Below are 72,089 nucleotides of genomic sequence, written 5' to 3' on the forward strand. Positions count from 1 at the left end.
TGATGAAGGACTGGAGGATGACCAACACAAACTGTGCAGCAGCAGATGAGCTATTGTCTCTGGCTTTACATCTACAAGGTGGACTGACAAGGTAGGAGTGTCTAATAGAGTGGACAGTGAGTGGACACAGTGTTTAAAAACTCCAGCAGCACTGCCGTGTCTGATCCACTCAGACCAGCACAACAAAAATTAGAGCTAAATTTAGTCTTAGGTGGAAATTTGGTCAAAAATAATCACCCATGGTGTTCATGGCTTGAATCTCATGGACAAAGCTTGAGAGAGCTGTGGTCATTATTAGAAACTCAATGGGGAAGCATGTCCCATGGTTTTTCTTACCCATGCTAAGCAGTTTAGCTCCAGCAGTTCGTCTTCCTCCCTCATTGGTAAGTAGGTACAATCCACTTGTGGGTGAAATCCCAGATCTGTCAATGAAGTGTTTTCTCGGTACAGCTTAACGAGCATTAGAGTCTGCAGAGACAACACTTGATTAGCTTAGCACGTCCAAAGATCTGGCCTTCTCAGAGCTGAGACGAGTGCGAGCGAAAATAGCTTGTCTGATTCTCGGGTCTTGTCCAAGAAGGGATCTTGATGCTGGTTCCTCAGAGGTCAAAATGCTGTCATCGTCAATTAATTCTTTATTGTTAGACCATTATTTCTTTCAGTATCCAGGAGCTCCGTTAGAGACGTGGACAAATGAGAACGAAAGCCCATTCATGCAGCATATAAAAATGTCAAAAGTCAAGTACACGTCTCATATTTCTGTTATCTCTTTCCGCCAGCGACAAGGGCAGAGAAAGACATCTCTATAGGTTCTAGTGGATGTTCATATTTTCCTGGTGGTTTATAAGAGCAGTTCTACAGTGGCTGTTTACCCTGATGGCTCCACACAGCTAAACTCATTACATCCTGATGGTAATCAGCTAGCATTAAATAATTCTCTGCTGATTTGACTGAGTTTGACTGCAGGCAGGGACAATTTGATGGATATGGCCTGTATTTGAGTTCAATGATGTTTTTTTTTAAATTTTGTATAATGGTGGATTTAGAGCTAAAACAGGGAAATTATTTCTGATTTTATGTTCATCAGTGTGCTTGTTTAACCCTTTAAAACCTTCTTCTCAAGGCAGCCCAGTGTGATTTGCAGTTATGATTCAGTGACTAATCAAAACTTCATTATGTTAAATTTAGTTGTGCTGCTGAAAGAGATTAACAAATCTATGTGATGGCTGGAGGCGTTCAGGAGAAACATGCATTATGGTGTATTTACTAGCAATAAAAAATATCTTATTGCAAAAATAATGGGTTTTAAAAATGGGTTTATATATATATATGTATGTATATATAACTGGACACTTTATCAGAAACACCTACCTTGTACTTCTGCACACTGGACACTTTATTAGAAACACCGACCTCGAACTTATGCTCACTGGACACTTTATTAGAAACACCGACCTTGAACGTACGCTCACTGGACACTTTATTAGAAACATCTACCTTGTACTTCCACTCACATGGTCATTTTATGTACTCCACCTACCTTATAGATTCACAATATAGGAGTACAGTTGAGTACAACCTATGCATCACTAGTCAGGACAACTGCTGACCACTGTTAGGGACTTTAAGCATGGACAACAGTGGGGATGCTACAGCAAAATTCACTGATCAATAAATCTAACATGATGGTGAAAACAGACTGCTTGATAATCTGGTAACATTTGAAGGCTACCTACATAAGAACTTCATAGCACATGCATAACCATTGAATAGGATGTTTATAGAGCAATGTTTAAATATTTATCAACAGTTTATAGCAGTAATCGCAAGATGACCATGTTTTATGAAGTAAATGACATTTTAATAATGTAAGGGGCCTTAAAATAATTTGACAGATGTTTATACTATTTATAACACCTTAATGAAGCATTTTTCCCAAGTAATGTAACTTATAAGGCACTAATAAGGACTAATTCAGCAGTCTGTATATCAGCTCTGTATATTTCTAATTTCTAAATGTTCTTTTTTTTCCCTAAGTCTGCAGCCACATATCTCCTTAAACTTACACTTGTTTATCAAAATAACATATTTTACTGAGGGTATTGCTGTTTTTGAAAATTATTAATTTAGTGATGCTGTTATGAAATAGCTCACTTCCAGGTAATGTACAATATAAGACAGAGGCCAAATTAAGAGCTCCACATACCATTTGTATGTAAGACTTTGATGCCCTCAATCTTAAGTGATTTTTCTCTGCTGTAAGTTTTAGCTCAGCTATCGCCACTTTTCACGCATCTCCGACAGGAAACGTTTTCACAAAAGTGGAATAGTTTCCTGTAAAATGTCTCTCAATGTTTCATTTTTTACAAGGCTGAAGTTTCTCATTCACCAGCTTCTTTTTTAAAATTTTCCCACTCCACCTTAAATAGTTTCATACCTTTTAAGGTGAAATGTGAAAATTCAAATAAGAATCTAGCGAATGAGAAACTTCAGCCTCATGACTTTTGTAGTGTTTGACAGTTTCTTGTTGCTGATTACATGTATCAGGAATCCAGCTGGCGTGACTACAAATGCAAATAAGTCCATTCATCTCTAAACTATCAATGTTTGTCTTAAATCTTTCTCTTTACCTTTTCGTTAGCTACTAGTTGTCTGCGTTGCTATGGTGACCAGCAGTCTGCACACCAATCTTCAGGATTAAAGGGTAAATTAGCAGTTCTATATTAACTCCAGCGTTTAAGACCATTTATTGTTAAAAATGTGTTGGAATGATTATCAGAGCTTTATTTTACTGCAAAGGAGGATTATTTTATTTTTACATTTTAATCTAATTCTGCTGCGGAGACGCAACAGGGCAGTAAAAAAGCCGCTTGTTGCTGACCCCTGGTCTATTCTTAAGAAAATGTAGAAATACTTTTAGTAAAATGTAAAAGCCACTTCCAAGTAGACATACATAGAACTAGTCCTCTGCCTTTCTTAGTCCTCTAACTTTCATTTTAAGAGCCCTTATGTTGGTGTGTATATATATATATATATATATATATATATATATATATATATATATTTAATATGTACTCTTCTATGCTTAAGCATGTATTATGAAGTCCATATGTAAGTGTTACCAGATTGCTGAACAATTTCTTCCACCATCATGTTAGATTTATTGCTTACTGACTTTGGTTTCATCACGGCTATCAACAGCAGTCAACAGCAGTCCTGTGGTCAGAAAGTGAACAATGATGCATAGAGTATATTGTAGATCATGAGTATCTACTCCCTTATCCCTCCCTCTTTTCCAACAGCACAGGATGGGACATCTCTTGATGGGCTCCTTGACAGGATGGTACAGGAAGATTGGCTTCATTTCCTAATTAAGCACTAGACCTGTAGACTATTTTCCTGTTAAATTTACCTCAACTTTTTGGCATCTGTCAGTAAAACAAGAAAGAAATGAAAACATAATGTCTTTCTTTTTTGCACGTGTTGACATTTTTAATATATTGCTGGGGCCATTAAATCCTGATGAAAAAGAGCTAATAGACCCCATTAAGCCTATTTCTAATTAAGGTCCATTATGTAAAGTCATCAGGATACTATTATAAAAACCTTCCTAATGGACAGAATGTTGTTCTACAACCAAATCAAACAAAAGGTTTGAAATGATTTAATTCCAGAATTAAATCAAAATGTAAATGCACAAAAAAGTTCCTTGTGTTGTCTAGTGGACTAATACAGCTTTTTACCTGATGCGTTTTAAAAGCTGTAGGCCGCTGGAAAATGGATTATGAACTAAACTGAGGTTTATCCCCTAGAGGAGCCACTTGAAACTGAATGTGGACGGATGTGCAAGGTCGGATCAGAGAGAGAGAGAGAGAGATGGAGATGGAGAGGGAGAGGGAGAGGGAAAGGGAAAGGGGAGGAGGGACCTGATGAAAGACAAGAGCGCAGAAACAAATCGGGCTCCTCCAGCTGTGCGCTGCTTTTGCTCCTTTTCCTTCACGAAGAGATTACACTGGGCTGTGCAGGAACACTCAGTGAGATGCTACCGCTGTAAAAGAGGAGCGATGGCATACAGAAAAGAGAAAAAGGAAAGAAGTCCACTGTGATGCACTTGACTCTGGGCTTTTCCACATTTTTGGAGAGAACTCTGGTCCTCTTTGGGCTTTCCTGAAGAGAACTCCTGTTGCCTTTGTTGATTTCAGACAGAAATCGCCTCCCTTTTCGAGGGAACTCTTTTTTTTTCCAAAGGTTCTGTCATTTTTTGTGGTTCTTTGGAGAGAATTCTTATTGTCTTTGGACTTTTTGGATAAAACTGTCCCATTCTTGATTCATTTGGACAGCACTCCTGATTCCTTTTTCACTTTTTCCTGTCCCTTTTGGGCAATTTTGGGTAACTGCTATCCTCTTTTCTCTTTTCCGGAAAAAAAAAAAATCTCCTGTCTTGTTTGAGCTTGTTTGGATAGCACCTGTGGGTTTATGGAGACTGCTCCTGTTCCCATTCGGATTTTTTGAAAAGAAGTCTTGTACCATTCTTGTACTTTTTTTTAGAAAAACTCCTGTTCCTTTGGCTACTCTGAGAAAGAGTCCTGTACCCTCTTCACTTTGAGGACTCCTGTACTCTCTTAACTTTTTTGGAGAAAACTCCTGTTCTCTTTAGGTTCTTTGAAGAGGACTCCTTCACCCCCTTCACTTTTTTTGGAGAAAGCTCCTGCTCCCTTTCTTGCCTTCTTAAAGATAACTCCTGTTCCCTTTGAACATTTTTGGAGATAACTCCCATCCTGTACCCCGTGTACCTTCGTGGGCTCTGGCTTGGCTCGGCATGAGTGCGGAGTGCACAGCTTACTACAGTGCTGAGAACGTGTTCGTGAGCGCCTTCAGCTGCCCCAAAGCGGACGGGGACGCCCGTTCCATCTTCTGCTGCGGCTTCAATGATGTCAAATACTGCTGTGATGACCCCAACAGCTTCTTCCCCTACGAGTATGGCTACATGTGGTGGCTGAGGTGAGTCCCAGGCAAAGTGACCCTTCATGTTAAAAGTGCATAAAGATTCGAGCAGTTGCATGAGACTTGATCACTGATGTTTGTGATACTCTGCATGTTTGGGAAATTCTGTGTGCGGCTACATCAGGTTACTTGCTGGGAATTTGGCTTTTTCTAGAAGTGGCCACGCTGGAAACATGATGATTTTTTTGTGCACATCACTTTTGGGTCCCTAAAAACTTTTCACTAGGTGGTTATTTAGTGAATGAAATGAAAAGTGTGTAGAACTTTTTGAAAATGTGAAGAACCTCCTTTTAATGTAAAGACTCTAGAAATAACTTTTAAACTTTTAAAATTTTAGGCTTATTGCATATCACACTACAAAAGATGGCTCTTCAGGGGTTCTTTAGTAAAGAAAATGGCTATACATAGAACCGTGAACACTCAACACTTTTGCATGATTAAAGGGTTCTTTGCATGGTGAACAGGTTCTTGAGACTGATGGAGAATGTCCTATACACAGTTCTATGTAGAACCTTTTGAAAAGGGTTCTATAAACCTCTCAAAAAGGCTCTTCTATTGTTACAAGGTTGACACTGTAACAATACAAGAACCCTTTTGGGTGCTATATAGAACCCTTTTCTCTATACAGAACCATCTATAGCACATTCATGCATGTTTTCCACCGATCTGAAGAACCCTTTCACGATGCAAAGAACCCTTTAATCATGCAAAGGTTCTACATAGAACCATTTTCTTTACTAAAGAACCCTTGAAGCACCTCCTTTTTTAGGAGGGTAAAGCTTATTATTCAGCAACTATAGTTCTAACTGGCTGAGTTATTCTTAGGTTATAGAAGTGTGTAATAAAACTTTGGGCCCATTGATGGGCACCGGCCATTCAAGGGGTTCAATGGGTATAGAACCTTTACATTGTGCGAAGGTTTTTCAAACCTTCAAAAAGTTCTTCACACTCACAAATCTATTTTTCAAACATGGTTTTTCAAACAAGCTGGACCCAAATTAAGTATGTATGTGTTTATTTGATGACCTGTGACCTGTTCAGGGTTTTTCCTGCCTTCCACCCAACGAGGACTGTGATTGGCTCCAGCACCTCTTTACAACCCTGGAGGATAAGTGGTGTAGATGATGAGTGAGAAAGAGAGAGAGTGTTTATTCGATTCTGTAGGTTTCAATTTAACACTGATTTTGCAGTGTATTTACTCTGTACATTAGATAAAGTTCTGCATTTGTTCTTTAGATACATTGTTCTGCATATTGTGAAGGTTTTTGTGTTCAGCTGAGGGGTGATTCTGACCATTTCAGTCAAGTTACACCCAGGCATACCTGGGTAAAATTCAACAGATCTTTCAAATTTGACTGCACAATACAGTCACTGTCAATACAGTTATTCAGAGTGGTTTGATGTGAAGTGGTTCATTGTAGAGAAACTTACTGGGTTGGATTTCTTTACAAGACAGGAACTAGGGATCACCATGTCTACAACATAAATATAGACATTTTATTGACTATTCAAAACCACAAGTAAAGCTACATGTGTGACAAGCTTTCTCCGAGAACTATTGTGCCTTAACATGCCCTGAAAGTACTTCTCTGCCATGAGTGGGCTTTTAAAAATACATTTTAGTTCAAAATCTAATCTCAAAACTATTGGAAAACAGTGAGTGCATTTACATGACCTCAATGATCCAATCACTGATCAGATTTGGTCAATGCATTTGAGCAATGCATTTACATGCGCTTGAGTAATCAGATAATGTGAAAAGTCCGGGTCTACATGAGTCAGGCAGTAATTGGATTTATGCTTTTCAACCAGCCAAAAATCAAAGAAGAATATGTAATGAAATGTAATGTAAACAGCTTTTTTAAAAAAACATTGAGTCACTTTACTGGAAAATATGAACATACATCATCTAGAAGATGAAGAAAATTTAAATCCTTCATTTTGTCAAGCATGTATTTGTTTTCAGAGTCACTCCAAAAGTGTTTTGCTGCCATCTTCTGGCAACGCTGCTTGCTTATTTTCGGTACCGCTGTCTGTTTTCACACATGTGCAGACTGAGAAATCCGAAAGAGTTTACATGCACTGAGAAATCTGATTACTGAGCTAAAATTCAGCTCTCTTTATCAGATTTCTTAATCAGATTTCTAGATCTTACTCCGATCTAACAAATAGTAATGCACTGTTTATATGACCATTTGAATTGTGAGATAATGCAGAAATCTGATTATGATCAGATTATTGGTGCATGTAAATGCACTTAATGCCTGAATCTTCCAGTTACCCTAGATTTTTGTAAATAAATACATCAATAAACTTCTCTCAGTTCACTCCAACTATATCCTGGTCTTAATTAAGCTGGTTTAGGAGACAGTATGACTTGAATTATGAATGAATTTTGAATAATTAAAGTGAACAAAAAAGCAAAACGATCATTTCAATTATGGTTTTAACAAGCCTTCATCCACTTGGCCTTGCAATTTCCCCTTTCAGGAATCCCAGACACTACTTTCCATTACTGTATTAGCTCAAATGGATATTATTAGATGATCCCTTGGAGTGGAAAAATATCGAGTGAACACAAGTGTCAAGTTCAGCAGAACTTACCCAGAAATCATTGCGAACTGATGCATTTCCTTTTTCAAACCTGAAAACAATGGTGGCCAGAGCAGTCACCAGAGTAGTACTTCCAAGCCAGAACATTCAGTTTGCTGTGCTTTAGGTTGCAGACTGCTCCATCTATTATACATGACTGTTGATACAACTTCAACAACAAAAGGCACTTCTCCATAGTTCTAAACCAAAGTTTATAGCCAGAAAAAGCAATTATTCACGATTCCTTTGTACATGTTTATGTTTAAACTTTTCCACATTGACAAGTGTGCACAAGACCTGGATGTGGTTTGAGCAGGCTGAGAGAAGTTTTAGAGATATATTTAAAAAAAAAGATTTGGGTGACTATTGACTTCTAGTATTTATTAGCAACATTATAGTGCTCCAGCACTAAACTCTAGAAGCAGAATTTGAACACCAAACATATCTTTGCTGATCGACTACATTTGGGGTAAAGGGAAACTCATATACATCTGATTTTTCACCAAACCTGGATGCTGGACGCTCCAGAACTGCACTCAGTGCAGATGTCTTAAATATTCTTTGCAATGTGTCAAGGTTATTCAGAATCATACAGAATGGCAAATATGCCTGAAGTGGGAATATAACTCTGAAGCACTATGTAAAGGAGAAGAAAGCTCAGTAACGTTTCTCACTTATTCAAGAATGAAACAGCACCATGAAAAACTTTTCTAAGCTTAGGTGAAGGGAATATATGGGGTTTAGGGGTATGAATTCTACTTCAATGGGTTCTGATCTACAGAGTATTTTATAAAAATTCTTCCACTGTGTAAGGTTTTCCCAGCAAGCGTCTGCCAAAAAACTTCAAAATAGTTTTTTGCAGGAAAAAGTTTAATGCTTATGAAGTATACCTACATTAAAATAGTTTTTTTGTGACTGTGCACTTGTATATAAATGCTTTTTGTATCATTATATGTGTTTTGCAGGATTATTAATGCATATTACATCGGCTATGTTTACATGCAAAGATCTTTGCCAATCTGATTGAACACATTCCGATTATAGATTGAGGTTGAGGTGTTTATGCTCACTCTACTCAACAGTGTGATGAAAAATCTCTGTTTACATGTGCACTACAAGAAGTCCGATCCAAAATTATGCACATATTTAGAGAACCACTTAGTGTAGACGTTACCATGACAACAAGCATCACATGAGTCCAGTCAGAGTGAGACGAGCAGCACTTGTGTTTTTAATTACTTTAAAATGATGTCAGACTCAGGAAAACATTCTTCACATTGTTCTTATTCTTATTAAAGAAGGCCGAGAGGAGACGTCGTGTTCTGAGACACATAAGCTGGACGTCCGTCCCACTGCCATCTTTTAAAGATCAGAGCATAAACTTTGTCTCCTCTGCAGACCAGTTTCTGCTCCGCCATGTTGAACGGTATAAACTTTCACTATGACGTGATGAACATGATCAGAATGGACTTAAACTTTCCGATAGGGAATGTAATCAGATACAGGCGTTTACACGGATATTATTCTTCTATTTAATGGATTATTTACAGGATTACCCACCTCGTTCAATTGGGATGAAATTGCCTTCTGAATAGCCTCAATCTGACTATTCTATGACACACCTCTGATTAAGCTATTAGTTGGATTAGTTACAGATTATCAGGCTGCATGTAAACATGGTTAATCAAACACGTAATTGTGGAAAATTGATTTCTTGCCAATTCTGATAATATGGTCACCCAAAGCAATGATCTTTAAGTCTGATCCCAAAATCCTCAAGTGATTTCCTTGTTAAACTTGCACTGAATGGCCTATAATTATAAAGCTTCTCGATTTAAGAACACTGATCTCAGATCAGGTTTCATGTATGTAGTCCTAATCAGTGTTATGTAAAAAGAGTAAACTGATCCCAAATCTCTCTAAGAAGTTTGACAAATATGGGCCAATATTTGTAGCAGTCAAAATCTCTGGGGCGCTGCTCTGTTTAAGCTCATCCAGATGATGATGTTTTGCAGCCATATTTGTGACTCATATGTATTTTGTAGTTGGTGGGAATAATTGTATCTCTATTAAAAAGTCATTTCAGTCATAATGACCATAACTTCAGTTATCAATTGTCTATCTTGGGCAGTTCACTGGAGTCTCCAGTCAATGCCCTAAATGCAAATGCTAATTAGCTAATGCTAATAGATTGTACATTATGTTGAAACTTTTCCACATTGACAAGTCTGCACAAGACCTGGATGTGGTTTGAGCAGGCTGAGAGAAGTTTTGGGTGACTATTGACATTTAGCTTTAGCAACATTAGCCTCATAGTATTTGTTAGCAATGTTAGCCTCACAGTATTCAATAGCAATGTTAGCCTCATAGTAGAAATTGAACACCAAACATATCTGGGCTGATTGACTACATTTGGGGTAAGTGGAAACTTGTATACATTTGATTTACAGTTGGGCTGCTGAATAGTGCAACTCCATCAAGTGTTTGGCATATCCTTGGTGATGCCACAGCCATCTATGGCTGGGAATCCAAGACACCAATAGAGTGAGTGTGATCTGAATAATCTGCTGTATTAGTGGTTATCAGTCCTGTTCTTGAAGTGCCACTGCAATGCATAGTTTAGCATTTCTCCAGCTTTAACACATTCAGTTTAACTCAGGAAGAGCTTCTTTATAGCGGCAGTGTTGCAGTCATGTCTCTTAGGCCTCATCCACAGGTATAGAGATATTTTAAGTAATATAGATTTTTCCTCATTTTCAGGCTTTTTGTATCGAACATGCAGAACTCTGTCTGAAATACTGCTGATGACTGGAATGTTTCTGTGTGCTCCACAATTTCTGGGTTAGTTGGGGGTGAAAACATGGTAGAATAACTAAATTTAGCATTACTTTTACAGTAAATGGCAGTGCAGAGTCATTACAAAGTACTGCACATGATTCTTTTTGAACAAGGTTGCAACTTGAAATCCCATTTCACCCCTACCACTCAGTCCTAACCCTCCATTTTGCGCATTCACGTCTAGGGGTAGGGTGTCCCGATTTTTGTTGAGATAGTGGGGTAGGGCTACATGGCCCTCCAAACGGAGGTTTTTCAGAGGCACACTCCAAATGGAGTGTTATAAGAAAAAAAAGAAAAAGCCAGCAAGATGGCTGCACAAAGAAAACCCAGAAAATTGTACTGTCTTAGTTTGTCATTTCAATGTATTATGTTTTTTTCTTCATAACACGCATAAAAAATCACTAGTAGTATGCTAATGTCTCGGTAGCTAGCTAGCTAAATTTCCTGTTCCACATTAGTCCAGCAGTACCGATGCCGGAGGCACCATAATGTAACTGCTGCTCCGTTTATGGTAGAACGGGAAAATTCAAACAAGAAGCTGGCAAATAGCTGACTTCAGCTGATAATAAATAATTGTCCCCCCTCTTTGAAGGCATACGATGCCCAAAATGTAACTAAAGCCCAGCAGTGAGGAGCTGAACTTTACCCTCCTCTGCTATCACTGCAGACTGGCAGTGTCACCTACAGGGCAGCACTAGTAGCTGTTAATGAAGTAATGCTATTTTTATTTGAGGGTCCCATTTCATAGAGGAAGATTTCAACCACTACCTCAGCAACTCAGTTCCTAGCGACAAAGTGACACTCGAAAACAAGGGTAAGGGTTAAAAATAAGAAATGGTTCTGGGCCAGAGACTAACTCTGTGTCGATGCTTCAGAGACAGTGGTATAGCCACAACCCCATGGCAGCAAGTGGTAAGCTTTCTTTGTTTTTTACAGCTTTTATTTTCTGGCAGAAATCGGATTTTGAATCTGTGTGAAGTGTCTGAAATGCAGATGTCTGTTAGTGCCTACTGACTTTATAACACACTGCTACCACTTTGTTAGAAAGTCCCAGCTTCACACTCTACACTTTTCCCAACATGCATGTTCATGATGTTCTTCTTGAGGTGCATGACACCAAATTTTATGAGGTATTATCACTTTTTGCTTATCTGTTTTTGAGTTGTTTTGCATTCTCAAGCGGACAGAGAGATTTTCAAAAACAATATTGGTAGTTTTTGAAAATCTGTGAATCTATGAATGTTTTTATATATATATATATATATATACACACACACACACACACACACACACACACACACATATATATATATATATATATATATTTTTTTTTTTGCATGTCTGTAGGTGTAGTTTTTTTAGTTGTTGTTGTTGTTGTGTAATCGAGCTAACATTAGCAGAGAGGTAAACTTATTGTTGTTTCGATCCAGGTTTTGATAAGATACCAGAACATAGTCCTGCTCTGTAACACGGTTGGAGCTGGAGTCAACATTGTTCAACCTCACAACAGTTCCTATATATATATATAAAGCATATGCTAGAATATGAAGTAAATATTTGTTCGTAATGGAACCTAACATGAAGGGAGCCTAAATAAGAGCACCACATATCAGTTTTATTACAGATGTTGGTGCATTAATCAGTCTATATACACACACATGTAGATAGGTAGAAAAACCATGCATCTTCATTTTTATCGATTTTCAGTTTTCTACATCATTTCAACACACCAACTGTCCTTTACATTGTGTGAAAATTTCACGGTGAATGAACCAATAGAAATGCTCTAACATCACTTGGAATAAAATCTCTTTACATTGTCTTACATTGAAAGGTAAGAGGGTTTTTGCCTTCTCCTGTAAAGTTACCATTTTAGAGACACATGTTTTTCTTTGGACCGCAACAAAATATAAATATATGTATTCCCAACTGTACTTCAGCAGAAGCAGAAAGTGTCTTATATAAAAGTACAAAATGTCAAATGTACGTGTCCTGTCAGTACTTACAGTTATTATGTTATATTATTTTGATGAACATTTTCTATTGAAAAGGTCTGAGTGGCTGCAGAGATGAAAAGTTAGTTATTCATGTCTTATTCATATTTTATTTAGTGTTTATGCATGCATTATAAAGTCCCTGTGTACTTAGCCTTCAAATAAAGTGTTACCAAATAAAATGTTACTGTTATATTTGTGCTTATGTTAGCTAGTTGCCTACATGCTATGTACAAACTTTACCTCTCTCGCTCTCTCTCTCTCTCAGTGTGGGCGCTTTGGTCGGTTTGTCCATAGCTGGAGTAGTTCTGCTGGCCTTTATCATCACTATCTGTGTGCTCTGTTACCTTTTCATCGCCACCAAACCCAGAGGACTGGACAATGGCCTGCCTCTCCAGGCACAAGGTAGGCAATTTCACGACTTCATACATAAGTCACAATTCATTTATTTAACAAAACTGCCATTCAATAAAAGTTATGAATCTTTCTGGAGATTTTTCTGATGAGATTAGATATAAGATAATCCACTTGAATAAAGAAACTGGAGCTCAAAAATGATTAAAAGCTACAGAGCAAATGAGCCTCTTAACAACCACCTGGAAGACCTGGTAGACCCCAAAACTGCCCCCATCAGATAAACAGCACTTAAAGCTTTCATCTCTGAGAGAGAGGAGAAAATCAAGCTGCGTCAGATCTGAAAACATCCACAGGTGTTTCTGTCCATCCTTCCACTGTGAGAAGACGACTCAGCGCTGTGGGTCTGAAAGGATGTGTAGCTGTCAAGAAGAACCTCACTGAGAAAAGGAAGTAGAAAAAATGAACTAGAACACCGAAACTGGACATCTGAGATGTGGAGTTAGGTTTTCTAGACTGACATTTCCAAATATGTCATTTGGATCATGAGAAGCTGAAAATGCAACCAACTTCTATGACTGAACTTTGCAAGTGTGGAAAAATATCCTTGCAGGTTTCATTGAAAAACTGAAAGCAAGTCAAAGGACACATTAAGTACTGAAAGAAATGGTATTACATTTAGTTGTTGAGACTCATCTGTAGTTTTCTGTTAAATGTTTTCTTTTTTTCCTGATGCTGAAAAATTTTAAAAAATGAAGGATGATCTCTGACTTTTACGCAGTGCTGTAGAACATCGTCATCACTCAAAATGTACATGAAAGCTTAGCATAGATAAATTAGATCAAATGAAAAATACAACTTAAACCATCTACAGTAATGTTTTCATTCATTCTTTTGTTCGGCCATGACTCTACTGATGAAGCTGGCCAAACAAACGGATGAATGCTCTTCAGAGCGTTCAGCAATTACCTCACAGATTCTTCAGACCTACGAAAAAGCGCTGGCTGCCAGCTACTGTTTCATAGTCATTAAGCAATAGCAACACTCAAAAAATCAGTCATGCTATGAACTTAGTTCACTTATGCCACACATTTCTACTCACTTTTAAGTCAGTGCTTAACTTTGTTACCTTAATATAAAGTACAATAGAAAATAATGACATATTTTTCAGTGCTTATGTTGAACAGCCACCTTTTTGCTAATTATAAGCTTCGGTGTTATTCTATGGAAGTATCCATGTAACTATCCTAAGAGGGGTTTTCTAACCCTGGTTCCATAGGGAAGCGTATCTATGTTTCCAGGGTTTTATATCCTCTCAGATCTTTATATGATACCTCATACCTCCATACGATACGTAAAGATAACCTATGAAAGCATTCTTATAGTCATTGTTAGGGTCATGGGGACATCAAAGGTCATATAGCAGACAAGAAGAGGTGCACTGCTTAATAGGAACGCACTTGTCCTCGGCTAGTTCAGCCTCAGCGATGGGAATATGTACATCTGTAAATATATGAGGTTTGGACGTTGGTCTTATTTTATATGGAGACAACATGGAGACTTTTCCACGGAAACTGGACTGAGACAACATTGGCTTGAAACTTAGAGAGTTGTTCCTTAAAAATGACAAAGAGGAATCATAGGGCATTGGAATTTTTTTTTCCTAAAATTACAAAAAGGGATTATAGGACTCTTGTGAATGTGGGAACTGTTCCAAAATTATACAGATGAAACATAGGCTACTGGGAATATAGTTTTTTTCTTTCCCCTAACATAACAAAGAGACATTATAGGACCTTAGGAATATAGATTTTTCCAAAATTACGAAGAGGAATCATTGGGCCCTGATAATATATGTATATTTTTTCCAGTATCACACAGAAGAAACATAGGCTCTTTGAAATATATGATTTTCCCCAAATTTACAAAGAGGGAGCAAAGTGCCCTGGGAATATAGGAGTTTTCCAAAATTGCAAAAAGGACACAGGGCCCTTGGAATGTAGTGGACCCTTTTGGACCCTAAGCATATTGGATTTTTTTTTCCAAATTTACAAAAGATAGAAAAGATAGCAAACATAGTTTTTACCCAAGAAATTACAAAGAGGAAAGATAGGGCTCTGGGAATATAAGGTTACTTCCAAAGTTGCAAAGAGATAACATAGGGCAAATGAAGAAGGCTGTTTTAACAAACCTGATCCAACTAATCCATTAATTTGCAGCCCCTATGGTTGAAATAGTGTGGTAAAGCTGGGAAAATGCTTTAGAGCGAAGGATGTGGGGGCTCCAGGACCAGGGTTGGGAACATGTGTTCTATAGCTTAGATAGGGCAACAGTACCTTAGCCAAACATAAAGAGTGTTGCTCTACTGTGACTCAACGCACCTAAATAAAATTATAATCACTTTCTAAACACAAAAGATCTTTAAAAAACATTCACATACAGGTAATCACACATACATAAACTACAGGAACAACAAACAAAAAGCTTTATAATATGTGAAGGGGTCAGGAAATTGAATGTTCAGTACTAATCTCTGTTGACGACAACAACAACACAGTGGTTCTCTACATGGTAAAGCTATGAGTCAAAGACATGCTGAAATGGTTAGTGTTTCAGAGAAACTGTTTTCTTCAAACCAATCAACTCAAAATGGAACATTTTGAGAGTGGTACAGTGCGCTCAAGCTGGAATTGGACACTCAGTATAACTAGATAACTACTGAGCTACGGTACTCTTCTGGGAAAAGGCTGCTTGCTAGTTTTACCTCAGCAAACTCCATTAGTTTGGCTATCTGGGAGAGATGTGGGGTGAGATCCAAAAACAATATTAGACAAGAACCAGATCTACAACAAAATCAAAATGAAGCACTTTGAAGATTAGTTGGCAGAAGAGATGCATTATAAACATTTGCTGGATCCAACCTGGACTGATTCATCTCTTACATGACTGATAGAAAATAGTTTATTACGCTTTCAGGCCAAGGAGTCCCACAAGCTTCAGTCCTCGGACCTCTGCTGTTAATTATTTATATACTTGCCCTTCATCATTTGATACGTCACGTTAAACTGGACTTTCACTGGTAAGTGGGTGATGCCCAGATATACACTATATGGCCAAAAGTATGTGGACGAAGTCAATTTCCTGTTCACGAATCACTGAAAAGATGTCAGCACCAAACAACACTTCAACTGAAAAAAGTAAAATACATTCAAGAAAGGTGTAAAACTTCAGTTTGCCTCCCATTTTTCACCAATTTCACTCTCTATTGTTCAGTGCTGCATGTATGCACACGCCCTTGACCATGATTTTTAGGGGGAAGGTGAATTTGAGGAGGAACTGAATGGATGCATTTGGGTAAGATATTCCCTGAGGTTGCTAGTGCTGGAATAGTAGTCTAACTGTAGCTTACATAGCCTACATACAACTTTATCTCAAAGTATCTTTTCAGAATTTAATGTATTTTTTTTTTTTTTACAATTTGATTATATGATCAAATTTAGAATATTCGTTGACAGCCCTAGTACCTAATGTAATATATCAGATAGAAGCATATAATGCAACATATTATGCATATGTGACTCACCAGGGGGGTTCCAGAGTGGCTGTGACCACACCCCAGACCCACTCCTTGACTGCGCCATGGCCATGACAGAACAAAGTCAATACCAGCAATACCAAAGCTAGCTGCTTGCCGTGTTCTGTAGATTTGCATAAATAAGTTTCAATTCAACTTACAGCCTGCTTCATAAAATACATAAGCACATATCTTTTCATGAGATTAAGATTTTCAAATACAATACAAAGCAGTAGGCTTTTCCTTCTTTGCTGGCTTTTCGAGCTGGAGAGGAAGAGTCAGTACTGGCATTGTGTGGTGAAACCTCAGCAAACAAACAAACCTCTTCAATATCCAAAAACCTCTGCTACCTTTTCCATTTGTTGCTTCTGTCTGCTGTGCAAAAATCACAAAAAAACATCATTCAAAAGATGATGTCCATGAACCTGACTGACCTTCTCTGAAGCTGGCAGAAAAATGGCTCCTCATCTAAAATCAGAAGCCCTGTAGTTTTAGACTCTTTTTCCTAATGGCTTTGGTAAATCATGCTAATAAGAAAAGCCCATAGCAAGCAATTAATGTATGATTGTTAAGGTTAGCAGACCAGGCAGACTTTTGAGATGAATTAGTTTACTGCTGCTTTGGTTTAACTAAAAATAAAAGACATTTTTCATGCTATAGACTTACGCAGTGGGTAAAAGTTCTGCTAACTACTAACTACTCATTGTTTTTCAGGCATGAAAAAATGTGCATAATTGCTGTTTCTGCATGTGTTTTTTTCAGAATACAGAAAGGTATAAAATAATTACATTGAAAACATCTACTTGAAATACAGAAAATAATAAAATAAAATTGGCAATGTGTCTAATTGCAGTGTGTCCTTTTACTCCCATAGTATACTTTGCATATCCATTGTTACATGCGATATGGCAACAATAATATTTTATAATTTCATATAAACCTCAAAGCATCTAAACTGTTGTATTTATGAAAAAAAAGATTGTAACTTCAGAGAGATTATGTTTCAATTGTCATATAGAAATATTGTATTAAATATGAATTATTTTATCATTTATTAACATTATTTTAGAACACTTCAGATACTAGCCCTCACCATGTGGCTTCTATGTCAAAAAAGAAGTGCAGACGCCATTAGAATGGCAAAAGAAAACAGTTTACAATTTACAATATATAAAAATACTCAAAGATTTTAGCAAAAAAGGAAAATATATTTTATACTTTAGTTAAAAAGAAAGTCATTGTTGCCATATGGCAATATCATGCAGTAAAGGATTAACATCACCCTCAGGTGTTTCATTTAACATTACTAAACTGCATTAGTCTACATTATTGACTGACCTGTAATGCATCTGATTCTTTAATCTCTAGTCTGTTATGTAGGGCTGTCATGATTACTCACCTAAACATGATTATTGGTTAAAAAATAACTGATTCAAATTTACCTTCTTGATAAGTCAATAATGACTAGTTGGCAGTTCCAATGATGATAATGCATAGTTTTAATTCTCCTACTGCTCTATTACAGTAAGAAATGAAGCATTATGTTCACAACCCATTTCCTGGACAGTTTCCTGGACAGGGATCAAACCTACTGCTGGACTGTGTTTACCTTTCAATGGGAAATCTCCATTCCTGACTAGGTTTAATCCTATATATTTAATATATACAATTTAATACATGTAATATATGCTCAATTATATATGGTCACATGTATTTAATTAGTTATTGAATACATTTGTGCACTAAAATTTGCAGAAAAATACCAAATACCAAGTTACTTCCCTGTAGAGAATGTGTGACCAAGTTGTTCAAACAACTGCATAAGACCTATAATTGCAGAGTAAGTCAAGTTGTATATTTGGTGTTTTTTTAAAAAAAATCATTATTCAATTTTCAAAATAATTAGTATAGTACTTGACTACTAATATAATCGAGACATGTTGAAGCAGGACTTAGGGATGAGTGGAGGATGTAGTAGTAGATGGAGAAGGAGAAACAGGGGACCATATTGGTTGTGTTGGTGAAAGAAAGTGGAAAATGCAGTGAGCAAGTATGTACCTTTAAATTTGCCTGAGCTCTTCTGGCTGCACAAACGCTTCTCAGATGAATCATGTGCAGTGCCTGCTGATGTGTGAATGAGCTTGGTCACTGTTTAAAAGCAAACGGCAACAAAAACTGTGAGAAACTGGGTCATGTTGTTTGTGTTGTTAGCTCTGGCTCTCTGCTCCAGCACTTTGGATTTAAATTGAAACAATGACCAAAAGTTAAAAGGCGCATAGCCTGCACTTTGTTGTGTCTGAGGTCCAGTTATGAAGTGTGTGCAGCTTTACGTATCAAAAACAGTTGTAATTCATTTCTATATATGACCATTTTCCAACCTCTCTTTGTCCCTTAGAATTAAGCAGGCTGTTTTTGTTACTGTGTCTTTATGACAGATATATATGTAAATGGGTTATATTCTGATTGGCTATCCTGTATTGTGCCTCATTTAAAAATTGTCCAGGCTGAAACACTCCTTACAATTTAGCGTGAGTAGACAGGGTTAAACTGCTGTAGGCTCTGAATTGGCATATTTGGCATATCACAAAAACATACACAAATACAATCAATTCAGTGTTTAGTGTGTTATTACAGCTTCCATTCTTTTCAGGAGACTCACTTTAAGTTTTTTAACAAAATCTGCAGCCACACCTCGAAAGTTCAGTCTTAGAAGTTGGTTTAGCATTTACTGCATCTTACAATTCAAGTAAACCCAAAGACATTCAATGATGTTGAGTACCTCAAGTGCCAAGATAAAACATGCTGGAAACAGGCATGCTAGGATCAGTTCTCAAAATTTGACCAAAGAAGACGACAGGTAACGAATTTACTTGACAGCTTCTGGGGGGATTCAACAGGCTCATGCACAGATAGATCCTCATAGTGGGCTGTCCATTTGACCTCAGATGGTACAAGTGCCATCCTGGTTGGTGTGCATAACAGTGTATTTTATACGACCTGTGCTGTTCCCTTCCAGCTTGGGTTCTAAAGGAGTCTACATTCTTTGGCGCCTCCTCTGGTGCAGTACCGACCACTCGTGGTTCTCCATAGCGACCTGTCACGACCTGCCACCGTTGGAAATTCCACCAATAAAATGATGAAAAACTCTTTACAAAATTGTCCCATTCCATAATGTTTTTATTTTGAACAACAACTACATAATCTTGGCAGTAAGTGGTGTTAATGATTTAATAAACCAGGTTTTTGTTATTGTAAAAAACAGGTAAAACTTTTGGTAAAACTCTTAGCAATCGTTATAGCTTAGTGGATCATACGATTGCCCTCCATGCGGTAGATGGGAGTTTGATTCCCTGTTTGGACAAGTACAACACATTATACCAATGAGACTCCTTGGGCAAGACTCCTAATGCTACATTCACCTACCAGAGTAAAAGGATTAGAGTGTTTACCATATGTGAGAGTGTTTGCAATATACTCTAAATTATATTAAGTTTAGTTCATGTTGCCAATTTTCCCTTTGACGTCCTGCCCACCAGAATGCTTGTACATGGGTGTGGGATTCAGAGACATCATGCATTTTTCAACCTGAGCTGCATGATCTCATCTAATGCTAGCCTTTAGAATAAAATCACCAGCAACTACCAATCTATGGACATCATGCACCACCATCAATAGAGAAGCTACCTGAAATGGCAAATAATCAGTATCTTACTTTGTCTTGCACCATTAACAAGAACTCATATATCGTGAATCTAGCAATGGAGCTCTGTGACCAGACTCTCCACCATCTTGGCTGTGCAGGACCTAGCTGAAAACAGTGCTGGATATACCTGTGAAGATTTTTGACACTGTGACGCGTCGTTAGCCATTTCCGTCACTCACCACATTTGTTGTTTCTTGAAATTCCACATTGCCTAAATGCCTAAAAGACTGTATGAACAGCAGCGCTCACTGATAAAGCCACTGTTCAGGCCCTCTTCTGAAAACCTCATTCCTTGAATGCTTCCCAGTGGGATTTGATCGAACAAGTTCTTCCAGTGCTGAAGCATCTGGTGAAAGCAACAAAAACTAAAATTGGTGGAGAATTACATACTGGGTTGTCTTTTATTTACCCAGTCCTGTTGAACTTGACCAACACCACACTGAGGCCCACAGAGGGAGACCTGGCAGCTATTCACACTTTCAAATACACAGTGCAGCAATAGCTAATAATATGCTTTATACTGGAGTCTGGTGAATCGGCATAGACTGTTTCTGTCATGGCATGCATGTGGACCTTGATTTCAAGACCCTGGTGTTCCTTTTAGAGCAAACAAGAGAGCAGGCCAGGCCCCATATGACTGACCCAGCATGAGATAAAGGGCAGAAATACATAGAAGTCCATTTCCAGTGGGTAGAGAAGAAAAAACCATCTATGCATTTTTTTTCCCTCTGTTTCCTACAGAAGCATGTCAAAATAATGGTTAATTTTCAACATATTCACTCACTATCTTGAAATGATGATTCATTTTCATGAAATGTTGACTTAATATCTCAGAATAATGATACATTTTCTCAAAGTAATGATTACGTATCTTGAAATAGTGACTTATTTTCCTAACTTATCAACTTAATATTTTGAAATAATGACTTATTTTCGCAAAATCATGTAGTATCTTAAAATAAACTACTAATTTTCTCAATGTTAGATACTATGTTGAAATAATCAGTTATTACATTTTATGAAAATATGTTATTAGTCTGGGATAATAGATCGTTAACAGAACCTGAGAAAATAAATTATTATTATAACACATTATGTCTATTGTTGAGAAAATAGCTATTTCAAAATAGTAAGTCAATATTTTGACACACTAGCTCAATATTTCACCAAAGGTCAATATTTCGAGAACATTCTCACTCATTTTTACATAGTAAGTCAATATTTTGGGGAACTAACTTATGATTTTGACAAGTCAATATTATGAGAAAATAAGTAATTATTTTGAAACACCAAGTCATAAATTTTGACACATGAAGACAGAGATTCGGATGAGGGAACAATCAAGACTAGAAACTGACTTTAAAGAACTTTTTGGACCACACTGATGCAAGAGAAGTTCTGAAATACTGCACATCCCCAAGATGGAAAACCCTTAGGAGTGGTGGACACAATGAGCACCAGTTCTCTCATCTAACCAAGTTTTCTGAAATGTTTTTGGCTGTTACAGTGGCCACTACCACAAGTTCCCAAGCCAAGAACAGTGTAACCTGAGTGTATTCGAGGCTTTATCTCACTCACATTGATGCTCTCAATCTTATGTGAGGACATTTAAAGTGAGTAGAATGTTTTTGATGAACCAAAAAGTAAGTAGACTTTTAAGTAGTAAGTAGTTTTTTTTGTGATAATGGAATATTATCACTTTCAAATCACTGTTATAGTTAAGTGTCTAGCATGAGTTTAAAATCCATGCAAATGAGAAATCATAATGCCATTTCTGTATGTACCATTATTCATTTCTGTGTGAAACATGGTGCTACAGAGAAAAACACACCAAGCTAGCTTAGCATTTTCTCTCTACGATAGGTGGGGATGGTAGGAGAGGGTGGTGAAACTTAACTTATTGGTTAATATTATTTTCAACACCTGCTGATGCACATAATCTGATATAAAACTCAGAAGACATTTTAGAGGCAGGGCAAAAGCCATTTTCATGCAACATTTCAGGAAAACAAGAATTTTGTATTTTAAATGACATGAACTAGTAAGGTAAAAGAAGTTGGTAACATGCTGCCATGTAACAATAACATATCTATGCCACAAACATGTCATGGCACATGTCACATGCTTGAGTTGTTATAACACATTTTGTTCAGTAATATAACAGTGTTATGTTACTATTATTAGTAGTTGTCAAGACATATTTGATAATGTTTGATGTCTAGTAAGATAAACATTTCTGCATAATTTCTGCATAATCGGATGTCAACAAAGTAATTCAGACTGGTTTGATGTTACTTTGTTCTTACTGGGTCAGAATTGTTCACCGTGGTGGTGATAGGAACCAGACATCCACCCCTAAAAACTCCCGCACAGAAAGTTAATACATGAAATGGTTATGAATTCACTGCCTGATGTCTAAGACATTGTTTTACTGTCATTTACTGAAATGTGAATTGTATATTGCTGATAAGGAAAAGAAAACCTTTTTTCAGATCTTCCACTTTTTCACTATCATCAACATATAAACATATAAAAACAGAGAAGATTCGTTTAGGTTCACTGGTGGTTTTTGATAGTAGATAAAATGTCTATATTTGTGTTGTGGTAATGGTGACCTTTGGTTCCTATCACCACCACTGTAAAGAAATCTAAAGAAGTTTGTTTGTTTTCTAGAATGCACCATTGCATCACTTTATTTACATCCTGGCCATTAAATTAATACAACAATATTTCCAGTATCAAATACCGACTGACCCCTATCCAGTTGCCTCCATGGTTCCAATGAGCTCTGTAGGCACGTCTCTGAGTGTTTGGGCTCTGTCCACGTCTGAAGCATGACAGCTCCTGAAGCTTTTTTTAAACTGACTTTCATCTGTGCTCAGATAAATCCACCTCTCAGGCAGCTCTCAGCCAAATTCCATCTCTCACCTGCTCTCACAGCGAGATCAATGGGTTTCCTAAATAACAACCCCTTTATTCCACTTCAAAACGGAAGCCTTTGCCAAAATTCAGACAAATGTATGTGGCGATGGGCTGCTGGTGTGCCTCTCACTTAAATCGAATTGACTCAGAGATTTTTTCCAGAGGAATAACAATAGCCCGTTCCTCCTGGAAGTGTGGAGGGACAGAAAGTCGTATATTGACTGCTTGCTTTTTGGCTGCCATGACGGAAGTAACAAAACACCCAGATCACTAATAGCTTTTGACTGCTGGTTGAGCCTGTGAATGTGTGTGTGTGTGTGTGTGCCAGGTTGATGCCACATTGTGGGGACCAAAATTTGTTTATACACTCACATGGTGGTGTCCTTGTGGGTACGACAAGCTGATCGCCACAACATAAATCATTGAATTTTAAGGTGAAGGCAGGGTAGGGTAGGGTTAGGGTTAGGCTAATAGTACTTATTATTAAGGTATAAGTCTCCAGGAAATGAATGGACGTCTATGTAATGTCCCCACAAATTTTACACAAGCCTATGTGTGTGTGGTCTAGAGGTTTGCATGGGCATGACATTGAAACCCAAACCTGACCCGTCCTCACAACATTAAGACACGACCAGGCCCAACTGGTAGTCCTAAATTTGAAGCCCGAACCTGAACTAAACCTGCTACACGCTAACGGAAACATGACTTTTACTAAGCATGTGACTTTTACTGTGTAAACAGTGACCATGAGAATGGCAGAAACTTTAAAAAGGAGGAGCTAACAATCTGGAGTTGACAACACTGTTGCTGTCATCTACTCCAAACAAACAACTGATCAATAAAAATGATTGGTGTCATGTTCATTGTTGACTTTGTTGTAAAATATTTCTCAAACAACAGGCCTGTGCACAAAGTGGACAGCAGGTGATTACTTCATGTTCAGTAATTTACATAACAAGGTTTTTTTTGTGCAGTATTACGCCTAAAAAAGTAATTATTAGCGCTTTTCACATAACAAATATCTAAATATGTACAGTACAGCTTCTAATGACTAATGCAGGCTGAATAAACCATTTAGAAGTATCTAGTTTGAGTTTTACTGAACAAATAACAAGACCTTAATAAACCCCCAATATGTGTTCCTTAAAATAAAGTGGTAAAACAAAACCCAATGAAACTGCTACGATTTCAAAGAAATGCTACAATATAAGTAAAAATATCCAAACTCCATATATATGGGACACATTTCACTTGTGCTTTTGGGACTAATTGCATGTATAACTTTTGTATAGCATTCATTCAAGCATTTTTTCCCCACCCCACTATATTGGTGGCCTAGCAACACTTTAGCAACCACCTGGGGTAACATAGCAAAGACTAGCAATCACCTGGGATACCCTACCACTGGCCTAGCAACAACCTTGGATAATATAGCAAAGGCCTAACAACGCCTTAGCAACCACCTGATTCAATATAACAACATTTTAGCAACCACCTGTTATGCAAGCCAATTTCGCTGTCCTGTTAGTTCAAACAAACAGTCCCTCAGTCTTTTAATCTCTCTCTCTCTCTCTCTCTCTCTCTCTCTCTCTATATATATATATATATATATATATATCTGTATCTGTATCTCTGTCTCTGCTGAGACTATACTCTCTAAATTTTTGATTTGCTGGTCTCTTTTGCAGCAGGTTTTAGATCAAGTTCACTCAGATCAAGAAGAGAACACTGAACTTTTTCTTTCTGAGCACTGACAGTGTAAAAAGTCAGCCAAGCTTCTCCTCAAAAGTCCTTTTTAATGAGCATGTGGCTGGTTTAGTAGCAGGTCATGCCTTCACCACACTGCAGAGCAGGCCAGAAATACAATGCTGGGAGAGCAATATATGCAAATATATTGCTTAATGGAGTAAGAAGCTCTATGTCACTTAGGAATGCTCAAGCATAGTACTTAATGCTGAAATCTAGTGAAAAGAATCTTTAGGTATATTGCTTAAATTACAGAAAATATTCATTCATCAAATTATTTGGCAGTGTATGTGATCTTGAGTTTAATGAGGGACTTGCCATTAAGCCTTGAATGCTCAAGAAAAAGGCATCGATTTCTGCATTTTTCCTCTTCTCCTGTAAAAGCATCACTTTCCAGTTCTGTTGGCACCTTTATTTTGATGATACATCAGGTAAGATCAGTGCTGGGATGTAACAGAATACAAGTATTCAAAACACAGAAATTAAGTATCTGTATTCTGTCCATGTTATATGGCCGGACACCACATGTTGGAGAAGTTCAACAAACAGCCTCTTTACAAATGCTAAATTTTCTGCTGATAAATCAATGTGATCAGTTATTAATCTCAGTGTTACTGAGCTCTGCTAAAGCCTGAGTAGACTGATAAATCAATGTGATCAGTTATTAATCTCAGTGTTACTGAGCTCTGCTAAAGCCTGAGTAGACTGATAAATCAATGTGATGATCAGTTATTAATCTCATTGTTACTGAGCTCTGCTAAAGCCTGAGTAGACTGATAAATCAATGTGATCAGTTATTAATCTCAGTGTTACTGAGCTCTGCTAAAGCCTGAGTAGACTGATAAATCAATGTGATCAGTTATTAATCTCAGTGTTACTGAGCTCTGCTAAAGCCTGAGTAGACTGATAAATCAATGTGGTGATCAGTTATTAATCTCAGTGTTGGAAATGTTTGGTTGTGTTTTGTAAGCGAAGGTCTTGTCTGGTTTGTTCTCCAGGCGCCGAGGCTGGCCCACAGGAAGGCCCGAGCCAGCCCAGGGCTCCGTCCGGACCTCAGGGGTTCCGCAAGCATTTCTTCAAGGGGAAACTGGACTGTGACAACCAGCCGGCTGACCCAGAGCGGCTGTTTCAGCGCTGCTTCATGGCCACCGTCACCACTATCAACGTGGAGGGACCCTCGTAGAGGATGAGCCCTCCGTTATGCAGCACAAGCCGGATCAGCACACACTTATCATGCTCTAACAGCGCTTTCATGCTTTTGGGTTTTCTAGTAAAATATGTTTGTGAAGCAAACCATGGTCTCGTATGTATTGTGTGTTAAAGGTAGCACAAAATGTGTTGTCCTCCACTGGAAACACAGAAAATACATTGCATTGTTTCTAACCCATCTGTTTTGAAAGTGTTCAGAACGTTAATGTTAATGCAACAAATTAACTTTATTTGGATAGCCCATTGATGCTTGCCATGCACACAATTTGCATTCAATCAACCCCTTAACAAGCCATGGGCCCAATAGCAGGCCTGAAGTTTTAGTACACTTCTATAACCTAAGAATAGCTCCATTAGTTTTCATTGAGGTCCCTGTAGTTACTGAATAATAAGCTTTTGTATGAAATAAACTTTGTATGCCAAAGGGTCGAATATCTATCAAATTTACCTTAATGTAACCTAACCTTACCTAAACCTGAGCCTAACCCTAGTGCTAATCCTAATGCTGTTTCACCAGACAGTCTACTAATAATTTGAACATCAGAGAGCTATCCAAACAAGGTGGGACCCCATTTTTTGTAACGTGATCTATAGTAAAGAAGAACAGGGTGGACACAGGGGTTGGTTGGCAGAATGTCTGATTCCAGGCCAGTAGGGGAAGCTTTCATAAGAACGTAATACAAACATTATTGATTTCTTCACCTACATTCATCCATTTTTACATATTTTATCAGTAAGCTTCAGGCCAAGATGAGAAATTACGTAGTAATATGAAACATAAACAGGGGACCTCTACATTTGCTTAAGTCATATATTATGAAGCATCTCTCTACTCTCAAGTACAGTAGTTACTGTACACTGTTTATTACAAGCCAATGATAAACAATTTGTAGAATTGATTCAAAAACCTTCTTTAATGAAGGTTTACGTCTGTGGATTAGAGTAAATGAAAAGCTCTGAGTATTTCTATTTGTTGCTTCCTTCTTTCAAATCATAGCCTTTGAACATTGTGCCAACCATCCCCATAACATGTGCCAACCAATCCCATGTTGGGGCTGGTTCGCACAATCGCACAACATGAATTTAGTCATGAATGCACTAATTTCAAGGGTTCTTCGGTAAAGACGATGGGGCAGTTTTGGCGGCCTACCAGGTCTTGCAGGTGGCTGCTAGGAGTCTCATTTTGTCTGGAGGTTTTGACCATTTTTCATGTATTATTGAAGTGGCTCATCTACTATCTAATCGTCTCAGAAATGTCTCCTTAAAACTTGTAGCCTCTTAAAAAAGATGGTTCTTCAAGGGTCCTTTAGAACCTATATAGAAAACAACCATTTGCAAGCTTAAAGTGTTCTTTGTATGGTGAAATCGTTCTTCAGATTGTTGGAGAATGTGTTGTATATGACTCTACAGAGAACCGTTTTAAAGTGGTTCTATATAGCACCAAAAAGAGGTCTTTTACTGTTACAAGCTTGATATCATAACAATAGCTTAACCCTTTTTGGTGCTATATAGAAACATGTACAACACGTTCTCATTCAATCTGGAGAACGATTTCACCATTCAAAGAAACTTTTAAATATGCAATTGGTTCTTTCAGTGTTCATGGTTCTATATTGGAACAATGGACCTCATTCACCAAATTCAAAAAGTTTTTCCTTGAATGTGTCCTCGAGAAAGGTCCTGAGAAAAAGTCTATGTCAGATTCTTGACCAGTTTTTAAACCTCAGAACTGTTCACACCTTTGTGCTCTTGAGTGTGTGTAGATTCTGTTCTTACCTAAGAACAAATCCCAAATAAGAAGACACTGGTGAATGTTAGAACCTTCTAACGTTTGGTTAATGAGGCCCATTGTCTTTACTAAAGAACCTTTAAAGAACCATCCTTTGTACTTAATGGCCATTTTGACTGTATATCTCTGTATATTCTGCTTGGTATTCAAAATGCCCTAAACATTTGTTATGGATTTCCATATTTTTTCCACAGTGTTATCATACAGTGAATGAAGGTCAGGTTCTCAGAGTTATGATTATGCAAGCGATTATCCTGTAAATTAGCCTGAGTCAAACTGTTAGCACTAGAATAGCAACTGCGAAATAGCTGAGGGTGTTAATGCAAAATGGCGGCTCGTGTGAACATCAATGCCTTCCTCTCAGGTAAACAGTTTGACTACTTACTTACCTAATCCTGAACCCTTCAGAATGTGACACCATTCAATCCTCCTTTATTCAGAAGCCACTCTTATGTTGGAAATGTCAATGAAACAAAGGAGTTCATAAGCAGCTAAAGAAATTGCTTGTTTGCATGGTTGCCTTTTTGTTGATAACAATATCTTGTCTTATGTTGCAGTGTGCAATGTTGTAAAGTAGATGATGCATCCTTTGCCTAAGAACCTTCTCTACTGGATCTGCCATGTAGCACTAGAAGGCCATTTCAAAACATGACTTGTGGTGTTAAAGCAGAGGAACTGTTAAGACAATAACAATGGACACTCCATTATGTGCTGTAGTGTCCACCTAAGTCGCCGCTACCTTTTTACCAGTCAAATGGCTGCCGGTCAGTTGGTGGTGGTGGACGGTGGTGGAAGATAACAGATTTTGAATATGTTGTTCAGACTGTCACTGTGCTTGAGGTCTGTTTAGTGTTTTTTGTGCTCTGTTTTATGATTTGGGTGTATAAATTCTGGTAAGCTGAGTATTAAGCTGGGCCAGCAGTAAACTTCAGACGAAAATCACGCCTTTTTGGACAAAACTACTCAGTGATTTGAGGTTGTACGGCGTGGTGCATGCTGCTTGCTGAACCTTTGGTTTTGAGACCTCGCCCTGACTGTGATTGGTCCTAATTACTGTGTCGTTCATTCTGAGACCTCCCCCTGACTGCAACTGGTCCTAATCACTGCCTTTCATTGTGAGACCTCCCCATGATTGTGATTGGTCCTAATCAATGTGTCCTTCATTCTGAGACCTCCCCCTGACTGTGATTGGTCCTAATCAATGTGTCATTCATTCTGAGACCTCCCCCTGACTGTGATTGATCCTAATCACCAATGTTTGTTTTGAGACCTCCCCCTTGACTGTGATTGATCCTAATCACTGCCTTTCATTGTGAGACCTCCCCACGATTGTAATTGGTCCTAATCAATGTGCCGTTCATTCTGAGACCTCCCCCTGACTGTGATTGATCCTAATCACTGCCTTTCATTGTGAGACCTCCCCACGATTGTGATTGGTCCTAATCAATGTGCCGTTCATTCTGAGACCTCCCCCTTGACTGTGATTGATCCTAATCACTGCCTTTCATTGTGAGACCTCCCCACGATTGTGATTGGTCCTAATCAATGTGCCGTTCATTCTGAGACCTCCCCCTGACTGTGATTGATCCTAATCACTGCTTTTCATTCTGAGACCTCCCACGATTGTGATTGGTCCTAATCAATGTGCCGTTCATTCTGAGACCTCCCCCTGACTGTGATTGATCCTAATCACCAATGTTTGTTTTGAGACCTCCTTCTGTCTGTGATTGGTCCTAATCACTGCTTCATTAATTCTGAGACCTCCCCCTAACTGTGATAGGTCCTAATCACCATTATATGTTTTGAGACCTCCCCCTGACTGTGATTGGTCCTAATCACTGCTTTATTCATTCTGAGACCTCCCCCTGACTCGGATTGGTCCTAATCACCATTATATGTTCTGAGACCTCCCCCTGAGACCTGTCCTTTACTGTGATTGGTCCTGATCACCTTGTTGTTCGTTCTGAGACCTCTCTTGACTGAAGTTGGTCCTAATCGCTGTCGAGATTTTTTTGAGACCTCCCCTTGACTATGACTTGATCCACTGCAGCTCCTAGTGGTGCTGAGATATACACTTCTTTTCATGCGTCTGCATCTGATTTGTGAAATCTTTACACAGCATGGAAACAAGCAGCGATTTGAGCGCAAACAATGAATGAGCTTAAGTGCATGACATCAAGCACTAGCCTACCTCATTTACATATTATTTACATAAAGCACACCCTAATTCATGCAAATTCGTTTCGGTAAGGAGCTAATAAAATCACAGAGTGGAGTGGCTCGTGAGCCAATAGCTGTGCTCATAGGTGAAGTTTGAGGTCGAGCAGTGAGTGACCTGTGATTGTGTGATTATTCTCTGAAAATAACATTTAAATGCTGTGTTGTTGTATTGTACAAGATGCTTCTGCACTAGCTGTGTTTTGTATTGTTTATTTGGTGGGTGGAGTCAGTGGTATAAAACAAAATCACTGTAATATGTCTTTAAACATGGAATAGCTGCAGCATTTGTTTATACCAATGTGCATGTAAAATAAGTACATTCACTTCTGTACTGGATTGCCATGCTCACAAATTACTGTTATTTTTGTTATTTTCAATTCATATTCGTATTATTGCTGTTATATATGCTATTGATAATATTTATCCACAAATCAAGCATTTTTTCAGCTTGTTAAACGTTTACACTCAATTGTACATGCACTCCTACCAGGTGTGAGTTCAATCAGACAAATACACCAAAGATGAAACTAGACGAATAACAAAGCAGTCAGTGAAATTTGCGCATGCTTACGATTGAATTTGACTTTAAAAACTCTGGGCTGGACTTTAACAAAGTAGGTGCCTAAGGGTGCACTGATTTTAGTTTTTAGTTACTCCAATTTGGTTTTCTTGATCCAGACCAAAGCAGAAAATGATACTTTTGTATTTCAGTCTGGTTTGCTTGGTGTTCAGGGCCAAGTTTCAGCATCATCCTTGTGCTAAGATAATTTGGGGAAATCCATCCCAGACTGAGTCATTTAACACTGAAAAAATTTTTTATGGTGTATATTTGGCATTCTTTCAGAGCCATGCTGAAATCTGGCCTAAATATTTTACATGTTTTTATGGATTCCATGTCATTTTTTTTGTCTTGTTTTATCTTTGTTTTGTTATTCTCTAAAGTAATCAGACATTAGATACAGTGCGCAATTTTTCCCATGAAAGGAAGCGTATACTAAATATAATAATAGATGGTCTCCAGTGGCTTACTGCTTTTATAACAAAGGCCTGACACCTTAAATCCCAACATATCTTATATGTGGTTGTATGGAGTACTTTTTCAGCTTCGAATGTTCCTCAGATCTTTTGTAATTACCATTTAAGAGCTGATGAAGAGATGATAAAACGCATTCATGTGTCAAAACAGGGTCAGCAATTAATGTGGTTCATTCTGCAACTGGCCCATTTAGATCTTTCATTCATGCTGCATTTATACTTCAACCAAACCACATGTTCTGGTTTTGGAAGTGGACTGGGAGTGACCTCCTCAGGGGGTCTTTTTTTCCTCTTTTTTCAGCAGGGTTCGCACAGTAGACTAACAGCAATTGCAAAAGGGTTCATTTTAATTGATCAGGACCCACCAAGTGTGAACATGCCCTAAGTGAACTCAAGGCCATGAGTGTAGGAATAGTAGCCCATAAGGAAGCTGTGAGGTGAGGTAAGATGATGCTGTCGCTATGAAGGAATTTAAAAGTGCCCATCAATAAAACATAGAAACATCAAAGTTATCATAGCAGATCTATGCAGATTTAGCAAAGCCACTTGAATAGATCTATTATGATAATTTTGCAGATTCTCACCAGTGTTTTTTTTTTGTTCCAGAGGCTCATGAATAGTGGCTTTGCAGATGCTATTGGAATAAAATAAGCTGAGAAAAAGACTTTGAAAGATGTTCTCAGAGCAGCACAAAAACTGTAGGAAAGAATGGTCTTTTAATTTTGGAGTGGAATCTGAAAAAAAACAAAAAAACAACCAAAAGCTTCTGTGAAATTGAATAACTTTATTCTGCCTTAGTTTCCTGTAACTTGAGATTTTTCTCGTATTGTTCAAGGAGGTATTGCATTTGTCCATCAAATATTGTATTTTTCTGCTGCTTTCATCACCAAGGAATCTTAGATGGGCTCTGTCTAATTATCATGCCTTTCAGCATTGCCTTGAGCAAAAGGCCAAGTAGGCCACCAACCGGTGCATTAACACATTTTCTTATGGAAGACGTTTGGAATGCATTGCATGCTTCAGTTCCCTTTTTCTTTTGTTAAACATTCATTTTCTTTAAGACAATCCTCAGATGATCTCATTGAGAGCTGCTTTTCCATGACTTCTAAAGACCAAGAGGCCATTGTATTTACCATTCACAGAGAAATTATGGCTCCACATAATGACTTGTTTTCTTTGAACGTGAAGAGCTCGGGCATTTTCCATTCTATAGGCAGTGCTAAAAGTAATCTTTCCTCTCAGGCTTGAGAGTTCATTTCCATTCTGTTCTCACATGGTGAGCATTGACCTCTTGGCTGGCAGCTCAGATGCATAGAAGGGTCAAGAGATTTGTTTACGTGTTTATCTTTGGTCGTTATCTCTGTCGTGGAGGAAGCTGTTTTCCTTGATCCTCGTGTGCAACATCTGGAAAACCAAATGTAGGTTGTACCAAGAAAGGAAACATAAATTTGATCAATGTTCGGTAAAAAAAAAAGAAATGCAACACTGGGAGAGAATCTGTTGCATGAAGAGTTATTTTCTGCCTTGAGTGCAGCTGCAAGCTATTTAAAAAAAAGATTTAATTAAAGCTATTTTTTGATATGTTGTCAGTGTCTTTTATGACGGCTTTGTTGCAAGAGACCATCTGTCACTTTAGTGCTTTACTGCTTCAGTGCATTTCTACTAGGGCTAAAAACACTTAGGTGTGTGGGAGGCTGGAGTAGGATGTAAATGCTGACTGGTAGAGCTACTCTTGTATGCTGGGCTGGTAAACTTCGATTTATGGTGCACAAGACATACTTGTAGTAGTCATTAATGGCCCTGGCCTGAGGTTGAGTTCAGTATAGCAGGGATTTTTAATGCTGTCCCACAGCAGCTAACTATTTTTGTTGCATTCTGTCTGAGACGTCTTTACACTAGTACACTAGTGACCGATGCATGCATTATGGCATAGTTAGGGTTAGGGTTAGATGAAATTGACTGTAACCCAATAAAATTCTGCCTGAACCCGACAGGGAGTCCAACAACATTCTGTCTGAGTGCAGTACAACAAAATTCTCCCTAAGCCTGATTATAAACCAGCAAATTTCTGTTTCAACCTGACTGTAGCACAACAAAATCTTTATGAATTTGACAAAATTCTGTCTGAACATGATTGTAGCCCAAAAAATTCTGTTCTATCCCCAATGTAGCCCAGCAAATTATGTCTCATCTTGACTGTGGCCCAAGATATTCTGTCCGATCCCAACTGTAGCCCAACAAATTCTGTCCCATCTCAACTGTAGTGTAACAAATTCTATCCAATCCCAACTGCAGCCCAACAAATTCTGTCCTATCCCAACCGTAGTCTAACAAATTCTGTTCAATCCCAACTGTAGCCAACAAATTCTGTCCGATCCCCACTGTAGCCCAACAAATCTTGTCCTATACCAACTATAGCCTGACAAAATTCTGTCAGAACCCAGATATAGCCCAAAAAATTCTGTCCCAGCCCAACTGCAGCCTGACATAACTGGATCCCAACCTGAGCGTAGCCAAACAAATTCTGTCTGAACCTAAAATTTACTGTAGACCATCAAAAGTTCTCCTAAAAAAGTTCTGTCTGTGCTTCACTGTAGCCTGACAAATTCAAAAACTCCACATGATAGCACGTATGTTGCCTTATAGTGACAATGACAGCCATTCTAAGGTCATTTGTTTATGAAGAACTGAAATTTCAGGGCAGAGACCCCTGAAACCCCTCCTCCTTCCAACGTAACACCCCCTCGTCCTTCTTCCTTCCAATCTAACACACTATAAATTCCCATCTCTACCTTCAATTTCCCATGAATTTTGAACAGGCACTTTAACAGAGGCAGTGGAATGCCCAGCCCAGCAATACCCCGACATGAAACACAGGGAGGGGATATTTCGGGAGGACACAACACACGAGGAGGACGGACAAACACACACAGCTAACCTACCCCCTTAGAACACGATTCAGTAACATAGAACAAGTCTAACAACAACAGCATCAACAGCAACTGTATCTTTTTACACCCAGAGAGCCACTTTGCATGGCCACACCCTCTAAGCTCCCCATGGCATGTTTCCTACAAGGAACATAACGCAAAGATCACTGCAAGATCATAAAGCATCTAAGATAACGTAGCTGTACGTTATATGGAATTAATACATAACTAAGGTCTGCAGAACCTTAATGATGGTGATACCCACAACCAGCGATGCCAAAAATCCTGCAGAAACAGACACTGCAGGTAAACACACTGACTGGGAGTTAAAGACAATGGCCCCAGATGCTAGTTCAAAGGACAGTTTGCAATCTCAATCTCAGCAGCCTCTCAGAGGAGCTGTTTGATTCTACACCTTTCAATTCCAGCCTTGTTTGAAATGGGAATAAGTAACCCCGAAACCTTTCTGCCCGAAGAGGCACAAAACAACCTAATCTCATAAAAAATGAATGAGAATTCTTTTCTGAAGAGCGAGCACCTGCGAATTTGCATCGATGTTAGTTTGTGCACATTCCTGTGACCAAAGCCTTTTGACTAAGTTCATAAGCCCAAGGTAATAATTAAGTGCATTTGAATTCTGACACTTCTATTCATGCTTTCGTTCATATGTCTCTAATTAACTTCAATCATTGCATTTCTAATATTTATATACCACAGCGTGCAAAATACAGTGTGAATTTTATCTAGCAGAGCCAATTAAGAATTTCATTCAAAGTCATTTAATACTTGGTACACAATGTGACTCATCATTCGTCACTTAAAAGTTATTATTTGCTTAATTGGCTTAAAGGTTTTGAGCTCATCCAAGAATTTGTTCTTGTATTTTTTCCCTCAGATGCTTTTCTGTCATGTCTGCTGAACAGACACCCTTCATGTCTACAATGAAAACAAAGGGAGAGCTTGAAACGTTTCCAGGTTTCTGCCATGTACTGCATTCAAAACTTGTAAAACAGCTCATGAGGTTTATGACACATTTCAGTCGTGGCAAACATATTTCCAGATTACATTTGACAGTTTCAGTGAATAAAAATGGCAGTTTATTTTGCTTGTTTAAATTGTTATATCTTGAACAAGAGGATGATCTCAAGGCCACCTCACTCACCAGCATCTAATGCTCACGTTAGACTATTTAAGCTATTAAAATAATAGATAACCAATGTGTCATGTTTCTGGTTGTGAAGAGTCCATTTGAAAATGGTTATTATGGATGAGCTGCATGAATAAGAGAGATATAAATAGACATCAGGGCTGTCTGTGTAGTGTAGATTGATGCTAACTGCTGAGGAAACTGTCAGGAAATAAAAACAGAAAACCTATATTTAAAAGAAAATTACACAGGAGCCTCAACAACTAAATATAATATCATTATATAATATTGTTTTAGTATGTAAGGTGCCCACCCTTTATTACAGCTTCCATTCTTTTCAGTTTTTCAAAGAAATCTGCAGGGATATTTTTCTGCACCTCCAAAGTTCAGTCTTAGAAGTTGGTTTTAGTTGCTGCAAACACATTCAGTGGTGTTGAGGTCTGGACTCTGGGGTGGTCAGTCCATCGTTCAGCTTCTTTGTTTGATGTGTCCGTCTCCTTTTCTCAGTGAGGTTCTTCTTGACAGCTACACATCCTTTCAGACCCACAGCACTGAGTCGTCTGCTCACAGTGGAAGGATGGACAGAAACACCTGTGGATGTTTTCAGATCTGAAGCAGCTTGATTTTCTCCTCTCTTTCAAAGATGAAAGCTTTGTGTTGTTTATCCGATGGGGACAGTTTTGGTGTCTACCAGGTCTTCCAGGTGGTTGTTAGGGGTTTTCATCATTTCTTGAACTCCAGTTTTGGAAACTTATGCAAGTGGATCAATTTATATCTAATCTTCTCAAACATATGTACTGAAAAATTATACTGGCTGTTTTGACAGGAAATGAAATAAATGTTCTACCAGAAAGACTGAGGAGGCGGGAGTGAAGGTAGACAATTTTAATCTTCAAAGGGATTTAACAAGTTGAACGTTAACAATTCACTGGAAGTGAAAGAATCTTTGACATAGGCCCTGCCCTCAGTCTAGGTCTTAGAATGTTGAGACCCTTGTAGATCCTGCCTGACTGGGACAGCAGGGGTGGAGCCTACGCCCAGACAACTGGGCATGGATCAAACTGGTGGTGGTGAGGAGGAAGGAGGGGAACATTGAAATGTAGACACCTGAAAGCAGCAGAACAGGTATGTAAGTTGAGTCATTTTAAAGACAAGTGTAGGCCACCAGTTGATTAGGAGTCTAAATGATGTAGCATTAGAATCTTCCTGGCAGAACTTGTGCTAAAGCTTCAGTGTCTTTGACTTTTGGACAGTGTTGTATGTTGTTAAGAAATTGGATCCTTCTGTAAGTCACAGGTGTACTATTGTGGCAGTACCTGTATGAGGGGCCCAATAAAGATTTTGATGGATTTTGAGCCAATTTCCATTCCGCCAGTGGAATGGCCTGTAGAGGGTCTGCAGAAAGAGGTTAAAGCAAAGTGAAAACTCAAAGGCAAACTTCTGTTAAGATGTTTAAGTGACCACCTTTGAACCCTTACATTTCAGTTAACAAGTGTAGCAATCACTGGCACTGGCAATGTATGTGATGGAAATGCACTAGTCATGAATTTTCTTATAAAATTCACTAAATCTCCTTGATTCATTGCCGAATTCACTGGATCAGGATGGCAAACAAAATGGGTGGAGAATCTGGGACTAGATTACTTGGAACAGCGATTTGATCATTTGAAACGTTTAGTGAAGCGCTAGTGAACTTGTAGCATTTGAAATGCCGTACCAGCTGAGTCTTACCCTGTGTTTACACCGGCAGTGACTTTGTGCCTCTTGTCGCCCAAATCGCTGATCGCTCATCGCCTGTGGGCATTTCTGAACTCGAACTGACCACTGGTTGCCATGGTTTCACTGATGCCAAGCACATATCAAATGCATTCCCACTAAAAATGAAACTCCTGGTGAGAAATCGCTTATGTGCTTATTTTTATTTAATTCCAGTGCCAATCAGTTTGTGAGAAAAACAGTAATTGGTCTTTGTGATTACCGTCTATTTGCGGAGCTGCCATTATTCCATCTCTAGTAGGAACAGTTATCTAAGAACCAATAAAGGAGCATACCATTTCACAGTGGTGGGGATAAAGCATATACCACACTGCTGAATGCTCAGTTCCTACTGGTAATCACCATGTCGCTTCACTCCTTATTTGCACGTTACAAGTTGTACATGTTAGGAATCAGTGAGTTTCTGAGGCATTCCATTAATGCTCAGTAGTGTTTGATAGTCTGAGCTTCAATGATATTCAAGCCTCTCTCATGCTCTGGTGTGTCAATCGTCAGCTCACCAGTGGGTACATTCAGATCTATTCAGTTCAGTTCAACTGAGCCTAAGAGAAGCTTAAATTTCAGCCACATTCTCATTGCAATTGGTCAAAATGAGAAATGCTACCGAGCGAGTGCCTGGGCTAGCCGTACTAACAAGTAATCAAAGACTCAACAAAGTAAGAAAGAAAGACTAAGAAGGGGAAAGGATAGAGAGAACATGTACTTTCACCACAATTGAAATGAGACAAAGGTTGTTCAGAATTGGGCTTCATATAAGTGCCTTCAAGGCCGTCGTTGGCAATCCTTGCTGTGGTCCTGGAAAAAAGAATGGGAACTTTGATATCTGGGGAAACTGATAGTAATAGGTATAAATGAGAACTCAAATACTATGTGTAGAAAGCCTTGAGGAAGGAACATGTTATTAGATGGCCAAGATGATGTAGTAAGGCGAGCTTCTATTTTCAGGGCTCGAAACCATCCTGAGCTCAGCTTCTCGTTTTGATGAGGTTCCAGACCTGACAGGATGATCTCTCTTTTTCGCCACATGGAGGATAAAGTAGTCTTACTGTAATTAAAACACAATCCAATGCGTTGGGGTTTTCATTCTCTTTCTTTGTGTCTTGCTGTCACCTCTCCGAATCATTCTTATTCTTCTCCCTTCTTGTTTTCGCTCTTTCTCTCACTCTGAGCATAGCAGTCGTGCCGTAAGGTGTTAAAAAGACAGGAGTCAGATGAATTTCAAATTAACAATCTCACCCACCAGCTGTTCCAATTCCACAGTGCTAATACCACCAGCAGCATCACCCCCGCGCTCAAATCTCTCTCAACCTCTCCTCTTCATGAGATTACATACATTACCCACACTCACACTGTCAGTGCTGTAATCGTCAAAGGCCTGAAAGATCAATAAACCCAGTATATTTCCTTAAAGGTGTAGCAGATTGAACTGTAAGTGCTGTTGCTATGACTCCCCTGAAGTTATCTGCCTCAAACATTACATTCATATTTAATCTTAATTTCCAAACATTTCATGGTGCAAATACATTTCTGGGAAAATGTAATTAAATGTATACAAGCTGCACCTATATTTGATGCCCTGAGTGAGGAAACACTGCCAACATTATAACATCTACAGTACTATGGCTGCATCCTGAAGAGTTTTCTTGATCTTTTCATAATCTATAAATGCCTTTTCTTCATGACATAAAGTGTTTTTGGTCCTGTGAGCTACCAGTTCACTTCCTTTTGCTGAGTTTGCCATGCTTTTAAGCTCTTATACTCTAAAGAACCCATATGTGGGTCCAGATTTGCGATTCACTGTAATAACTACTTACTTACACTTTAACTACGTAGTGATTACCGAAGAATTCACAGTAGTTCCTGAACAATAATAATAATGGCAATTAATATGTTTAATAAGTCTAGAGTCTATGGGTTTATTAATAACGTACCCAATAGTCAATACTGACAATCTAGGACCGTATTTACAAATTTTATCGTGGCCTTTTGGACAATTTTCACACATTTTCCAATGTTACTGAAAAATGCACTTTGGATTTGGTCTTTTTTTCATATAGGAAGAGCTCTTGCACAGCCCAAAGGTAAAGTCTGGCTCAAAAAGACATGAGTACAATTATAGGCTTTTTCAAGTGAAGAATCAAAAAGCATCTTTTCTTGAATCAAGAGGAAAAATAATAATAATCTTTAGTGTTTTCTTGTGCTTTCAGTGCAGCAGACAGTTCCAAAGTAAAAGCCTTTTTCTGCTCGACGTTAAAAAAAACTTAGTTTTGTTCATTTGCAAAGTCTCCTCTCCTATTTCTGCACCTCAACAGCTCATAAAATGCATATTCAGGAAGTTAGATGCAGTAAAGCACACGGCTCAGTGGCGACCTCATGTGTGTGTGCAGAAAGGCCTCGGTGCAGTCATTGAAAATCAGCTGTAAGTGGTTTTGTGCTTAAAAAATGCACCAGCACCCCCACAAACGCTTAGTAAATACGGTGCTAATGTTTTGGCTCTGTCTAACTGATTTATAAGGATGACAGAAAGCTGGCAATGAAGTGTCTAATCACTGTCAATCAAAGTACTATGTACTAATTAACTTCATTTTTAACTTTATTAATACTCTAAACTTTCATGTAATCTTTTTTTTTCTATACTGCTTTTATCAAACTTTTTTCTCCCCAATTTAGTCATTTCCAGTTCCACCCACTAGTTAGGTCTCTCCCAATCACATGGTATTACCAGCGCTAGGAGGCTAGCTCAGGCTTCCTCTGAGTCAGGTGAAGTGCCACCGCAACTGAATGCGCTCGTAGGAAACCGACAAATGCCCTGTTACGTCAGCTAACAGACGTCTGTCCTGATGGGAGGAGAAGGAGGGCCATCCTGCACACCCAGAGAGAGCGAGGCCAATTGTGCTCTCTTGGACTCCTGGCCAAGGATGGCTGTAGCATCACCAGGGACCAAACTCGCGATCTCCTGGGCCAGTGCTTAAATGGTTGCGCCACTCAGGAGCTCGGCTTTTAACTACAATAGAAGAAAATCAACTCAACTTGAATTAGCCTTGAACTTGAATTAACATTAGCCTCGCTCTCCAATAGTTCAATACCTGGAAGCCAACAGCCATCAGGAAAATACTTACTGTGCCCTCAAAACATAACCTATTATCTTGCCATTCATGGCTCTTCTGAGTGTACTATGGACTTATCACGGCTGGTCAGGTCAGTAAGATTTAAAGCGTGGTGTCTTTTTTGATACAATAACACATCAAAATCTGTGCTAAAAACAGGACTCGTAGCATATTTAGCTTAATATGAGGTGCTTGACATCAAGACAAAAATATCACTATAGGCACTGAATGTCTTTTACATGCTTCAAATATCCATGTTTAATTTAGAATGGCCAAAAAACGTCCACATAAATCACTGTTAGGTCAGCGCAAACATACTACTAGAATCCCATAGGGGCGCCAGCAGAAGTTAGCATTATCATAGAGGTGTTCTTTTCCCTTTTTTGACCACATTTATGGCTGGAAATGAAGGCCTAGCTCTAACAGTCACAGTTCGCCACTGATAATACTGATACATTTATTTATGATAGCGTTACTGGGTTGGCAAATACTGAAGGTTGTAACCTCCCCATCCTCCCCTGGAAATTATACCTTAATCTGATGATATTGCCTGTGTGCGTACAAATGTGGCATGGCTGGTAATGAATGTACCATTAAATCAAGTCATTAGGGCTCCAAGCTGGAGTGTAGTAGCGTGCATGTCATGCACAGTCATAGGGGGGAATGGAGAGAATGACTAATGTGGTAATTTTCTAATGCAATTTACACAGCTACATACATCAGACCTTCATACAGCTCACTCAGACCTTCCAGAGATCCCGAGAGATCGTGTCAGTGCCGAAGGCATCTACATAGAAATGTAAATTTCTGACCATTTACCGTATCAAAATTCTGCTCCTTTTGTTAAGCTTGGTGACACGGTAGCTCTGATTTTCTCTTCTGCCAGAAAACACCCAGAGTTCTCATGCAACAAGGACATATCCAAGCAAGCTCTTCCATAGAGTTGCAAAGGTTTGATATGATCAATGTTTCATTGCTCACATTAATCCAATCCTCTTTTCAGAAAACATGTTTTAATGATCTGAGCTCAAATTCAAAGAAGAAAAAAAACAAACAAACCCAAAGCGACGTTGAAAAGCATCCAAATATCCAATTAGCCTTTTTTCTCTTTTTGCTTCACAAAGGTTTTGACATTGTACCCAGAATTAATTAACCATAACTCCACTGTTGGCATTTTGAATGGAAGAGAGCGCAGAGAGAAGGAATGGATTCACAGGTGTGCTTTACAAAGCCTGAGAAACTCTCGGCAGAACCAATACGGTTTTTTCTAACCCTTTTCACTGACATTTACAAGCTCCTCACAGAGACACAGCAGGTTTTTGTTCTCAGTGCTGATAGAAAATATTCCAGAACTGCTCCACTGCCTCCATTACATCTCCATTACGTTCTTTTTTATTTTTATCTTTAGTGGCTTGTTAAAGTAGTAAAATGATCACAAGATGCACATTTGAACTCAATTTGGGGTAAATGTTGTACGTATAGTTCTTTTATAAAGATTCTTTAAGTTGACTTTAGTTGAGGTAAGCTGAGCTGAGTTTAGCTGAGCTAAGCTAAATTGAGTTGAGTTAAGCTGAGTTAAGCTAACTTTCAACTGAACTGAGTTGGGTTGAGGTGAAGGGAGTTGAACTGACTAAAATAGGGTTAAGCAGAGCTGAGCCCAGTTGAGCCGAGTTAAGTTTAAGCAAACTGAGCTAAGCTGAGCTGAAGTGAGGTGAATAGAGATAAACTGACTATGGCATGGGCTCGTCCCCCGAGCCCCAGCGATGGCCATGAGAGCCGGTAGGAAGGCAGGGCCCGAATTCCGAGCAAGGATGAAGCCCCGCAAGGACGGCGGGAAGAAAACCGTGAGTGAGTGAACTGGGGAGCGGGGACAGTGACGGGGAGGTGTAGCAATGAGCTCTCGTTCCTCCCCTTTGGTTCTGAGTTATACTGTTTGTTTGGTGTGAAAATTAAAGTGAATGGCTGCAGCGCAGTTGAGCCCTGCCTCCAGCATCTTTCCTGAGCCTGGGGGTAGCACATGACGTGCTACAGTGGTGCCAGAATCTTGGATTTGGACACCAACTCCCCCAGGGAGTCTCCACGACAGAAGAGGAGGCCATGAAGACCCTTGTTCAACTGTACTTGGCTGGCTGGTGGGAGCTGCATGCTTTTCGTGATGATGGAAGCAGCTTGAGGAGCAGCAGGTGGCGAACCGTCGGAGGGACAGGATCTGCCGGCGGAGTAGCAACCCTTATTGCACACAGAGGTAGGACACACACACACACACACACACACCCCCCCCCAACTTAAGCCTCCAGTCCCTGTGCCAAGAAGGAACGAGACCTCATTGCTGCCAGTCATCAGGGCCCGGGGGAGGGGGGGGCGGATGCCATACTGAGTTTAGTTGACTTTAGTTGAGTTGAAATGAGTTGAGCTGAGCTGAGCTTAGCTTAGCTGAGTTGAGTTGAATTGAGTTTAGCTGACCTGAGCTGAGTGATTTGAGTTGAGCTAAGTTTTGGGGGCTGAGCTTAACTAAGTTGAGTTGAGCTGAACTGAGCTGAGCTGAGGTGAGGTGAGGTGAGCTCTACTAAGCTTAATTCCTGGATACATTACAAACTTTGAAAAACAAATTTCTGTAGGTCACATTGTCCTAGATCCTCTGGCTCTTATCTTCCTCCAGAAGCAACCAGAGCAATTACATTGTCAATCATGTTGCCAGTTAGAGCGCATCATTGTATTGAGATCATTATATTGAGCGAAATTCAAACGTTCTCTTCTAAAGCAAAACTGAGCTGACTCACAGATATGAGAATATTTGAAAAGCAGAACAAGTTTCAGTTAAATATAGTGTTCTGATAATCATGGTCTGATTAAATCTTCCAGCCTTTCTGCTGAGAGAACTCTGAGGAAAAATGAAAGTGTACTTTTAGAGCTGCTCAGATGTTGTTTTCATTTTCGGGGGATTACAACATATCATTAAGAATACTGCCATAAAAATGTCAAAATGCAAACAATCATCGCAATTCTTTCTTTCTAAAAGGGGAAATTATACGCAAAATAAGTCATTCAGAGTGGTTTGGCGTGAAATGCCCCATTCTAGAGAAACTTACCAAAACAGTGGTGACATCTGAAGAGTTTAGTGCCCCTAAAATGCCCCTAAAAGCTCTACCAGATAGAGTTACTTGAAATGGTAATGAATATGATGCTTGAATTTTGAGCCATCAATAATTGGGATAAATCTCAGGCTAAAACATGATAATAGTTTTAATAATAGTTTTAAAATCCAGTCATGGCAGAAAGGAAATCTATTTTTTCAGATTTACTACCATTTTACCATCATCAGCATTACATAAAAACTCATGTGGGTTCAGTGGTGGTTTTGGATAGGAACAAAATGTCTATATTTGTGTTGTAGTCATGGCAACCCCTGGTTCCTATCACCACCACTGTAAAGAAATCAGAGTCTGTAAGTTTTTCTGCTTGATATTTTATATGAAATCACACAAATTACACCAGATTAGTTTGCCTTTCCTCACAAGAAACATGATTGGTTCAACCTCCCTTCTTAAAAGACGTATTCTAATGTACTCATAGATGTGAACTAAAGTGCTGTAGTTCTTTTTTTCCCCTCGGCCCTTCAAGATCCATAAAATCTTCAGAAGAATGTGAGACTTGTTTTTGTGAATTGACTTTCTGGTGAGTGAACAGAAGAGGAATAGCAAGCCCCACCACCACCACCACCACACACACACACACCCACACTCCCAATCCCAAGGTTAGACTCAATAGAGTCTATTAATACTCCATTTGAAGATAGAGGTTGAGTCTATTTTCCTTTTCATCAGTTTTCAATCTTCCATTTTTTCCACATCGTGCTCCTCAGACTCATAATGAACATAGTGAAATACTGTTAGTACCAAATTAAGACAGGTCAAAAAGTCCTCTGTAAAGTCAAAAAGGACTATTGTCACTGCAATACCTACAAAGTAAATGCAACAAGAATAATGATTCTATTAAATAAAAATGAACAAAAAAATGACAGGCATGTATTTCAATTTCACAGAAATCATTAGGCTTTTTCTGAAGGTCTAGTAGACCTGTGTAATAACAATGCCTTCCACAAATGTTGGCAACCCTCATAATCTTAAGCAAAATGAGCTGTAAAAAAATGTAGCAAAATATAATAATACAAATCTTAACTACTTATCATTTTAATCATTCATTATGATTCATCAATATTAGCAAAAAGCCTCTTATTTAAGATATAATGACTGAAAGAATAAACGAAACCTTGTCATGAAAGAAATATTCCTTAAATCTGTGTGTGCCACAATTGTTGGCACCCCTATAAATTCTTATGAGTGAAGTATATTTCCATTCATATTTTATGTTTTTAAGCTCATCTGAGTGATTAGGAACACTTAAGTGGTCAACCATGACTTTCTGTTTCAGTGGAGAATATATATGAGATGAAACACAGGCCGATTCCATCTGTCATCCATCAATATCAGAAAGACCTGAGAAAACAGTAGTGATGGCCAGCAAAAGATTGTTGAGCTGCACAAATCAGGAAATGGCTACAACAGCCCAACTAGCTAAACAGTTGAACATTTCCACTATCAGGGCAATAATTAAGCAGCTTAAGACAAATGGAGATGTTAGGAATCTATTGAGAGGAGGACGAATGTCTATACTGACCCCACACACAGTGAGGAGGATGGTTTGAGTGGACTAAGAATCCCCAAGAATCACAGTTGGGGAATTGCAGACATTAGTTAGGTCTTGGGGTCAGAACATCTCCCCAACTACAATCAAACACCACCTCTATAACCATAATGTTTTTTGGGTTGGTTGCCAGGAGAAAGCCTCTGCTGTCAATGACCAACAAACTCAAGCCCCTACAGTTTGCCAGACGGACATTACTGGAACTTTTAGTGGGACTGTGTTCCACAGTCAGATGAGACCAAAATAGAACTTTTTGGCAACAAATAAGAGAGCTGAGTTTAGTGTGGACACAAAGATAGCCATGCAGAAAAGCACCTCCTCTGCACTGTGAAGCATGGTGGTGGATCTGTGATATTGTGGGGTTGTTTTTCTTCCAAAGGCCCTGAACAATTTATTGGGATATATGGTATCACAGACACCATCAAGTACCAGCAGACATTAAATCAAAACCTGACTGTCTCAGCCAGGAAGCTTAAACTGGGCCATAGTCTGGATCTTCCAGCAGGAAAGTGATCCACTGACCACAGAATTAAGGCCATGGCAACACAGGTCTCCTGACCTGAACCCCATAGAAAACCTGTGGGATAAAGAGCTGAAGAGGAGAGTCCATAGTGTGGACCTCAGACTCTGAAGGTTCTGGAGAGGTTCTGTATGGAGGAACGGTCTCAGATCCTTTGCCATGTGTTGTCCAGTCTCATTAAACATTATAGAAGAAAATTCAGAGCTGTCTTTATTCTGTGGCCCACAGAATAAGATTTATATTATTTTCAATCAATGTATTTCAAGTAAAGGTGAGATTTTTGTTCATATTCTAAAAGATCAAACGGATAGTCAATAAAGAATGATTTTTACAGCCTGTTTTGCTCATGTTTGCCAATATTTGTGGAGGGCACTGTAACTACATAGTCATGTATTACATTTAACATTTACAACAATGGTGAAAACAGTGGGTTCACCACACAGCCACTGGTTCTGTTTCAGATTATTTTTGCCTGTTGGCTGTAGAATCCACAGGTGTTTGTGTTGTGTGCAGTTGTACAGTGTGAGTGGGTGTGTGTGGGATAATGCCGCTGTCCCAAACTCCTCATATGTGTAAAAGGTGCCAATTATCTACTGAAATGTCAGAAACCTTTGACACTGATTTTTAGTTCTGCAGCACGAAATGGCACATTGTGATGACAGTCTGAGGCAGAGACTGAAATTTGGAAATGATAACCTATTTTCTACACAGCCACCTCGAACACTGTTTGTAAAATCTACCAGCATCAGGAATAATCTGATGTATACAGTGTCATCCATTAGTAATTAAACAGTAACACAGTTTTTGTTGTCATTCCAGCACAATGAATTTGAAATGAACCAATGACTGTGAGACTTATGTACAGAATACCATCTTCAAAGACCCAGGGAGCCTAAATCTGTGACCAATAAATGACTGATATATTTCACCATATTTCTCGCCTCTGGATGCAAACTGGGCAGTCCTAATTTTGGGTAATGCTTCTTTAAGCATTCCCTGACCAATCACAAGGCGGATGTCTGTTGTCCCGCCCACACAAAACAGTTTCAATGTCAAAAAAAAACTAAAGCTAACCCAGCATAATCGAAATCTAGTGAGCTACACTACCAGTCTGTAGCTGCCTGTTGCCCATTCATTCGTTTATCCATTCATGAACATTGTTTGTCCATCCATTCTCTCATTCTCACATTGCTTCGTCCATTGGTTTCCTCGTTCATCTGTCTGTCCATCTGCACGTCTGTCCATCTGTGACTTTTTTTCATCTGGTTTCCATCAAATAAAAGCTGGATAGTGATTTTAATATGAGCAGGCTAGGAGTATTGGACAGAGAGCTGTCAATCAAACTGCTCATTAGCCAGTTCTCAGACAGGTCTGTTCAGCAGCTTCTAATCCAAGTTTTATCACATTTATATCTTATAATTTTTACTCAGCTTCTGCTGGATGTTTAATTTAACACTCAAGTTTATTATCATAAAAAACATTTTTAATATTATATTTTGTTCTCTGGAAATTTAATTGGAGGGTATTTACACTTTACTGTGCAAAAGTCAGCAACTATGCTTTCATTTATTTCATTTCCAGTGCAAACATTCTTTCACTACAAGTTATTCATTTTTCAGGCTGAAGACAAACAGAAACAGAAACAGAAAATTACACAGAAGCCTCAAAAACTAAATATAATATCAAAATTTTCAGCTTCCATTCTTTCCAGGAGACTCGCTTTGAGTTTTTCAAAAAAAAAAGTTCCATGTCTCAAATCCATCTCAAGTTCGTTGTCTTAGAAGTCGGTTGCACTTTGTGCTTGTCATGATCCAAGTAATCCTAAACACATTAAATGATGTTGAGATCAGGACTCTGAGGTGGTCAGTCCACTGCTCTGAGATGCTAACCAGTATTCCTGATGCCTTCAACCAAAGTCCTCAAACTTGCACTGACCTTCCACCATGCTTGACTAATGGTTTCCTTTTCTCAGTGAGGTTCTTCTTGACAGCTACACATCCTTTCAGACCCATAGCACTGAGTTGTCTTCTTACAGTGGAAGGATGGACAGAAACTCCTGACATCTGAAGCAAAAGTGGAGCTTGATTTTCTTCTCTCTCTCAACAATGAAAGCTGAAAGATGAAAGACAGTTTTGGTGGTCTACCAGTTCTTGCACAGTTGTTAGCAATTCAATTTTCTCTGGATCCTCTAATCGCTTACTTGGGTAGTTGCGTGTATGAATGGAAGTGTCTTTTTTAAGGGGAACATAATTTGATTCACTTTTGTTGGGAGGGACACAGCTGGACCTGGTTGGTTTTAAGACTGGAAGGGTGGCAGTAGGGTGTACAAGAGTAAAGTGTGGGCAAATTAAAGACTGATTAGATATCACACTCATGTCATGTTGACAATCAACTCTAAACCTTTTGTTAGTGCTCTTGCACCTGACCTACAACTGAAGAGCCAAATGTCCAATTACTTTTGATACCTTGACATCAGAGATTTGAAACATGGTATCCGTATCTAGCTGATATTGGCCAAAAAATGCTGTATTGGATATTGAATTCACAGAATTTCTTGCAGTGCTGCAAAACAAAGTGAGAGAGTCATACGATGACATGATCTTGAGGTATAAGAGTGTTTGAGTATTTGCGTATTCCATGCTATGTGTGTGTGTGTGTGAATATATATATATAGCTTAACTTGACTTTAGGCCACAATATATTAATTTCTTGTACATGAAATATTGACATGGTTCTCCTCCTATCTCAGTGTTAGACTGCTATATGCTATTCAGAAACCTAAACCCAAAATCAGAACCCCTACTGTGTCTGTTACTAATGGCGTCCCACAGGGCTCTGTTCTAGGTCCACTACACTTTATTATATACATGCTGCCACTTGGCCAAGTAATTCTCTATGATGCTATAAACATTCTACTAACAAAACTGCCCCAAATCTCTAACAACTAGCTTATCTGGTTTCAGTATTAATATCGATGGAATCCTTGTAATGCCTTCAGGTACCATTTGCAACCTTGGAGTAATCTAATCCATACTCATGCATCCATGTTACTGAGGGTGTCCCACAGGACATTCTAGGTTCACTACACTTTATCATATACATGGTGCCATTGGGCCACTTATAGACCGTTATGATTGGCTCATTTAAGCCTTCTTCGCGTTCTAATGTCTAAATTGACCTCTAAGGGAGTCATTTAGCATGTTTTGGAATTCTCTTTCCAGTCTGTTCTGGGTGCCTCTTTTCTATCATCTTTTCAATCTTTCAGAAAGACTTATTTCTTTTCACTGTGTTTTCACTGCGAAAAATATACGCCTGCATGGTTAAGTGTGTTGCATCAAATGTGTTTTTCTATGTTTGTAAAGTGTCTGTGAGCATGAGAAAGGCACTAACTATGTAAGCTGATGACACGATGCCAATGAAATGGATATGAAAAATCTAATTAAAGCTGACAGGCTGCTCTTTGATGTCATAGTCAATGTTCCATTTCAAGTTCCTGTTGTACATTCGCACCAACCAAATTTCTGTCGCTCTCCAATTACTAGAGGTGTGCGCTGTAGCGGATAAGCTTCATTCTCACAGCTGGAACATGAAAACAGGTAAAAACAAACAGCCTGGGGCAATGGCAAGAGGTTTAAGACAACTCCATCAATTTTAACAGCATTTTCTCTTCCACGGAGTTCATTTGATGCTGGTGTGCACCTCACCAGTGTGATGTTATGATCTTTTGTCCTGTAGTTTTTGGGCCAAATGCTGGACATATTATACAGGGCTCATCAGCAATGCTGGTGGTTCTGTTTTATTTATTACATGATAGAATTTTTATGATTGTTAGACGCAGACAGATCATTGTCAAGGTCCAACAATAGAAGAAAATGCAACTGTAAATAATTTTAAAGAACTTCCACATAACATAAACATTCTATACCAAGTAATGGCTTTTCCTAGGGCCGTACTTCCAAGCCAAGGATCATTTAGGAGCCTTTATTTGTAAGTGGTATGATCTGAAGTTGACAGACTTTCACTTCAACTATAAACCTGTATATTTTTTTCATTTGGTAGAACGCTAATTTAAAGTATATTAATTTTTTAATATTAGTTTATTATATGGATCATTATTGGGTAAACTTAGTTACAACCTACAAGTTATAAAGCTAACCTTGGATTTACACCAGCATGTAGTGGCAATAGATAGGAATGCACCCCCACTCCCCACTCCCCACAGGTTGCATGTGGGTGTGATGAGGGCATCACCAGTGAAACTGAAATTTGAAATTACATTTTGCTAAGTCAGTATTTATATAATTAATGCTTGCTTTGCAACATAGCATTAAGCTCATGTTCTCGAAATTAATTGAGTCAAAACTGGACAATTTCAGGTTTGGGAGAGCAGTGATTTCAATATTAACCAATTGTCTTCCACTCAGATTTTCATGTTCCATACATACGCATGTAAACACTCATAAACTGACTCATAGTGCACTGTCATGTTTCACTGCCATGCAGATGACACTCAAATCTATGTCAGCATCAGCCCTGCTGAAGGAAATTCCACCAACTATTATTCAGAATTTCTGCATAATTAAACAGTCAAGAAACTTAGTCAGAATTTTTCTTTGGCCTACAACAATTTTTTAAGACAAAGACGTCCCCAAAGAAACCACTCAGAGTAATTTTGTTTACATCTCAATCGTTGATAAGGTAATAATTAATAGTTACTACATAATAATTCTATAATTGTGTCAGCCAAATAATTCAAGCACCATTTCAGAGCTATATTTAATTGTAATAAGTAACAAAATATGTTTATAATGATTATAAATTTGCAACTTCACAATGGGGGTAAAATTAATGATCATTAAAGTGTTGATGATATATATGAATCTTTTAATAATGTTTAAGTACCAGCATTATTAGAAAGTTTATACAAAACTATGTATATATATCATATATATATATATATATATATATATATATATATATATATTCTTATGTTTTTTTCTCTACTTAAATACTATAAGGGGGCTACGCACCAACAATTTTCACTCACCTTCTCATCTGTGTAAATGTGATGCGACAATAAACGTGATTTAATTTGAATTGATATGATCCAACAAAGTAGCAAGTTAATATTTAACTACTTAATCATTTAAACAAGGACAGACAATTATTAGACAGTTATTTATGATTATGAATTGTGTGCAAACAATATACTTAACATTTCAAGTCATATAGTTTGTGAATTATGAGTATCAAATAACTAAATCATTGTTGATCAACTATAATTATGTTTACCATTCAAGCGTATGAGTATGCCACTAAGTAAATGCATAAGTAGCAATTATACAATCATACATATATATTAAGTAGGGATTGTATGGGCACCCAGTCAAGGACAACATGTAGCACAGCTGAGGCTCAGAATAGAAGAAGAAATACCCATATATGAGATTTCCACTGTGTAAACTCTCTTTGTGTATATCTATGTACTGTGCCTTACAGGAGAAGAGCCTTGGGCTTTCATTTATTTACTCAAGGCCACCAATGACACAATCATTTACTCAGTGCTAGGTCACAAATATATTAGAGAAATTAGCAAAAAATCAGTTGTGAATGGAAGTCCTTCAGCTTGTGAGCATACAGTGATGTAAGATTTGCTCCTCTCGAATTTTCTTCATCTGCAAGTTCTTCTCAGGTCCAAGGTCACATTTCTATTCCTTCCTAATTGTGTACAGGATGTGTGCACAATGTGAAAAACGACCAATCATGAAGAAAATTCAAGGATTTTTGAGTTTTGTTTTCAGACAAAGAAGAGGACTGCCTAAATGCATCATTTCTGTCCAACTGATGAAAAGCGACAAAAAAAGCAATCTACACTTTTATATGTGCAAAAGTTTGAACATCCACAGTCATGAATTTTTATGCAAATATGACATTTTTATGCAAATGTAGTGCATAATGTCTATTTATTTTCCGAGTTTAACATTTTGGGAAAAATAAAATAATATGAAACTTTTGCACAGGCCAGATTTTATGTGTGTTTTTTCAATTGTGTTGAATCCAGCAGTAGCTACTGTAGCAACAGCATTTGTGCATTAAAATGTGTGGAAGTAAATGTGTACATAGTTTCTCTTAGAAAATCAACCACCCAAAAAAACCTGATCGACTAAATTTTCCGCACAGTGTTTAAAAACTCCAGCAGCACTGTTGTGTCTGATCCACTCAGACCAGCACAACACACACTAACACACCACCACCACGTCAGTGTTACTGCAGTGCTGAGTATGATCCACCACCCAAATAGTACCTGCTCTGTGAGGGTCCATGGGGGTCCTGACCACTGAAGAACAGGGTAAAAGGGGGCTAACAAAGTATCAGAGAAACAGATGGACTACAGTCTGTAACTGTAGAACTACAAAGTGCACCTATATAGTAAGTGGAGCTGATAAAATGGACAATGAGTGTAGAAACAAGGAGGTGGTCATTATGTTATGCCTGATCGGTGTATAATTACTGTTTAATCTTAAATAGAGGTTTCTGCTACTGCATGACATAAACATGGACTATTGCCCAGTAAACAAAGAACGTCTGTGGACATCCAAATATAGTCAGTCCGTCAGGGACATGTTATGAGCATTAGTGGACGTCCTAAATCAGTTTTAAAGAAGTCAGTTCAGTGGTGATCTATTCAAGTCAAGTCAAGCCAAGTCAATAGGGAGTTTTCAGTTTCGTTCCATCGGCATAGGTGCTCTTACGATGATACGAAAAATATAATCAAAAAATAGTATCAAGAAGATAAGCCTGGGTTGTGCCAATTTCTTTATGGATGGCCTTTGTTTATTATAAACCTACAATATGACAAGTTCACATAAGTCTGCACGTAAATATCAGAATGTGACAGATCTGATGTAATACATGAAAAGAAACAGACTGAGCCGGGCCATCATTCGTCTCCTAGGCTTGGCTTTAATGATCTGTTGCATACATACAAACAGACGTAGACAGACAGATCAAACCTCTGATCATGTTTTGTGGCTGTTCCTCTTGTTCATTCGTTGCCCTGAGAGAACCAGGGAGAAGGGTCTGGCTGCAGACATGCACTCTCAGCCTGACGTGCACCGCCAGCCTATTGATGACGTCAGCACACGTTCTGTCACGACAGTGTTTTTATCGGTTTTATGAGGGAAAACAGTGAACCACGTAATGTTGGGAAACAAGAGCTACACTGAATGTATATTAATGTTGCCATAGTGATAATAAGGTAATTAAATATGGAAAATTTCACAGTAAAACCAGGACGAGTAAAACTAGAATCGGTTATCAAAAACTGTAATAGTGATTAAAATAGAACTCATTAAGGGTTCTAGGAGGAGTTGTGACAACATACAGTCAACACAGTACTGATTACTGCCTCGTCTACGTCGTCACAACCTCCTAGAAAGTTGTCAAGACAACACTGTCATAACTTTACATTTATGAGGAATTACATTTCAACGTTGTGACAATGTAGAGAGCACCAAGCAGACAATGTTGTCGACACCAAAACAGTACATTGTCACAACATAACTGTGTTTACATGTGGAATCAGTCGCACCTGATTAAACGATCAAACACCTGATTAAACGATCAGAATCCTTTACACTATGATATCAAACCATCAGGAAAACACAGAACACCATTAGTGACCACTGAAAACCACCAGGAACCGACAGACACTTTTAATGGGTTCTACGATGTTTTTCAACAGGGAGGTACATTAAATGTGATCATCTAGCCGTGTTATGGACATCTCTAAGAGCAGAAGTTACCGCGCCGTTTTGCTGCTTCTGCCATTGTGGCAGAGAGTGCGTGTGCACGTGACGTCACTGGGGCTGAGAGTGCATCTGGCTGAGAGTGCAGGTCTGCAGCCAGACTCTATTGGAACCAGGAGCCAAAACAAGAAGTATAGGTGCAGTAAACCCCAACCTTCAACCCCCACCCCTCAGTCCGCTATCCAAATGTAGTCAATCAGACAAGGCATGTTTGGTGTCTGGAGTTTGCTTCTGTAGCTTTGCCCTGGAGCTCCAAGGCTAAAGTAGCTAGTAATGGATGTTTATGTACACCAATTAGCATTACATATAAATCATCACACAGCTGTGTTAAACCATGATGAGTAATCTACAATAGAGGTTTCTGCTCCTGCATGACATACTGCTGTCTATAAACATGGACTAAAGTACGGGCAAAGTTCAAGCCAGCTGCTCCTGTTTTTAGCTATGCTAATGTCTTTTGTTCATTTTTAGAGATAACAGTGGGTCAAACAGTGTCAGAAACCACATAATCAAGTTTATTAGAGATTACCTTGTAATGTAAATGAAGTGTGATGATTAAAGCATGCAGTTAGCACCATGCTAATTGATGCTTCCAGTACGTTCCTTATAGTTAGCCTTGTACACTAGCCTCTTAGCTCCAGTACACAACTATTTGTCTTCTCTGAGGTAAAGGGGAAATAACACTTAACTTGAACCCTGCTACATAACACTGACATAACCATCCTACAAACATGTAATAGCAGATGTTATATGCTGTCAGAAATTGCCACGACAGATTGTGTTCAGTACTAAAACAATGTTATCCCTGAAAAAAAATGATGATTGGTAAACACAAAGGAATCCTTGGAACATTAAGTTAAGCCCTTCTGTTCAAGACTTTTGCATGCTTTTGTGTCATTTTCTGTCATTATGTTAATGGTGAATTGTCCTAGCCTACCCTTTAAAAAAAGGGAGTCTGTAAAAAGCAATAAAAAATCTTTTTATTTACAAAAAAGTCTGTAAAATTACAGTAATGTAACTTCATAGAAATACTGTCTTTACTGTAATTCAACAGGTTCACTAGTTCAACTACTGACATACAGTATTTTATCATCATAATAACAGTAACAGCCAGTAAAATAAACGCGAATGTCCGTGAAATACAGGCGATCATTAGTTACGTTCTACTTCTGTAAATTAACAGCAGCATTAAAATACAGCATTTGTGTGGTGTATTTAAACGCATTTATCTGTTTTTTCAAAAATCAGGGATGAACTTCTGAAAAATAAATGGAACACTCACCAAACATCTCTCTAATTAACCTGTAAACACATTTTTACAGGTTAATTAAGCTTTTTATATGGACACAGCAGCCAAATAAGCACTACCTTCCTTTTTTTCTGACCTCCAACAGCAGAAGTTACATAAAGGCATTTATGTGGGAAGTAAACGATTCTGAGTTGGAAAATTCTGAGCTTCTGTTTGTCAGGAACACAGCATAAGTTGTCATAACATCAAGCACTACGACATCTGTCACGACAATAACTAGTAATTAAAGCATTACACTGTTATATCACCGAACAAAATCTGTCATATATTTACAGCACGTTTATGTAATTATTATTTCGCGATATCAAGTAAAGTGTTACCAAAATTATATACGTTTAATTAGTTTGTCACAGCATTGCTTTAGCACAATTGTAGCCCTTCAGCTAAAACGCCATCAGAAAGTGTTCACACTGCGAGCCTTTTGGTACCATGGAAACAAAAACATCAAGGTTGGCATTATGTGTCATTATGTCAGGCATGTTGGAAGGAGAGGGCTGATCTGGGCTCAGGGTTTTTTTTATCAGCTTTGACATTATAATGAATACAGCGTGAAAAACACGGGCCTGTGATTTTGAATAATGAGTAATAGTCCTGCACTATTACTGTTGACCAAGGCCTGAAAACCATCAGTATGAGCTGAAGGAGCTTTGACATTGCTAACACACATGTTCCACGTCCTGCAGTTTTCCACAGGTCATGGTCCATAGTCATTGTTCTGCTTCTCGCATCTGTTAATGCAGAACCCATTAGGGGTTTCCAGTTGAATTGAGGCTGTTCTGATTTAGGCTGGGTCATAAGCTGTTGATCTGCTGCCAACATTATGGGGAAAACTCACAACGCTTAATGTAAAAATATCAAAACGTTTTACCGGCAGTATTAAAATAATATGTTGCTATATTTTGATATTTTGTCAGTGATATATCTAAAAAATGAGGCAGAGATGGGGAATGTCATTAAAGGGGCAGACAGACCAAAAAACAGCATTTTATATATATTCTATATCATGTTTTGCGTCTCTCAGCCTCATCAGTTTGAATCTAGATTCAAAAATGTTATTTTCTCTTGGTGTTTTCATCAATCCGTGTTTTTGCATTATGATACTCAGAAAACATTACATTATACAACTATTGGGAACTCCTCACACTTAAAAAGAAAGGTTTTTCAAGGGTTCTTGAAGCCTCCGATTGGTCGACAAGCCAGGAGCACAGTCTCTGATTGGTCAACAAGTCAGAAACACAACCTCTGACTGGTCAACAAGGCAGAAACACAGACTTTGATTTGTCGACAAGTCAGAAACACAGCCTCTGATTGGACGACAAGTAAGGAACACAGCCTCTGATTGGTCGACAAGTCAGGAACACAGCCGGTGATTGGTTGACAAGTCAGGAACACAGCCTTTGATTGGTTGGCAAGTCAGGCCCACAATCTCTGATTGGTCAACAGACTCAACTCAAGGCATCAGTGGATGGCAAACAGCCATGCTAACAACAACCTCTTTTCAACACAGAGAAGTGGATAAATAATCACAGAAAACAATCGGATTCGTAAAAAATGTTGGATTCGTAAAAAGACATAATTTTATGAATTTATTTTACGAAGTCTCCGAAAAACAGTGCAGTTCAAGGCTGGATTACAAAACCTCAGAAAAGGATATGATCACACCAGAGCCCTCATTAGACAGTACAATGCTAGCCAAGTCTCTAGCATGCAGCGTTCCCAAGATGTGTTTCTTTTATGAATGATGTTTGTAATGATGTTGTGTACAACATTATCAATGTGCAAGGCTTAATATTCTGGTTGGAAGAATACAGCTCACCTGATTTAGTTAATGAAGGATCGATTAGGTAAAGGAGGTATTGCTGTAAATACTGGACTTCCTTGAGGAAAGGTTTGGAAATGGTTAAACCTACACTCTTGCATACAGGACAATCAAAACTGTTTATTTATTTATTTGTTTGAATTCTAATGGAAGTGTTTTAACAAACAAATGTTTACTGCCCAGATTAAAAGATTTACAGACCATTTGTTCAGATGTTTCACAGCGTTTGTGCTGCAAAATGAAAGCAAATTCTACAGACATTTCAAATGGATCAGTTGTCCAATCAGTTACTTTGAAATGTTAAGCTACACTGTAAAAAAGAATATTTTCACAGAGTACTCTAAAATGAATGGTTAATACCCATTTATCGAAAAAACTTAAATGCATGTAAATAAACCGTACCTATACTGTATTTTAACACTGTTGCTGTTAATTTACAGAAATAGGCTGTAAATTTACAAAAACAAATGATCACCTTTAGTTTACAGACAGTTGCCTTTATTTTAGTGGTTGTTACTGTTACTGTGACGGTAAAATACTGTATGTCAGTAGTCACAAGTAGTGAAACCATCGAAATATAGTTTTCTAAAAAAATGAAACGACTGTAATTTTACAGATTTTTGCCATCATTGAGAAAACACACTTTTATTGTTAACTAACAGTTTTTTTCTGTTAACCCAGCTCTCGGACTTTTTGTTTGATGATGGTATTTGCAGAATTTGCATTCTTTTATGTTTTTCTTTGGTTTTCAGTGGCTTTCACAGCTTATTGCCCTGTATTTCGGGAAAAACATCGGCTCAACGACTATTTCCCAAACGCTGTACTGCATCTGGGACCCACCATGCTGAGTGAACGCTCTAACCTCTGTAATGAGACCGAAATGAAAAAGCAAGGCATTCCGCTTCGCTCACGGAGCTCAGGGGCAGTGAGGCAGTATGTGTGAAACAGGCTTTTGCACAGTGCTGTACACAGTAAGGTGATGCTCATGGGGTGATGTGTTGGTATGTTAGTGAAAGGTCTGAAGGGACGTGCTGAGGGGCGGAGTTTATCATGTTTCCAGGGGCGACCCATTGACGTGCACTGGCTCCGATCTGTGGAGCGGATCTGTTCAGGCCTGCTCCGTTACAGCTCCTCCTTTCGCTTGATGATGAGCTTCCGCACCATGTCTGCAATCTGAGGCCGAATCTCCTTCACCGACACTTTGGGACCCCATGAGCCCACAACCTTCCCATCGACATCTATCAGATACTTCCAGAAATTCCAATCAGGCTCCTTCCCAGAGGCCTCTGAGAGAGAGAGAGAGAGAGAGAGAGAGAGAGGAAAAGAGAGTTGATCAGTTATGGAGTACGTTGAGTTATTGCCCAGAATTAATGTGACGTCTTTCAGGCTTTTATCAGAAATTGCATCTAAAAATACCAAGAAACTACAAGAGTGTGTTGATCATAACTTGAGCAGAGCACAGACTTTCTCCTCCGCTTCACTCATCCACAAATGAGTCTGACCTTTTTAAATGTTCCATCTGTTTGCATGTATATTAGTTCAGTTCACTGATGTGTTTCTAACAGAGAAATTCAGCACGGTTTTTAAAGCAGCTCAACACTGGGAGCTTTTCTCCATGTTCTCCTCTACATTCAGGTACTGAGAGTTTCTCTGATCTCTGAACTGAACAGAAACACACTGAACATCCCAGCGTTTCAGCATCACAGAGCAGATCAGACTGACGGAGCAGAATCAGCAAACCAGCAACCCTTTATTCTGAGACTGCGTATCTCTCTCTGTATATATCTCTCTTTCTGTATCTCTCTCTCTCCCTCTCTCACTTTATTTCTCTCTTTCCCCATCTCTCCCTCTCTCTCTGTATCCCTCTCTCCCCCCCTCTCTTTCTTTCCCTCTTTCTCACCCTCTCTCCCTTTCTCTCTCTGGTCTCTCTCGACTTTCTCTCACATTTCTTTCATTTCCACCTCTCTCATTTCTTCTCTTCATGTTCTCCTTCTTTCTCTCACATATCCCTTCCTATCTCTCCCTCTCTCGCTCTCTCTCTCTCTCTCACATCCCCCCTCTCATTTCTCTTTTCTTCTCGCTTATTTCTTTTTCTCATTTCTCTCCTTTTCTTCTTTCTTTCTCTCTCATTTCTCTCCTTTTCTCCTTTCTTTTTTTTGCTCTCATTTCTCTCCTTCTTTCTTTTTTTCTCTCTCATTTCTCTCCCTTTCTTTTCTCTCTCATTGCTCTCCCTTTCTCCTTTCTCCCTCACTCTCTCTCATTTCTCTTTTCTTCTCTTACTCATTTCTATTTTTCTCATTTCTCTCACTTTCTCCTTTCTTTCTCTCTCGTTTCTTTTCTCCTTTTTTCTTTCTCTCTCTCATTTCTTTCCCTTTCTCTTCACTCTCATTGCTCTCCCTTTCTCCTCTCTCCCCCACTCTCTCTCATTTCTCTCTTTTCTTCTCTCTCTCTCATTTCTCTTTTTCTCATCTCTCACTTTCTCCTTTCTTTCTCTCTCTCATTTCTTTTCCTTTCTCCTTTTTTTCTTTCTCTCTCTCTCTCTTTCTCTCTCCCTCTCATTTCTCTCCCTTTCTCCTCTCTCCCCCCACCCGCTCTCATTTCTCTCTCTTTCTCTTTTTTTCTCATCTCTCGCCCTTTCTCTTCTCTCTTTTCTCTCCCTTTCTCTTCTCTCTCTTTTTTCTTTGCCTTCCACCTTCTTTCTTTCCATTTTTTGCTTCTTTCTTTCTTTCTTTCTTTCTTTCTTTCGTTCTTCATTACCCCATCTCCCACTCTGACTGAGCTGCAGGTTTTAGTTTGATTTCTCCGTCGCTCACCATCGCCATGGTAACCTCCTCTCGATGCACATTCTTATAGAGTAAACAAAGCGCTGTGAGAGGACATAATCAATCCATTAGGTTTATCTTTTCTCGTTGAGGGTCTTACCTATTATTGGTGCTCATTAAACAAGCTAGCAAACAAATCTGAGGCGCAGGTTCCCACACACACGGCTAATTACGTGGCGTGAACACGGGAACGATCACAGACAGTAATGGTATTTCCACAGTGAGCAGGCAGGGAGGAGATTTTCTCTTTCCTCTCATCAAAAACACTTTTATAAAATCAGAGTCTTCTTTTAAATAAACAACCATTATAGAAAAAAGGCTATATTTCTGTGTCTATAGTAGGAAATACATTTTCGGTTAAGGAATTTGTGCTCATTCAATCAAAAGAGCATTTGTGAGATCAGTCACTGATGTTGGACGTGAGGGTCTGGCTCACAACCAACATTCCAGTTCATCCCAAGGGTGTTCAGTGGTGTTGCGGTCAGGGCTCTGTGCAGGCCACTGGAGTTCCTCCACATCAAATTCATTAAAACATGTTTTTATGGAGCTCACTTTGTGCACAGGGGCTCCGTCACGATGGAACAAGAAAGGGTTTTCCCCAAAACACTGCCACAAAATTGGAAGCATAGAGTTGTCTAAAATATCTTTGTATGCTGTAGCATTAACATCCCTCTTCACAGGAATTAAAGGGCCTGAAAAACAGCCTCAGCCCATTATCCCTCCTCCACCAAACTTTACTGTTGGCATTCTGGTAGGCAAACCCAGATTCCTCCATTAGACTGCCAGATAATGAAGTGTGATTCAACAATTGTTTCCACTGCTCTTCAGCGCTAGTGTATATTATGTATATGTGTATATATTTAGCGTCTGTGTTTATATATTTCTTTTTTCTTCTTCTATATGTATATTTTTTGTATAAATTCTAAAAGTGGGCTACACACCTAAGATTTTCACTCACCTTGCTTCTGTGTAAATGTGATGTGACAATAAACGTGACTTGATTTGCAATATAGCATGTAAATATGTCATTTTAGGAAAATAATCACACCACACAATCATTTTGCCATCTTAAAAAAAAACTACGCCATTTCTGTTTATTCCATATTTTATTTTTTCCAGTACTCATCATTTTAACACTATGAAGTTTGGTCAGTAGGGGGTGAAGTGCACTCACCACTCGACACTGCTTTCGTTTTATTGGCTTCCTACTGAAACATCTGCATGAATCAGGCTGTGCTTTATGTAATGATATATAAACGTGGTGCTGTTAGGCTGCGCTTGATTTCACGCACTGAAGCTGATTCATCAAATCTCTGCTTGTTTCCATGTACAAATGCTTCATGAATCAGATGTAGAGCAGTTCATTCGTCATTGAAGGAGATCAAGTCCACACTCTGTTTACGCAACGTTTATGAGAGCCAAACAGAATTTAATGTTCAGTTTACTTTATATATGTGGGCTGAGAAAGTGTAGTGTGTGTGCTGAGCCTCACCTGCGAGGTATTTGAAGGCGTTGTTGGCACCCGTCCCCACCACAGCGATCTTGCTGAAGATCGGAAAGGAGGCGCCGTAAACTCGCCGGACGAAGTTGTCGATCTCCTTGTCGCTGCCCGGCTCCTGCTGACCGAACTGATTGCAGGGAAAGGCGAGGACGTTGAAGTGATACGGGCCGAAATCGCGCTGTAGCTGCTGCATATCCGTGTAGTGCTCCTCCGTGAAGCCGCACTCACTCGCCACGTTCACCACCAGGGACACCTGACCACACACAGGCCATCACAACCAAAACAGGAGCAGTTTAAAGCGAAAATTTGTTTAAAAAAAATCTAATTTCAAATCTGGTATGAATATATTCCGACATGTTCAATGTCTGAAATCTGCTTTTTGAACTAGAGTTATGAGGTAAATGCAGCAAGTTATTGAAGCTCCAGAGAAAATGGGTCTCCTAGCAACCACCTGGAAGACCTGGTAGACACTAAAACTGTCCCCCCATCAGATAAACAGCACTTATAGCTTTCATCTTTGAGAGAGAGGAGAAAATCAAGCTGCTCAGATCAGAAAACATCCACAGGGGTTTCTGTCCATCCTTCCACTGTGAGACGACTGATGCAGTTGCTTTGAGAACAGCTACTGCGTTGCTGTGTTTAGATTACTCAATAAAGCGGTCGCTTTTATTAACCTCTGGCCTACTTTGATTGATCTCTTGATAGCTTTAATTGTATTCATTAGTAATTAATGCCCTTATTAAGTCACACTCACAAATACACTTTATAATTATACACTTTATAATTATAATTAACCAAATAACTCCAAGTATATCTAGGTCGACATAATTTTCATATGGATTTGTAAGTTTTAAATTTATTTAGATATTATCTTATAATGAAATGAAAGATTAATCTCTCTTTAAACATAATCAATTTTTTTTTACAAAAGTGATGAAATAAAGTACAGAAGCCTTGAAAAATTCGGACACTTGTGTTCCCAATAAGCCCACTCATTGCTTTATTTCATCTTAATGACCAGTAGCAAACATTAGCAAACCACTGTTAATCAAAAATCATTTAGACTAACTTACTGACGGTAGTGTTTCAGCTGACTTAGACTGTTTGGCTATTTGACTATATTATGGCACTGTGAGCCACCCACATTTGAATTCCTCATAGTGCTATATTTCTATATTTATACTAATAAAATAACAGTGTCACTTTTTCAAAAATGTCTGCATAATTCAACGGTTAATACGTAAACAGAGTCATTCAGAGTGGTTTGGTGTGAAACGCTCTGTTCTAGAGAAACTTACTGAGTCAGAACTGTTCACAGTGGTGGTGATAGGAACCAGACGTCCACCTCAAAAAGCTCCCTCACAGAGAGTTCTTACATGAAATGGTTATGAATGCACTGACTGATGTCTGAGACATTGTTTTATGGTAGTTTTGAGGCAGTTTTAGCGTTTTATATATATATATATATATAAAAGAAAACATATTTTTTCAGATTTTCATCATCAGCATTACATATGAACACTCAGAAAACACGTGTAGGTTCACTGGTGGTTCTAGATAGTAAATAAAATGTCTATATTTGTGTTGTAGTCATGGCAAACCCTGGTTCCTATCACTACCACTGAAAAGAAATCAGAGTCTCTACAACCAGCCATTTCACACCAAAGTACTCTGAATGTCTCTCAACCACTCAATTACACAGACATTTTGAAAAATGTGTGGAATTCTCCTTTTACCCTGAATCTAAGCAGAAAAGAAAATATCTGTGAAGAAGAGAGAGAGAGAGAGAGAGAGAGAGAGAGAGAGAGAGAGAGAGAGAGAGTGGTGAGGTCCTTTGAGGAGAACTGTTTTTACACTGTATTTAATGTTGTACTTTGGTAATCAGGTCTGCTTTGACTGGCCTTTAATTGGATGAATTAATAATTAATGTGCTGATTAAGCCACATCAGTACACACCAGCGATCAGACTCACAGGAGCTGTCGCTCCAGAACACTTTGGGCACTGAGGTTTTGTTTTTCCGTCATTATTATTGTTATTTTTTTTACTTTCTGCTTCAGACAAAACTTGTGAGGAATTCAGACAAAACACAGTTCCTTTACTAAACACAGAAGATTCTTTTCAAAGAAAGACACTGTGTGACTCTCGGGTCATTTCAGAGTGACCCCTCATGAAAAAGAACCGCAGTTAAAAAACAACAGAAACAAAAACGTGCAGTATAATCAACAGCAGCTCTTACAGTTCGCAAAGCGCCGCAATTAAGCAACTCTAAGAGCACATGGTTAAGTGCTGTTATGTGGCCTCAATAGTGAGTACAAGTGGAAAAGAAACTGTGTCTATGAAAGAGAGAGAGAGAGAGAGAGAGAGAGGGAGAGAGAGGGAGGGAGAGAGAGAGGGGGAGAGAGAGAGAGGGAGAGAGGGAGGGGGAGAGAGAGGGGGAGAGAGAGAGGGGGAGAGAGAGAGGGGGAGAGAGAGAGGTGTAGAAGTGCTTTGAGGATTTCTGTTCCTTTGTTTCTTGTATAATTAGAGTATTGTAATAGAGCGCTGTAGCTCAGGGGAGCTGTTGTTTAAGGGACTGCTGGGTAAATTGTGTAGGTTTTGCTTTTTTTTTTAAACTCTTTGTTTGAATCTGATGTTCTGACCAAACTGGTAATACAATCACATGCAAATGTTTGGCCACCCTGGTCAAACTACACTGGCATTGGCTGTGACACACTTCTGCACATTTTAATACACAATTGCTGTTTATTTGCTGAGTTCAGCATATTACAGCGTAAAAACTCAAACCATGGCCTGTGCAAAAGTTTTCACACAGTTTATATTTCAGTCTTTTTCCAGTCTGTTAAACTCAGCAAATAAGGAGGAACTGTGCACTGAAATTTGAAGAGGATGTCTTAATGGGGTGAATTACTTATGACTGTACTTTAGTTACTTTTTACTTAAAAGCAGGGCTGCAGCCAAGAGACAGAATTAGAATTGTAAAGCTATTTTTTAATTCTAGTTATAATTTAGAATTCTATAGTTATTACCTAGACTAGAGTTATTACTTAAAATTCAATGGTTATCACTTAACACTAGCGTTAATTTCCTAGAATTTTAGCATTGTTACTTAGAATTATATAGTTATTACATAGAATTACAGAATCATTTCTGAAAAATTTGTGGTCATGACTTGAAATTTCTAGAGTTATTACTTAGATTGTTGTAGTTATTACTTAAGGTTTTTGTGTTATTTCTCAGAATTCTAGTTATTACTTAAAATTGTTATAACTGATAATTCTAGACTTATTAGCATTATTACTAAGAATTCTAATATTATTACTTAAAATTCTAGAGTTACTTATAATTCTAGGTTCTAGAGTTGTTACTTAGGATTATCTAGTTATTAATTAGAATTCGAGTTGTTGCTTTTTAGAATTTTAGTTACTTAAAATTCTAATGTTATTCTTTTGAATCCTAGTTATTGCTTAAAATTTTAGTATTTAAGTATTTTTTATTAAATTACTTAGAATTCTAGAATTATTATTTAGAATTCCAAAGTTATTACTTAAAATTCTAGAGCTATCTAGAATTCTAGCATTATTACTTGGAACCATAAAGTTAATACTTAGAATTCTATAACTATTGATTAGAATTCTAGTGTTCTTACCCAGAATTCTAGAGTCATTAGATTTCTATAGCTATTACTTAGAATTCTATAGTTGTTATTTAGAATCCTATAGGTATCACTTAAAATTATTGTGTTATTCCTTATAATTCCAGTTATTACTGAATTTTTTTGTGTTATTACTGAGAATTCTATAGTTATTATTTACAATTCAAGAGTCGTTACCTAGAATTCTATAGCTATTATCTAAAATTCTAGAGATATTATTTAGAATTCTACAGTTATTTCACATTCTGCTTCGACTGGCTGCCCTGTATGGTTCCTCATTTAAAAAAAAACAGTGCAGGCTGAAACACTACTTATAACTTCAGTTTAGTGGGTGGGGCTAAACTGGTCTAGGCTGAAAAGCTGGATATATGAAAATGCATTGGTGTTTGTGACATCACAAAACATTTAATTCAAAATGTGCTGTTTTTGCTTAGTTTCCATGGATGGGCTGTGAGCTGGAGAGTAGATGGTACCTTTGAAACTTCAGCGATGTTTCTATGCTACATCAAACTATTTTGTATCAAAAAGTCAAGGATATTTGGTTTTTTCATTATATGGGCCCTTTAAAATTTTACTGCTTGACACTGTATGATTGCATAGGTCATTTCAGAGTGTCCTTTTAAAGTGTGGTTAAAAAAAGTAATAATAATAGCAATAACAACAGCAATTAGGAAACAGAGTTAGCTCTAATGTTGCTTTTCAGTCTAGAAATGTAAAAAGGAAAATGAAAGAAAGAATAAAAAAATGTTATGGAACAGAGAGGAGAGAGAGAGAGAGAGAGAGAGAGAGAGAGAGAGAAGTTGAAGTTCTTTGAGGATAACTGTGTTTACATTTGAGTATTTGATTCTGCACTACTTTAATTGGTCATCTAGACTGCATTGACAGAACCCTTAAGAGTCGTTAACTGGATGAATTAATTATTAAAGCACTCATTAGGCGCTCGTGGCATATAATCTCCGGTTGAATGGTTGTTGAGTAACAAAGTTGGAAATCACTATTCTCATACTCAAGGGCACAGTGAAGAACGCTAGTGGAACAGAAACAGTCCCTTATCACTATTTCCTATACTGAAGCACAACATAGAACACTGTTGTAGTGAACAGAAATTGACCTTAATCACTATTGCCACATTGAAGCACTATAAAAAACACAATCATAGTGAACATAAATTGTCAACCATTCACTATTCCCTACATTGGAGCACTATATAGAACAATATTATAATGAGCAGAATTTGACCTTAGTCACTATTGCCAGAACACTATTACGGTGAACAGAAATTGACCTTAATCACAATTGCCTACACCAGAGTACTAAGATTAATAATAATAATATAATGAATATAAGGAAATGGTCCACTATTTGCTATTCCCTATACTGGAGAACTATATAGAACACTACTATAGTGAACAGAAATGGTCCACTAATCACTATTCCCTACACTGGAGAACTATATAGAACACTACTATAGTGAACAGAAATGATCCACTAATCACTGTTTCCTACATTAGAACACTATATAGAACACTACTATAGTGAACAGAAATGGTCCACTAATCACTATTCCCTACACTGGAGAACTATATAGAACACTACTATAGTGAACAGAAATGATCCACTAATCACTGTTTCCTACATTAGAACACTATATAGAACACTACTATAGTGAACAGAAATGGTCCACTAATCATTATTCCCTACACTGGAGAACTATATAGAACACTACTATAGTGAACAGAAATGATCCACTAATCACTGTTTCCTACATTAGAACACTATATAGAACACTACTATAGTGAACAGAAATGGTCCCTAATCATTATTCCCTACACTGGAGAACTATATAGAACACTACTATAGTGAACAGAAATGATCCACTAATCACTGTTTCCTACATTAGAACACTATATAGAACACTACTATAGTGAACAGAAAGGGTCCACTAATCACTAATCCTTATGTTGGAGCACTATATAGAACACTATTATAGTGAAATGAAACAGACATTACTCACGATTCCCTGCACTGTATCACTGTTGAACACCTTTATAGAGATCTGAAATGGTCCCTAATCACTATTTCCTACATTATGTGAAATTATAATTAAACATTATAATTAAAATTAGAAGCACTATATACAACACTGTTACAGGAAACAGAAGTGGTCTAATCACTACCTACACTGGAACACTATATACAGTAGAACACTATTATTATTTATAATAATTTATATACCAACCTCTAAACATTGGTTTGTTCATTGGTTGCATACAGCACTGTATGGCATACAGTATAGTTTAGGACACTTTTTTACTCTCTGGTCTGCTTTCCATGGGCTGTAGATGAGGGAGGACAACCCACAGTCTGGATAACATCCGAGCGTTCAGTAAATCCCTTCACAAATTCTCACTCATTACTGTTATTCATTACAGTGGACATAATCACATTAGGTAGGATTATGGCTGAAGATGGATTTTAGGAGGTAACAGCAGAGAGGAGAGGAGCGAATTCACGTTCCAGTCCATTCATTCATTAATGGACTGAGCTGTAGATGTTTGACTGAGCTCACTGTGAGCTGAAGGCGACCATAGTGTGCCTCACTTATACACACACACATATACCGCACACTTGTTTTTATACAGTATCAGGATGAAGGAACGCATATACATATGTACACCATATACAGCACTGTGCGAAAGTTTAGGGCACCTGAGAAAATTAGAATTAAAAAGCTGTTTACTTGGCCAATAAGTGTTAAATGACTTGCTGGTCAGGAAACAGTGTGTATATATATATACATATATCCCTGAGGATGCCCAGTATAGCATAGACTGGGTAACCAATGCTTAAATTATGTTAAATCAGGTCTGATTCCAAATCTGGAACCAAATTCTCACTACTTTTAAATATATTTGTGTTTATTTGCGTTTTTTTATAATGATATATCGTGATTTTACAAGCATAAAAACACAATAAGATTTAGAAATAAATTGAAATTAGCATATTTCTCTCTGGTTTTACTGCAAAGTCAAGACATTTTTGTTCTGAAAATGTATAAAAACAAGCACACACACACACACACACACACACACACACAGACCTGCACAGCTCCCATCGTGGTGAAGCCAAGTGCTCGGCCTCCAAAGGCCAGTTAATAGAGAGAAGGCCAAACGGATCTAATCTGACCAATCTCCTTGCATTTCTCCGCTAACAGAGGGAACAAAGTAAGTGCACTTTCTCTCCCTTTCCATCCATCATTCTCTCCACTCGATCACTCTCTTTCCACTACTTTTTTCGTGCCTGTGCACCTTTATAAGGCTGTCACTGAGTATGTGGGTATGTTTTCTCTGTATTAGGGGTCTCCTCTAGGAAACTACAGAAACATCCATTACTCACAGTGGAGTACTGGGGGGCTTTATTATACAGGGTGAAACGATGGAGAGCCACTGCAGTGCCTACAACTTATATTCTCCTTATAAAACTAATGGATGTATGTATGAAATCTTACATCTTTATCTTATAGATACTTGTATGTATGTAACTAATCCCCATTTATATTTTATTTATCCTCACTAGTTAATGTAACAGCGTTGTCTTCCATCTGGGCCACTTCTGTTGGCCTGTCCACCATGAAATTTTAACACAATGCAAACGATAACTAGATGTATGTCAAAAATAAAAAAATGACATGGAGATTTTGTGTGAGCATCACATATGTAAGTACTATGTCATAATAATAGTATATATGTATGTACCTCTATGTAATAACAGTATGATATACGTAAGTATATGTAATATCAATATTATATGTGCGAGTACTTATATAATATTTATGTATATACCTTTATGTAATAACGTTATACAAATGCATGATATATATATATATATATAGTAATATTCTGAAACTACCTTTATATAATAACAATATTCTATATGTAAGTATTTAAATGTAATAATTTTAACAAAAATAACATTATTTGTAATATTTTGAAGATACAGCAAAAATATGTAAGTGTACACACACAAACACACACACACACACACACACACACATATATATATATATATATATATATATATATATATATATATATATATATATATATATATATATTCGTATTTTTTGTTAAGGTCCATTCTAAGGACCTTAACAACTGCCCCTAGCTGAGGATTAGACCCTATTAAACTTAGTTCTAGCAGAGTAGGTCTTTCATTTATTGTTGTCCAACAGCGCCCACTAGCGCTTCACCGCATGTAATTACAGCTTGTGCTGAAATTCACACACTTAAATCACGTTATTTCAAATTAAAAAGCAGTCAGCCTTTCAGCTTTGAGGAATGAGCTTGGCTCCACTCCGGGCTCCTGGAGATTTTAATGCATTAATATCTTTATATAATATAACATCTTTACATGTAATTAAAATAACCTGCCTAGTGCGACCTGAGGTGATCAAAACATTAAAAAGTGCATGTTTAGTAGCTACAGTAGTGGTGAGTAGTGTAAAATTCAGTCAGGCTGTTCCTGTTGGACACAATCACTGTAGTGTGATGCAGCACCACGCTGATCCACTTGAATGCTGGGTGGTTGGGTTCATTATAACAGAGTCAGTGAACTTAAATGAGAGAAAAACGCTCGGCTGCCTTTAAAGAGTGAAAGTAGCTCATTTTCTCTCCACCTTTCTGGTCCAGACGAGCAAAGGAGGTGTGAGGAGAAGCAGAAGTGTAGATGTGTGCAGGATTGGAAGAACAGGTTTGCCACGTAGGCAGATGGAGACAAAGAGACTCGGTTCAGTGTTAGTGATGTTACTTTATTAGAGACGCCCAGTTCACAGAGCCGGAGCGGCGCATGCTGGAGGAGACACGGAGGAGTTAGACGCAGCTTTTTCCATGCATAACTGAGTATAACGCCGAGCTGAATCAGCTCCTCGTTCGTATTTTTCCCGTTCCACCTTAAATGAATGTAACTGCTGCAGCATTTAAGGTGGAACGGGAAAGTTCGAGCTCTCAGACTCACCGAGCCCCGGTACTTCTCCAGAGACACTAATCTCCCTCTGCTGTTCACCACCTTAAAGGTGTAGAAGTCCCTCTGCTTCGCCTCGCCCAGGTAGGACAGGAGCAGCACCGGCAGGAAACCCAGCGCCCGGAGGATCATGACTGCAGCCGGCTCAGCTACTTCCATACACTGCGCTGAGCCTCTGCCTCACTCTGCCTCTCTCTGCCTCCCTCTCTCAGACACATACAGCAGCCCAACCCTGCGCTGGAAATACGCAGCGACAACACTGCGCACTGAACACGTAGCGCTCCGCGCAGCGACAAGCCTGCGCAGGAAACGCGCAGCTCCAGTAAACAGAACACAGAACAGAATCCCATCCCTATAGTGAATACTTTCAAATGTAGTGCACTAAATAAGTGATAGTTTCACACACAGTGCACTGTATAAGTTAATAGTTTCAGACATAACAAACTACAGTGTGGGCAGTTTCAGACGTAATGCACTGTACAGTGAATAGACAGTTTCAGACGTAGAAAACCATATAGTGATCAGCTTCAGACATAGTGCACTGTATAGTGAATGGTTCAGACTAGCATGTATATGAATGGTTTCAGACGTGCACTTTTAGTGAATGTTTCAGACATAGTGCACTGTATAGTGAATGGTTTCAGACAGTGCACTTTATAGTGAATGGTTTCAGACATAGTGCACTGTATAGTGAATGGTTTCAGACATAGTGCACTGTATAGTGAATGGTTTCAGACATAGTGCACTTTATAGTGAATGGTTTCAGACATAGTGCACTGTATAGTGAATGGTTTCAGACATTGTGCACTGTATAGTGAATGGTTTCAGAAGTAGTGCACTGTATAGTAAATGGTTTCAGATGTAGTGCATTATACAGGGAATGATTTCAGTCATATTGCACTATAAAGGTGAATAGTTTCAGACACAGGGCATTGTGAAATGAACAGTTTTAGACACAATGCATTATATAGTGAATAGTTTCAGAAGCAGTGTACTGTATAGTAAACAGTTTCAGACAGCATGCATAATGCAGTCAACAGTTTGAGACTGAACTTTTACAGACATAGTGCACTATTTAGTGAACAGTTTCAGAAATAGTGCACTATATAGTGAATTGTTTCAGACAGTGAACTATAAAGTGAATTGTACAATGAAAAGTTTCAGGCATAGTGCACTAAATAGTGAATAATTTCAGACATAGTCCACTATATAGTGAACAGTTTCGGAATTAGTGCACTGTTTAGTGAACAGTCATAGTCATAGAGCACTTTATAGTGACCAGTTTCAGAAATAGCGCAATATATGATTAATAATTTGAGACAGTGCACTATACAAAGTATGTAGTATATAAATAGTGAGTAGTTTCAGGTATAGTGTGCTGTATAGTAACTAGTTTCAGACACAGTGCACTGTGTAGTTTATATACAATAGTTTCAGATCTGGTGCATGTAGTGTGTTATATAGTGAAGAATTTCACACATAGTGCACTGTATAGTGAACAGTTTCAGACATAGTGCACTTCATGGTGAATATATCTGAAAATATTCACTACGAAGTGTGGTATGTCTGAAAATGTTCACTAAATAGTGAACAGTTTCAGACAAAGTGCACTTCATAGTGGATACTTTCAGACAGTGCATTGTATAGTGAATAGTTTCAGACAGTGCATTGTATAGTGAATAGTTTCAGACAGTGCACTGTATAGTGAATAGTTTCAGACAGTGCACTGTATAGTGAAGTTTCAGACAGTGCACTGTAGTGAATAGTTTCAGTGAGCTGTATCGTGAACAGTTTTTATTCAACATTGATACGTTGCTCTTTTCTTCATCCTCGACATCCTATCATACAAAATAGACAGACAAAAGAGCTTTGACATCTTTTGCTGTATTCACAGAAAAACAAAACGTTGTAAGTTTCTGGTGAAAAAGCTCGTTAACAGGGACTGTCAGGGAGCAAGTTAATGATAAATCCACCCCATCACTTGCATCTGAATATCTGACACAAAATTGATGTTATTGATGTTTTAAAAATGTTTTTAGTAACAGATGTTTAGTGTATGAGGCTGCAGGACCTGTGATTGGGATTACTTGATTTTCCAGTCAACCCTGCGCGCCGGACGCGCAGCGCGCCGCGCACAAACAGCCCCTGCGCAGAAAACGCGCAGCACAAAAAAGCAGCCAAGCTATAGCCGCCGCGCCTTCCCACAATGCTCATCGGCGACAGGCTAACATGGCGTCCGCGGCTGGTGTTTGGAGCGGGGCCTGCACCGAGGAGGAAAACAAAAACACCGCCGGACAGCGGGCCGCGTCCGACTAGCCACCGCGGGAGAACCGAGCCTCGAACACGGGCAGCATGTTGGCTTTGACGAGGCGCTTCTGATCGCAGCGCAGCGGAGAGTCTCGGTGGGTCGGAACTTCACAGCGGAGCGAGTCGGAGATCTGCTCTAATTAGAACTAACCGGTCCACCTTAAACGGAGGGGCAGCTACAGCCAGGCGCCTCTGTCGCCCGATTGTAATTGCTGCACCACTTAAGGTGGACCGGACAATTCGGAGGAGAAGCTAACTTCGGCTTCGTAACCTAGTTAGCTTAGCGTAGGTGTCCGGGCAGCGGCTTTAAAATGAAAAACACGGGCATTTATCGCGGTTTAAATGGAGATATTTTACAAAATAAACCTACTTTTGTTCATGTTTACGTCTCGACGCTCGCTGACAAGCTAGCTTAGCCGTTAGCCTACAGAGAGCCCGTGTTTTTATTCAATGTTATTGTTATTGTTTTTTGGTCGGAATCGTTTTAGGGGTTTTTTATTCTTAAATCACTCTTATTTTAACCTTTAACCAGCGATACTTTCGTCAAATGTCTGATCTGCATCGTTGGCGTTAACAAGTGGTTTTTCTCGCTAAATACGTGCCGGAACTTTGCGTATGTAAATAATATGTAAATCACGTGGTCCGCGCGTCCGCTGTTATGTAAATGATATGCAAATGTCCTGTGCG

The 72,089-nt window shown here is 38.5% G+C and overlaps 3 protein-coding genes across 4 annotated transcripts in view; 2 read left to right on the forward strand and 1 right to left on the reverse strand.

The window, feature by feature from the left end:
• Nucleotides 1–3,901: 3,901 nt before the first annotated feature.
• On the forward strand, nucleotides 3,902–25,910 carry LOC118822245 (protein shisa-like-2A). Its single transcript, XM_036591187.1, has 3 exons — nucleotides 3,902–5,001; nucleotides 12,697–12,833; nucleotides 25,726–25,910. Exons 1-3 carry the CDS (start codon nucleotides 4,820–4,822, stop codon nucleotides 25,908–25,910), a joined length of 504 nt encoding a protein of 167 aa, XP_036447080.1. The 5' UTR covers nucleotides 3,902–4,819.
• A 29,710-nt stretch (nucleotides 25,911–55,620) lies between these two features.
• Nucleotides 55,621–69,293, reverse strand: gpx7 (glutathione peroxidase 7). The gene is made up of 3 exons (XM_036591186.1): nucleotides 69,090–69,293; nucleotides 60,415–60,676; nucleotides 55,621–57,386 (listed from the first exon to the last, which is right to left on the reverse strand). The coding sequence occupies exons 1-3, from the start codon at nucleotides 69,252–69,254 to the stop codon at nucleotides 57,223–57,225; spliced, it is 591 nt and encodes a 196-aa protein (XP_036447079.1). The 5' UTR covers nucleotides 69,255–69,293; the 3' UTR covers nucleotides 55,621–57,222.
• Nucleotides 69,294–71,316: 2,023 nt separating this feature from the next.
• Nucleotides 71,317–72,089, forward strand: part of tut4 (terminal uridylyl transferase 4) — a 38,360-nt gene continuing 37,587 nt past the window's right edge. For both annotated transcript variants that reach the window (XM_036591085.1, XM_036591084.1), the window contains exon 1: nucleotides 71,317–71,497. The gene's annotated coding sequence lies outside the window, so the exon portion shown is untranslated. The remainder of the gene's footprint in view (nucleotides 71,498–72,089) is intronic.

The sequence above is a fragment of the Colossoma macropomum genome, unplaced genomic scaffold (genome assembly GCF_904425465.1).
Source record: "Colossoma macropomum unplaced genomic scaffold, Colossoma_macropomum, whole genome shotgun sequence".
In the NCBI taxonomy this organism is placed as follows: domain Eukaryota; kingdom Metazoa; phylum Chordata; class Actinopteri; order Characiformes; family Serrasalmidae; genus Colossoma; species Colossoma macropomum.

Coding starts and splice junctions, on each gene's coding strand:
- LOC118822245 (XM_036591187.1), top strand. CDS start 4,820: ATGAGTGCGGAGTGCACAGCTTACTACAGTGCTGAGAACGTGTTCGTG. Junction 5,002..12,696: donor GGCTACATGTGGTGGCTGAG/GTGAGTCCCAGG, acceptor TCTCTCTCTCAG/TGTGGGCGCTTTGGTCGGTT. Junction 12,834..25,725: donor CCTGCCTCTCCAGGCACAAG/GTAGGCAATTTC, acceptor TTTGTTCTCCAG/GCGCCGAGGCTGGCCCACAG.
- gpx7 (XM_036591186.1), bottom strand. CDS start 69,254: ATGGAAGTAGCTGAGCCGGCTGCAGTCATGATCCTCCGGGCGCTGGGT. Junction 60,677..69,089: donor TGGAGAAGTACCGGGGCTCG/GTGAGTCTGAGA, acceptor GTGTGTGGTCAG/GTGTCCCTGGTGGTGAACGT. Junction 57,387..60,414: donor CGCCTTCAAATACCTCGCAG/GTGAGGCTCAGC, acceptor TCTCTCTCTCAG/AGGCCTCTGGGAAGGAGCCT.